Source organism: Amia ocellicauda, chromosome 2 (genome assembly GCF_036373705.1).
Source record: "Amia ocellicauda isolate fAmiCal2 chromosome 2, fAmiCal2.hap1, whole genome shotgun sequence".
NCBI lineage: Eukaryota > Metazoa > Chordata > Actinopteri > Amiiformes > Amiidae > Amia > Amia ocellicauda.
In genome coordinates, this window is record NC_089851.1 from 3,761,682 (window position 1) to 3,831,691 (window position 70,010).

At 41.9% G+C, this 70,010-nt stretch overlaps 2 protein-coding genes across 5 annotated transcripts; both read left to right on the forward strand.

The window, feature by feature from the left end:
• The first annotated feature begins 4,027 nt into the window (after nt 1-4,027).
• Nucleotides 4,028-28,557, forward strand: LOC136762805 (CMRF35-like molecule 8). The gene is made up of 9 exons (XM_066716345.1): nt 4,028-4,085; nt 6,997-7,329; nt 10,464-10,772; nt 21,954-22,098; nt 22,529-22,623; nt 22,782-22,834; nt 22,977-23,051; nt 23,452-23,642; nt 28,261-28,557. The coding sequence occupies exons 1-8, from the start codon at nt 4,037-4,039 to the stop codon at nt 23,596-23,598; spliced, it is 1,206 nt and encodes a 401-aa protein (XP_066572442.1). The 5' UTR covers nt 4,028-4,036; the 3' UTR covers nt 23,599-23,642; nt 28,261-28,557.
• Nucleotides 28,558-37,595: 9,038 nt separating this feature from the next.
• Nucleotides 37,596-58,745, forward strand: LOC136762821 (cAMP-responsive element modulator). 4 transcript variants are annotated; one of them, XM_066716379.1, is made up of 8 exons: nt 37,596-37,749; nt 41,472-41,598; nt 45,064-45,210; nt 47,792-47,889; nt 48,527-48,666; nt 48,988-49,176; nt 56,072-56,228; nt 57,113-57,677. In XM_066716379.1, exons 2-8 carry the CDS (start codon nt 41,476-41,478, stop codon nt 57,255-57,257), a joined length of 999 nt encoding a protein of 332 aa, XP_066572476.1. In that variant the 5' UTR covers nt 37,596-37,749; nt 41,472-41,475; the 3' UTR covers nt 57,258-57,677. The 4 variants fall into 4 exon arrangements, with proteins under 4 accessions (XP_066572476.1, XP_066572470.1, XP_066572461.1 ...); XM_066716373.1 differs by lacking the exon at nt 37,596-37,749 and adding an exon at nt 37,771-38,788 and having other exon boundaries at nt 57,536-58,745; XM_066716364.1 differs by lacking the exon at nt 37,596-37,749 and adding an exon at nt 37,771-38,788.
• The last annotated feature ends 11,265 nt before the right edge of the window (nt 58,746-70,010 follow it).

Below are 70,010 nucleotides of genomic sequence, written 5' to 3' on the forward strand. Positions count from 1 at the left end.
TTCCTGTGACAAAGCACCCGTAGCATGGGACATTTGTATAGGTTTTAGGTTAAGGGTTTATTTTGGGTTAATAATTGTAGGCATTACATTTAGAATGTAGGCTGATTAGGGTACCTGTGGTAAGGGTGATTAGGGTACCTGTGATAAGGGTAATTAAGGTACCTGTGGTAAGGGTGATTAGGGGTACCTGTGGTAAGGGTGATTAGGGTACCTGTGGTAAGGGTGATTAGGGTACCTGTGGTTAGGGTGATTAGGGTACCTGTGGTAAGGGTGATTAGGAGTACCTGTGGTAAGGGTGATTAGGGGTCCCTGTGGTAAGGGTGATTAGGGTACCTGTGGTAAGGGTGATTAGGGGTACCTGTGGCAAGGGTGATTAGGGGTACCTGTGGTAAGGGTGATTAGGGATCCTGTGGTAAGGGTGATTAGAGGTACCTGTGGTAAGGGTGATTAGGGGTACCTGTGGTAAGGGTGATTAGGGTACCTGTGGTAAGGGTGATTAGGGGTACCTGTGGTAAGGGTGATTAGGGTACCTGTGGTAGGGTGATTAGGGTACCTGTGGTAAGGGTGATTAGGGTACCTGTGGTAAGGGTGATTAGGGTACCTGTGGTAAGGGTGATTAGGGTACCTGTGTTAGGGGTGATTAGGGTACCTGTGTTAGGGGTGATTAGGGTACCTGTGGTAAGGGTGATTAGGGGTACCTGTGGTAAGGGTGATTAGGGTACCTGTGGTAAGGGTGATTAGGGGTACCTGTGGTAAGGGTGATTAGGGTACCTGTGGTAAGGGTGATTAGGGTACCTGTGGTAAGGGTGATTAGGGGTACCTGTGGTAAGGGTGATTAGGGTACCTGTGGTAAGGGTGATTAGGGGTACCTGTGGTAAGGGTGATTAGGGTACCTGTGGTAAGGGTAATTAGGGGTACCTGTGGTAAGGGTGATTAGGGTACCTGTGGTAAGGGTGATTAGGGTACCTGTGGTAAGGGTGATTAGGGGTACCTGTGGCAAGGGTGATTAGGGGTACCTGTGGTAAGGGTGATTAGGGATCCTGTGGTAAGGGTGATTAGAGGTACCTGTGGTAAGGGTGATTAGGGGTACCTGTGGTAAGGGTGATTAGGGTACCTGTGGTAAGGGTGATTAGGGGTACCTGTGGTAAGGGTGATTAGGGTACCTGTGGTAGGGTGATTAGGGTACCTGTGGTAAGGGTGATTAGGGTACCTGTGGTAAGGGTGATTAGGGTACCTGTGGTAAGGGTGATTAGGGTACCTGTGTTAGGGGTGATTAGGGTACCTGTGGTAAGGGTGATTAGGGTACCTGTGGTAAGGGTGATTAGGGGTACCTGTGGTAAGGGTGATTAGGGTACCTGTGGTAAGGGTGATTAGGGTACCTGTGTTAGGGGTGATTAGGGTACCTGTGGTAAGGGTGATTAGGGTACCTGTGGTAAGGGTGATTAGGGGTACCTGTGGTAAGGGTGATTAGGGTACCTGTGGTAAGGGTGATTAGGGTACCTGTGTTAGGGGTGATTAGGGTACCTGTGGTAAGGGTGATTAGGGGTACCTGTGGTAAGGGTGATTAGGGTACCTGTGGTAAGGGTGATTAGGGGTACCTGTGGTAAGGGTGATTAGGGTACCTGTGGTAAGGGTGATTAGGGTACCTGTGGTAAGGGTGATTAGGGGTACCTGTGGTAAGGGTGATTAGGGTACCTGTGGTAAGGGTGATTAGGGGTACCTGTGGTAAGGGTGATTAGGGTACCTGTGGTAAGGGTAATTAGGGGTACCTGTGGTAAGGGTGATTAGGGTACCTGTGGTAAGGGTGATTAGGGTACCTGTGATAAGGGTAATTAAGGTACCTGTGGTAAGGGTGATTAGGGGTACCTGTGGTAAGGGTGATTAGGGTACCTGTGGTAAGGGTGATTAGGGGTACCTGTGGTAAGGGTGACTAGGGTACCTGTGGTAAGGGTGATTAGGGTACCTGTGTTAGGGGTGATTAGGGATCCCCCAAACTCCATAATCAGGAGTGGCGCAGTCAGGGCTACGGTGGTCACTGTCACCCGTGACACCTAGTGAACAATATAATCAGTGATAAAATGAACTTCTGTCAGTCTGTGACATTTACTATATGGAGGAAATCTAGATTCATAGGTTTTACTAAATTAGTTTTCTTCAGTTGTTGCTTTGTATTATTAGGGTGTGTTTTTATAGCATATTTTATTCCCCATAATTGTAAAGCAGTTTTAGCTTAGTTTTATATTATTTCCCCCCTGTTTATATGTCCTGTCACTAGCAGTCTTAGTGCCCCACATTCCTGTAAATAAAGATTTGTATTAATAAACCTGTTAAATCTTTATCAGGACCTGTGTCCTGAGGTCCTGACCTGAGCTGCACAGGGATGAGTTGGGTGGTGCTTAGTCTTGAAAGTGCTGTAACTGACTACCTGTGACTTGTGACGTGTGTATATATATAGACATATATTTAATATGTCATAGAGTCTAGTTTTTTGTTAAATTGTATTTAACTCATTTAATTGCAGTTTGCTCTCTCCCTTACAATTCATGTGCAAGAAATGTATTCAATTTTTAAATGATTATTCCTGGAAGTGCAGAGCCTTTATCACAGAAGAAAATGGAAGGCAGTGCTCACAGCCACATTAAAATTAATAATGCTGTAATTCTACAGACAAGGTTTTATTTGTAGCAATTTTATTAATGGAAACCTCAAACCAAAGAACATGAAGGAAGCCCACGGCCACAAAGTGCAAACAGACTTCAAAGACTGATTAAATAAGAGCAAACTGGAAATCCTAACATGCCACTTCATTGGAGCTCTCTTACCCCATTGCCCCTACAGTGGGACTTATCAATGTGAGAAGGGGCAGGAGAGTAGACAATATTTATTCAGGGCATGATAAGAATTTGGTCAAAGTTACATTAAAGCCTAATGTATGGAACTTCAACTATAATTTAAAAGGTGCAGAAACAGGATCAACTATACATTTTATGTATCAGGTTTAGGGTTTTAGCAATAGAAAACAGCCAAACTAATGTTTTTTGATGTATTTATTATGATTTTGAGAGTTTAACACTGAAATGTCATCCATTCTAAACCGGTATTGAAGGGAGAACTGGTGGGAGATATTTTGGATGACATTCTTCATTTTAATAATGACCGCGAATGTCTCTGGTTAATTTGTCAGCCATTACTGCCTTGGGATTAGGCACGTACACAGATTAAATAATTTGACACTACAGACCAGCCAGTACATGACCATATTCTTTGGAAACTTTGGGTTTGTTTTAAAAGTCAATGTGTGGACTCAATCACCTTAATGTGGTTAAACACCTCTGTGATACAGGCCATACAGACAGTATGCAGCAGTTCTCAACAAGAAAGGAAATCAACCCAGTGGAAATATTTACACGCGTGTCACCAATCTGCAGAAAGAGAGAATCTGACTGCACATGGCAGACAGCTGAGAGGACACTGCAGATTGCTGATAGCCCTGCTCTCCCCGGGAATTGTCTCCCTAAACCACGGAGAAGATGGTCACTACAGCACTCAAACATCTAGCAGTGATTATCTAAAGCATTCAATCAATTTTGTATTTGATTATGCCATGGCTGCCTCCACTGGTTCCATTACTGTTTACTGATGTGGCACACCACGATGCTGGTCTGAGGGTTCGGTTTCTATGAGTTTCAGTCCACAGGAACTTTCACTTTCATGCTGCTTATTATTATTATTATTATTATTATTATTATTATTATTATTATTATTATTATTATTATTATCTTAGCAGACACCCTTGTCCAGGTTTGTTTAGAAACCAAAATATTCATTGAAACAAAGTGATCTTTCTCTATATCTATATCAGCCACAGCCCTGCTGCACTGGGACCCTGAATGCTGTATTATACAGTCCTCCAACCATTTGCCTCTTTTGGCTGTAATTAGCTCTGCGGTAGAGGATCTGATGACGCTGACACCCACTGCTGTCTCTCCAGGGCAGCGACTCACAGCCTCTCTGCGAAGCCGCTGTCCTCACAGCAATGGCTGCTGCTCTGCTCCTGCTGCTGCCGCTCCTCTCTCCACTCCCAGGTAAAACACTGTCAGTCGCTCCTGCATGTGTGGAGACCCGTTTGCAGGGGTTTCTCACTTTACACTTTACACTTCACATCACAATGTTCACTGCAGTCTTTCTTTCACGGCCTCTTGTTCAGTTATTCTTTGGCCATCAGGCATTTGCGACAGTGTCCTTTTTCCTATTGAAACAACTGTAAGGAAAGGCACAGATTTAACGCTGGATATATCCCATGTCTTAGTCTAGGGTTGTTAAAACAAATATTTCAGTACTATTACCTGATTTCTAAGAGTGGCTATCTACAATCTTTAGAACGGGGAGGTCTGCTGAGGGATTTAAGCTGTAAATGAGGTCTAGAGTAAAAGGTCTAAAGCTAGTAAACAACCTTGTAGAAAACTGTGATTGGTGGAAACCAGAACATTATTAAACTATGAAGAATAAGTGTATAAATTGGTGTCTCTTTTGCAGTAATTTGAGTATCTCTGTAATGAGCTCCCAACACGTGCTGTTGAAACTGAGCTGACTGTTACTCATTCTGTGTGTTCAGTACAATTAGATTTGTAATTTTAAGCCATTTTCTCTTTCCAGATAGAGCCCTCACACAGCTTGGTCATGCAATTTTTTTTTTCTTGGTTGATAAAGCAAAATTCCCAACACACCTAAAACAATGATCAATAGTGAACACAAATATCGAAACAGCACATTGTTCAAATATAGCAGTCAGCACATTGTTACATATAATTCAACATTGCAAACATTATATGTAAGAGTATAAATCCAATATCTATTGTGTTCTTATTTTATTTGTTGGTTCTTTTTCTATTGTGATGTATAATACAATTACAGCAAAAGACATAAATGTCAAATATTGTATTTACAAATTAGCTGCACATGTAAAATAGACTAAATTAAACTTTACCATTTGCAATGTAATTACAATATTTCATTCCTAACATATTTTTCCTGTAATGACATGTATAACAAATAACAATTCACTCATGTACTAGTTTTTCATGATTTCTAAAACAATTTCTGAAACTTTGTTAATTTTACAAAACTCAAATGGAAACAATAACATAAAAACACAAATGTCAACGTGAGAGAATGCTTTATACATTTGCAAAACTAAGTTTCCTTGAGAAAATGTATTGTATGTCTTGCAAAACCACATTCTTAGACCACATCTAGTGTTTCTGTTCTTGCAAGCAGTACGAGTGCCTGTCCATACACCACAAATATACATTTGAATATATGGTATAAATATATTTCAAATATTGTTTAGTCTGTAATCCTTGTATTATATGTTGAAAATATATTTCAGAAAATAACTTCAACATATTGTATGTTTACCAGTCTGTAAAGCGCTCTGTGGCTACCCTGCGAAGGGCGCAATACAAATAAAAATTGATTGATTGATTGATATATTTTCAACAGAGTACACCATGTTTGAATATATCTCATATTTTAAATGTACAAACTTTTTGGCACACATTTCAACCATACAATCTTTGTTAAAGGGTTCAGCAGACTAGTCATGTCTAATAACTTCTACAGAACAACAGGAAATTGCAGAACACTAATTGTACTGTGAGACCAAAGTTAGTGACCGCAATTTCTATTTATGCCTTGTGAGGTGGAAATAACTGAGCTGCAGGTCACTGAACAATGTGCACAGTGCTAAATCCGAAGTACAGGGCTGTGTTTGTACTTGTTCCAATACATTCAACACTTCTCCCCCTGCTGAGCCCACAGTCACATCCTATCTTCAGCCTCTTCAATATTTTTTTATCTCCTAAATGTATTAAAAGTTAATGCAACAAAGTGATTGACAAGTTTCCCTTAGTCCAACAATCATGATTAACCCCTCAGGAGATTCCCCATGGACTGAAAAGTCAGGCCAGTACACCTTTATAGGGGCAATAAGTAAAATTACTTCTTAAACTGAATGGTCCTGCTTGATTGGTGCAAACAAACGTAAGCAAATTATACCTAATTAACAAGAGACATTTAAATGACTTACTACATAGACTTTATGAATGAATAACCTCTTGGTCAAGGATGCTAACACAGCATGTTTTGTTAAGCAACAAGCTGCAGAGCAACAACAGAATGCAGAGCCTTAGAGATAAGAGAGCTATACAGTGCATCCGGAAAGTATTCACAGCGCTTCACTTTTTCCACATTTTGTTACATGTTACAGCCTTATTCCAAAATGGATTAAATTAATTATTTTCCTCAAAATTCTACAAACAAACCCCATAATGACGTGAAAGAAGTTTGTTTGAAATCTTTGCAAATTTATTAAAACTAAAAAACAAAGAAAAGCACATGTACATAAGTATTCACAGCCTTTGCTCAATACTTTGTTGAAGCACCTTTGGCACCAATTCCAGCCTCAAGTCTTTTTGAGTATGATGCTACAAGCTTGGCACACCTATTTTTGGGCAGTTTCTCTTATTCTTCTTTGCAGGACCACTCAAGCTCCATCAGGTTGGATGGGGAGCGTCGGTGCACAGCCATTTTCAGATCTCTCCAGAGATGTTCAATCGGGTTCAAGTCTGGGCTCTGGCTGGGCCACTCAAGGACATTCACAGAGTTGTCCTGTAGCCACTCCTTTGTTATCTTGGCTGTGTGCTTAGGGTCGTTGCCCTGTTGGAAGATGAACCTTCACCCCAGTCTGAGGTCCAGAGGGCTCTGAAGCAGGTTTTCATCAAGGATGTCTCCGTACATTGCTGCATTCATCTTTCCCTTGATCCTGACTAGTCTCCCAGTTCCTGCAGCTGAAAAACATCCCCACAGCATGAAGTTCTACCCTAAGTTCTGAAAAGGATGTCATAGTAGTTCTCCTATATCTGTATGTATTATAAGTAAATATATATAAAACACATGATCTGGTTTTAATAATATTCCCTCATGCTGCTGTTGCAGGTGCTGACACCGTGTCAACACTGAGAGAGACCATTGTCCAGAGAGGAGCATCAGTCACCATCCCTTGTCACTACGAAAAGAAATACAAAAGACATGTGAAATACTGGTGCTCTGGATATCACTGGGACAACTGCAAGTTTCTAAAAAGGACTGACTCTCCAATCACAGACAGTGATAAAGTGTCCATTTCTGATGATCCATCCCAGGGAGTCTTCACTGTGTCGATGTGGAGACTGGAGACAGGGGACTCAGGCTGGTACTGGTGTGCTGTGGAGATAAAAGGGTACGAGACCCCTGATGACAGAGTATACCTGTACCTCACAGTTACTGAAGGTAAGATCTTAAAATAATCTTGCACTCACTTTGTACACCCCGACTCTCTCTTATAAATCCCCTCCTATGCATGACTACCATGTCGGTCTAACCCCCCTGCCAGTAATCACCTATCCACACAGCTTCACCTTACAGCTAACACAACCCAGTCAAACATCAACACACACACGACAGGGACCTGATTCAGCAGCGACTTAGTTTCAACTCAATCTATTTCCATCACCTTTCTTAAGAGTGACAACACTGGGTGAAGCTGTATCACACTCATTGGTCTTTACTCTCACAACCATTTCCCTCTGTTTTGTGCTTCCGTTTGCAGATTGATAACCTTAAAATTATATGGAATACAGGTATGTGTGAACTATCAAATGAAAGCAGACAGACTGTAGAATAATGTTCTGCATAGTTGATTATGATTGCTGTCACAATCCCTGTTTAAATGCACCTCCACATATCCTCACTAGATGTCGCCATCACCCTTCCTTACCAGTCACTTCTCCCAGCTCCCTTCAATCAATCAATCAACATTTCTGAACAACATGTGCACTTGTTCAATCACCCTCTACTCCCATTCGCCTTGCACCTCCCAACTTGGTTTCTTGCTTTCTTCTGCTCCACATATAAACCCCTCACTCACACTGTGTCTCGGTGAAGTTTTGTCAGTTTATAACTGTCAACACAGCAATTCCCAAAGTAACAGCTATATTCAACAAAAAGGGGGGTCCTACAGTACTAACTACTTCAGACAGAAATCAAATTTTAACATGCAAAAATTAACACATTAACCATGAGCATAATTTACTTTGGTAATCCCATCCCATCCCCCAACATCACATCACCTCACAATACACACGTTATCACATTATATAACAAAATGTCAATCATATTCAATAGAGTTCATTTCCTTCACAAATGGGGATGCCAGTGAGAGTGCACTGCAGCTTCTGATTTGATGTAAAATTGCATGATCTCACTGAGGAAAGATGAATGGGGAACAAGGTGGGGGAATGATGATGATGATGATGATGATGATGATAAGCCAAGGGGCTGAGGTTACAGGATCACAGTTTGGTGTGGACAAACCGGCCCTGTTGTAGGCTCACATACAGGCCAAGCCTAGCCTAAGTCCTTTGTTGTTGAGCATAAAACAGATGTTTCTCAACTTTAGGACTTGTGATGGCACAGAATTGCAACCAGAGCATTCACAATTCCTTCCTTTGCCATTTTCTGTACCATACTATATGAATAGGAGACTACTTACTCTCCTCTGCCCCCAGAGGCCGGGAGGAAGAATGGCATATTAGCCACCATTGAAAAAAAACATGCTAACAGGTTTGTGACTGTTACAAGTTCACCTACAATTCCAAGCAGTCTCCCTGTGCCTTGATATATCCTTGAATCCTCGACCTCTTGCTTAACCTTCCGACCACAACCTTGGACTTTCTTTGTTATTCTGTTTGCCTCATCGCCCGACCCTTGCCTGTGACCATGACCACTTCTTTGCCTTACCTGTGATAAATAAATGAAAAGTATAAACTCAGCCGGGATAAAACCAATAATGGGCATGGCACAGGTAAACTGCTAAAAGTACAATTGAGACAACTAATTTAAATGCCTTAAGGGCTAAAAGAATAAAAGAATAATAAAAAGACTCTAACAGTCTGTGCCTATACTAAAGAGAGCTCCTAACTAAAAGATATGACTAACAACAACAGTAAAAAGTGAAAAGGAAAAGAAAGAAAAGTAAGACACTTAATTTAATCTCTCAGGAAAAACCCATCACAGTCTGCTCTATTGTGTCGCACGAATGGAAAAGTGAATCCCGTTATATCCCTCTGTAGGATCTCCGTCCACTTCTCGCCACACACACTGCTCTGTCTCATCTCTGGTTTTCCTTCAGGGGCGATGCGACACTCGGGGCTCAGATGAGAACGGTATCCAGTCAGGGAAAGCAGCCCTACAGGGCAAAAGATAATGAGTATAGCTGGCTATAATTCCTACTAATAACCTTGGATATTTCTTCTCTCTTCTTTTAGATTTAAACAGAATGAGACTCAGGCAGCGGGGCAACAGGGAGCGTTGAAACAGACCTCAGTACAATAAAGCTTTCAATCATGCTTTCTTTCTGCAGTGGTTACTCTTTCATCACTGTCTGTCTTTACTATTATGAGGCAATAACCAGCAGTGCACTTAACTTTCATAAGGCATGCGCGTGCCTCCTGACTCAAGCACAGACTTTGTGGAGGCCTACTTCAAGTGCGACAGCTTGGAGAGCCCTGTAGAACAGTGGGGGATCCCAACAGTGCGGTCTGGTGTTGTCCATGGCGCAGAGGCCGAGTGGTCTCAGGCTGCTGGCAAAGTAAAAGCAGTTCATAAAACTCACTTTCACACAGCCTGGATGTTATTAACCACATACACCATCCCCTGCGTCTTAATGAGCCACACAATGCCCGGGACCCCCCTACCTTCATCCTGGGCGCCCTTCACCATCTGCCCTCGTTTCAGCCTCTCCATTTTACTCCCCCAGACAAACCAAAATATAATTCTTGTAATCAATTTAGCGGTATCCCAGTCTGGGGGAAATATCATGCCTACATAGAGAAGGATAGGGAAGAGGATGGCCTTTACGACCAGCACTTTACCAGTCATCGTCAAGGTCCTTGTGCTCCCGCCGTGGATCTTCCTTCCTGGCCACGGACAGCGCATCTGTGCAAACCAAGGTTATCTGAGAAAGGAAGCACTGCCCAAAGGTTGCAAGGTCCAAACAGGTCCTCTCTCACACATACAACTGTTTCCATATGGGTCACTTCCCTCCCTATTGTCCACAGTACACAACTTTGTCTGGGGCTGGCACCCCCAGCATGTATCAGCCCCAATATGCTAATGCCGGTCGCAGGCTTCCTGTGCCACTTGGACGGGAGACGGAGCTACAGTATGTATCTACTGTCTCCATGTAAGATGTTTACAGAATCCATACTATGAACAGTAAACTGAAGGTTTATCTTGTGAAATCAAGTGTAGAACTTCTTAAAAATGTTTTTTCCTATATTTTGTTTATAGAAACATATTTCAGTTTACCTATAAAATGATTTCATGATTGTATTGTAAAGCTGCTCTAATGTCTCTGTCTGCAGATGCTGGGGTGCCGTATGTGGTCAATCCCACAGTAACAGGACAGATAGGAGGGGAGGTCAGTGTCCAGTGTCGATATGGAAACCCATACCGGTCCAGACAGAAACAGTGGTGCAGGAGTGGAGACTGGAGCTCCTGTCAGACAGCAGGAAGCCCTGGGACTGCAGGACACGGCTCTGTCCTGATCACTGACCACACAGCGGAGGGACTCTTCAGTGTGACTGTGAGCGGACTGCGGCCGGAGGACCAAGGCTGGTACTGGTGTGATATATCTGACCAACAGCTTCCTGTTTACCTTAAAGTTACTGAAGGTAAGGATCAGCAGGGTAAAGTATTGTACTTCTTTGATGCATGGAGATTAATAATGTTAGATAAAATCTCTTTACAAAAACGATTACTTCCATTTTGATAATTAAAGTTTAGAAAACCATGCAGTCATACAGTTTTATAACATTAATTTCTGCTTCATAGTATAAACAAATGCTGAAGTACTGCATGAACCTAGTGAAAAGCTATACCAAATGTGTAAAAAGAAAACCAAATGCATTGCTGTTAAACTGTGTTTTTTATAATTATTTAGCCTATGAAACAATACGCTCATTCCTTACAGAAAACGAATAAGAATAAGAATAAGAATAAGAAAGACAGCCATTACCGAATCGGAAGAGTCTTCTGACCTGCCAATCAGTGAAAACATGTACCAAAGCTGCCCAATAGGGGCCCTGCTGGCAGGAGGAAGACCCGTCCCCAGCGTCTGTGAGAAGTCTCCTCCTGATGCAGCACCCTGCCATTTCTTCATCAGGAAGGACGTCTGGTCAAGAGAACGCTGAAGGGTAATGGCTGTCTTTCTTTTTCATTATAATAACCTATCGTTCCCTTTCAAATCGAAAGATAAGCATTACCGAATGGGAAAACTATACCAGAGCTGTCATGAGTCCGGACACCTGACTAAGCCTAAAATCACAATGACAAGGATAGCAGAGCCTCACAGCACCTGAGGGCCAGCAGTTTTAAGTACCTGGGAGCCCAAGGCTGGGCGCAGCCGATCCCCCACGTTGAGGCAGTAGAACCTTGTGATGGTCTGTTGATAGGACCAGGTCGCAGCATTGCACAGTTCTTGCAGTGTGGCACCGTGAAAAAGAGCCCATGACGTGGCTTGTCCCGTCTTTGAGTGCGCTGAAATGTGTTCAGGCATGGTAACTTCAGCAGTCTCATAGGTGAGCCGGATCGTGTCCGCCACCCAGTGCACCAGTCGCTGTTTTGAAACCGTCCGCCCTCTGGTGGTGGAACCATAGCAAACAGCTGGTCGGATTTGTGGCTCTGCGCAGTCCTCTGCGTATAGAACCTCAAAGCCCGGACAGGGCAGAGTGTGTGTAGTCTGCAGTCCTCATCCGATCCATGTGGAGGGGGATGGAAAGACTCCAGGACAACAGGCTGGTTTATGTGGAACGCCAACAGCATTGGGGAAGGCCGGGTTCATCCTGAGAGTGACTCTAAGTGACTCTTTATCCACAGACAAGGCGTGAATTTCACTAATTCTCCTTGCCGACGTTATCGCTACAAGAAAAGCTACCTTGAGAGAGAGGAAGCAGAGCTCCGTTGTGGAAATGGGCTCAAAGGGAGCACCGTTCAGTCTATTCAGCACTAATTCTTTTAGCATGGATGCAGATTTCCCGTCTTCAAACAGCTGTTGCAGGAAGCACAGGATTGTCGATATGTGGCACGACACGGGATCCACATGCCTCTCATAACAGCAGTTCTGTAAAACTGACCACTTGTAAGTATACTGGGCCCTGGTGGAGTGGGCCCTGGCCAATTGCAGCATTTCCATGACATTCACAGGCAGCCTCAGAGACATCAGGCAGTGCCTTTCAGGGGCCAAACCCACAACTGCAGCTGTGCTGGGTTGGGGTGCCACAGCAATCCCTCTGTTTGACTCAGTAAGTCCCATCAAAGCGGAAGCTGCCATGGTTCCGCGCTGATCATCTGTGCCAGCGTTGCAAACCACAATTGTCTCGGCCACCGGGGGGCGATCAGGAGAACTCAAGCTCCTTCCTGGTGAATCCTCTCCAGTGTCAGTGGAAGAAGTGGCAGTGGGGGGAAGGCATACAGCAGTTCCTGCGGCCATAGGTGAGCAAAGGCGTCCACGCCCAGCGGGCCGCCTCCCATCTCCAGGGAGAACCACAGAGGACAGTGGGTCATTGCCTGTCCAGACCTCCCTTGGAGAGAATGTCCGCCGCTGTATTGGACATGCCCGGCAGGTATATCGCCCGTATGGAGTGGAGATTGTCTTGCACCCACAGGAGACGTCTGCACGCCACACGATGTAGTCTGGGAGAGCATAGGCTCCTCTGGTGGTTGATGTAGGCCACCACCAACGTGTTGTCCATCTGAGTCAGGATGTGTTTGTCTGCCAGACCATGGCGAAAATGGTGCAGCACTGCTTGCAGCTCCTGTACGTTGATGTATGCAGCTGACCAGAGGCCGCTCCACACTCCGTGGACTCCCGTCCCATTCCAGACAGCGCCCCAGCCTGTTCCGGAGGTGTTTGTGGTGATGACTTCCCGTCTGTGTGGGCATCCGAGGTGGGAGCCAAGGCACAGATTGTTCCGATTTCTCCACCAGAATAGTGCCTGCCAGCATGCTGAGGTCACCGTCAGTGGGTAGTGTTTGTGTCTCGCTGGGTGCAGCTTGTGGGCATTTACCCAGCATTGCAATGGGTGCATATGCAGCAGGCCCAAGGGACAGTTTTTGAAATTTGACCAGCTGGAGAGTTGATGCCCTTCTGAATGAAGCCAGGGACTTCTCCAATGACTCGATTCTGTCTCTGGACAGGTAGGCAAGTATTGTTTGAGAATCCAGCTTAATTCCTAAGAAGCCCACCGTCTGTGCGGGTTCGAGGGAACTTTTCTCTATGTGAACTGCGAGACCCAGTGCAGTCATGTGACGTATGACCTCCGCTGTATGTTCCTCCGCTTGAAGCCTGGAGTCTGCTCACATCAGCCAGTTGTCCAGGTAATTCAGGATCCTTATCCCCTTTGTCCTGAGGGGGGCCAAGTCTGCGTCCATGTACTTCGAGAATGTGCGGGGGGCCAGTGAGAGGCCGAACGACAGCACATTGAACTCGTAAGCCTGGCCCTGGAAGGTGAAGCGCAGTTATTTCCTGTGCTCCGGGAGGATGGGGACGTGGAAGTAGGTGTCCCTGAGGTCTATTGACATGAACCAGTCGCCCGGCCGGACAGACTGGAGGATACACTGCACAGTCAACATGCAGAAGGGTCTTTTCTTTAGAAACATGTTGAGGGCCCTCAGATCGAGAATGGGCCTGAGGTCTCCATCCTTCTTTGGCACCAGGAAGTCCCCCGAGTAGAAACCTGCTCGAGAGTCTTCGTCGGCCACTAGTTGTATCACTTGTTTCTCCCGCATCACAGTGATCTCCTGAGAGAGAGCTTGAGCCCTTTTGGGACATCCAACAGTAGTGGTCAGCACCCCCTGAAGGGTGGGGTGCCAGAGTGGAATTGGAGGGTGTATCCGTGGGTCATCGTCGTTCGCACCCAGGAATCCTGGGTGCAGGCTTGCCATTGGTCAAGTCCAGTCAGTCTGTTGGGGGGGAGGGGTTGGCAATGGCGGCTGCGTCCCTTCAGGGACGCTCCTGCAGCTTCACAGGGAGCTGCTGGGCACCTGTTTTGCTCTTAGGCTTCCAGCCGGAGAGCCTGTTTTCCCCCTCGCCTGCAGCTGGCTTCTGCGGCACTGCTCAGGCTGCGAGCCACTGGACTACAGTGGCCTGGTTTGAGGCCTCCCCTGCCTCGGCCATGGCCTGTTGGGTTGCTGGTGTATACATAGGCACTGTTATGGCAGCCGTCTAGATGTTGGAGGTCAGCAATTTGGATGCTGTCTCCTTTGCCTTCGCCGACCATTCAATAGAAAGGTCCACCGTCTCTCCGAACGTCTAACCCGGGGTGATGGGAGCCTCAAGGAGGACGGACTTATCCTTGTACTGGAGCTTCACCTGCGTCAGGCAGACAGCCTTATCCAGGGCGACTAACAACGTAAATGCAATACAAAGTGCAAGAATTCAGTTTAAGTACAAGGCATCAAACATTACAAATTCAAATTTACATTAAACAGAGCAATTCTAAATATAATATATTTTACAACTTCCAATTTACACAGGCACGTACAGTAAGTGAGGTCATACATCCTGGAAAGTAAAAGCTAAGTGCTGTCAAGATGTAAGGTCACAATCAAAGGCTACGGGAAAGGGAGCAAGGGGGAAAAATCTATCAATAATATGAGTATTAGTAATGCAAGAAGCATGATAATATGCTGTGAAGTGCTATCTAACGGGTATGAAAAGGAATAATATTACAAGTACTGTCTGAAAAGATGTATTTTGAGTAAGTGCCAGAAGGAGTTCAAGGACTCTGCTGTTTTGACTTGGGAAGTGGGAAGGTCATTCCTCCACTATGGGGCCAGGGATGAGAAGGAGCGGCTCTGGAGGAAGAGAAGTGGAGAGGAGGCTGAGTTAGTCTTCTAGCACTGGAAGACCGCAGTGGTCTGGAGGGGATGTATGAGGAGATGAGTGTCTGAAGGTAGCTTGGTGCAGTGTGGTCGAGACAGCGGTAGGTGAAGGTCAGTGTCTTGACCTGAGGTATCGGGAGCCAGTGGAGGGAGCGGAGCAGTGGAGTAGCGTGTGTGAATCGGGGCAGAGAGAATATCAGATGAGCCGCAGAGTTCTGGATGAGCTGGAGTGGGCGGGTAGTAGATGCAGGCAGGCCGGCCAGGAGGGAATATGGCATTGCACATGGAGATCTTAGGCTTGTGCGGCTGCTCGGCCATGGAAACCCATTTCATGAAGCTCACAAAGAACAGTTATACTGCTGATGTTGCTTCCAGAGGCAGTTTGGCACTCAGAAGTGATTGTTGCAACCAACAATAGACTATTTTTATGTGTTACATACTTCAGCACTCAACAGTCCCATTCTGTGAGCTTGTGTGGCCGACCACTTCGCGGCTGAGCTGTTATTACTCCTAGATGTTTCCTCTTAACAATAACAGCACTTACAGCCAGGGGCAGCGGCAGGGTATGACTTGGTTAGGCTACAGCCCCACCAAGAATGGTGTTAGCCCCACCATGGAACAAACAGGAATATCACTGAGCAGAATAAGTGCCAGCCAGTTCCGTTTACGTCACTGCATCACTGCTGCGTGAAATTGGCGGGCGTTAGCGTGCAGTGTAGTCTGAGCCAAATTAGCTAACATTAGCTAACGCTAGCTAGCTAAGTAATTTGGGAAATTGTAACATTGCTAACATTATTATGGATTGATCCAACCACAACAACTGGTGGATTGTGCTCCTTTGAAAATCTAAATGGTGAGTTTGAATATATTTTAAATAATAGGGTTGATTTGGAAACTGCTGACTTTGTCGCGTTTTGTGTGGCCTCGGCCACCTGTTGTGCTCCGTTAACTGTTGTATCTCTCTGTATCTGTCTCTTTGTCTCTCTGTCTCTTACTTTCTCTCTGTGTGTAAGGAGTGTGACGCGTAATGTACAATGCATTGGGTTTGTAGCAGACAGGTTTGCCAGACAATGTGAACGAGTTGAAATAGAATGAATACTATTGCCTAAACTCAGTAGTAGTGACCGTCCACGTCTGTGTACAACATGAAATCAGAATGGATCAACACAAAAAATGTCTATAATGTCAAAGTGAAAACTATAATCTGCAAATTGTCTAAATTAATTACAGGCAAAAAACAGAAAATAATTGAATGCATAAGTAATCACCCCCTTCAGTCAATATTTGGTAGAGGCACCTTTGGCAGCAATTACAGCCATGAGTCTATGTGGATAAGTCTCTACCAGCTATGCACATCTGGACACAGAATTTTTTGCAAATTCTTCTTTGCACAATTGCTCAAGCTCCATCAAGTTGAATGGGGACCTTTGGTGAACAGAAATTTTCAACTCTCTCCACATATTCTCAATTGGTCCGGGCTTTGACTGGGTCACTCCAGGACATTGACCTTTTTGTTTTAAAGCCACTCCAGTGTGGCTGTGGCTGAATGTTTAGGGTTATTGCCCTGCTGGAAGATTAATCTTCTCCCAAGTCCCAGGTCTCTTGCAGACTTCAGCAGGTTTTCTTCCAGGATTTCTCTGTACTTTGCTGCATCCATTTTGCGTGATGCTGCCACCACCATGTTTCTTAAGAAAGAAAGAAAGAAAGTTTACAAATGAGAGAAGGCCATTTGACCCATCGTGCTTGTTTGGTGTCCATTAATAACTGAGTGATCCAAGGATCCTATCCAGTCTATTTTTAAATGTTCCCAAACTTTCAGCTTCTACCACATCGCTGGGGAGTTTGTTCCAGATTGTGACTTCTCTCTGTGTAAAGAAGTGTCTCCTGTTTTCTGTTTTTAATGCCTTGAAGCCCAATTTCCATTTGTGTCCCTGGGTGCGTGTCCCTCTGCTGATCTGGAAAAGCTCCTCTGGTTTGATGTGGTCGATGCCTTTCATGATTTTGAAGACTTGGATCAAGTCCCCACGTAGTCTCCTCTGTTCCAGGGTGAAAAGGTTCAGTTCCTCAGTCTCTCCGAGTAGGACTTTCCCTTCAGACCTGGAATACATCTGGTTGCTCTCCTCTGAACTGCCTCTAGAGCAGCAATATCCTTCTAATATAGTGTGGTGCCCAGAACTGCACACAGTATCCAGATGAGCTCTAACTAGTGCATTGTACAGTCTGAACATCATTCTACACTTTTGACAATATACCCTAGCATTCTGTTTGCCTTTTTTATTGCTTCTCCACATTGCTTGGATGGAGAAAGTGAGGAGTCCATGTAGACACCTAGGTCTTTCTCATGCATTACTTCATCTAGTTCTATTCCTCCCATAGTGTAATTATAGTGGACATTTTTTTTACCTGCATGTATTACCTTGCACTTGTCCACATTGAATTTCATTTGCCAGGTGTCGGCCCACCTTATTCCAGATTTGATTTACATTTTCCTTCATTTTCATTATGTAGTTTTTGTTAGGAATTGTAACTAACCAACTGTGGGACCTCCCAGAGACAGGTGTATTTAACCTTAAATCATGTGACACACCTTAATTGGTGGATTATGTGACTGTGGAGACAATTGGTTTCACCACAGCTCAATCAGGAGTGTCATAGCAAGCTGGAGCTGGTTAAAAGCTTCCTTTGCTGGAGCCGCAGTGTGGAGCTGCACCGGAGCTGCTCCAGAGCTGGAGCTGGGGCTGCTGGAGCCGGCCTGGAGCTGGAGCAGGGGGTCTCCATCAGCTCTGGAGCCGGCCTGGAGCTGGAGCTGAACCTCTGGAGCCACTCCGGAGCCGGATCCAGCAAACCCGGAGCACTGCCAACCCTACAGCATATGCCTTCTTCAGCATAGCGTCCGTCGTCCTGCACTGTTTATTAGGGCAAAGTGGCTCCTTGCCTAATACAGCACCCGCCTGAACCAGCCTAGACAGCCTAGAGTCTCTGATCGGTGGGAAGGATCCAAGCCCCTTTTGTTCCGCCCCCGCCGTTGCGTACATGGCATCCTCCTGCCTAGAAGTCGCAGGAGCTGACGCCGGCTTGTTCCATGTGGACTGTACGATGTCCACATAGTCGTCAAGCAAGGGGAGGGTCTCCGCAGGCTTTGCGGTCTTCTCCCTGACAAACAGATTCTTGGAACCCTCTTCCTGGGCACACCAGGGGATGTCCACCGCCATAGCTGCCTGTCTCATCAGGGCCTTGAATTCCACAATTGGTCCCTGAAACGTTTCCGACACTGTGCTTGCTCTCTCGGTCTCCTCTGTAAATGATAGAACATCCGAGATATCTGAGTGCGAAGCCACATGGGACAGTGCCTTTTCTGGTGGCGGTGGTAGTGGGGGTGGTAACTGGGAGAGGTGGTGAACTTCCTCTTCCGCCGGAAGTCAGGCCACCACCGAGTTCAGCATCTGCTGCTGAGAGTCCAGCCTGTGCGTCAACTCCCTGATTGTTTTAATGAGCATCGCAATCCCTTCCGCTTCCTGTCTCCTGTGACATGGAGTTCGCAGAGCAGAGCACCTCGCAGATTTGGTGCGGGAGCGTCTCGCTCTCAGGGACCTGAATCTAGGGGAGTGTGCTCTCCTCTCGGGGGAGCGTCTGTGAGGAGGTGGAGAGGGGGAGACAGACCACACACTTGCTGGTGAGACACGTGGAGAGACACTCACTGGGGGTTCGCATGGAGCGGAGCCCATGGAGGAGCGGTGGGCGGAGCTTCCACTGCGACGGCTGACCGAGGGATGTTCCTTTCACGGTGTGTTGCTTCTCCCGTCAGTGTGTTCCAAGCATGCTCCTCGCCCAGACAACACACGCACAAGTCATGTCCATCGTCCGAGGACAGCTTGGCACCCGGAACAGCAGTGGAAATCCCCTTTGGCTTCATCCCTGTGAGAAGGTCTGTTTCCAGATCGTCTGCGTCCAGACCCTCCAAGTATATCGACAGCTCTTGTGGCAGATGGATTTCACCAAACTCCTCAGTTCTGATACTGTCTCCCTCGATGTTTAAGTCGAGGTTGTCGACGTTGAGGTCTGAGAGGTTGACACGGACATCCAGAGGTCAAGAGCAGGTCGATGTGATTTCGTCGAAAGGTCGATGGAGCGCGGAGGTCGACGGATGTGGTCGAGAAGTCGACAGGATCGGTCGAGGTCAACACGGGATGACACGAGGAGAAATTCCACGATCGATATCGACAGAAAGGTCGAGGGATCGACGAGGTTAATCGATATTGACAGAAAGGTCAAGGGATCGATGGAGTTGGTCGATGTCGACAGAAGGGTCGAGGGATCGACAAGGTTGATCGTTGATGTTTGTCAAGCGCTGTTCTCGGCGTGTCGAGCGGTTTAAAGTCCACCAACAGAGGTCGAGAATTCTAAAGGAATAGAGCGGGCGGTCGCAATCTGTAAATAAAAATGGTACAGGCCGGCCAGGAGGGAGTTGCAGTAGTCCAGGCGGGAGAGGACCAGTGACTGGACGAGTCGAGTAGTTGGTGAGGAAGGGACAGATTCGGCGTATGTTGCTCAGGAAGAATTTGCAGGTGCGTGTCAGCGTGGTGATGTGCTGGGTGTAGGAGAGCGCAGGATCGAGGGCGACTAATAGATTTTTAGCAGAAGAAGAAGGAGAGAGTGTGGTGGATTCCAAGGGGATTGAGATGGAGAGATCAGCAGAATGTGAGGAAGAGTGGGGGAAAAGAGGAGATCCGATTTGGAGAGGTTGAGCTTGTAATAGTTTAATTAAATGAAAGGATGCTGATCTGATAAGATACAGCCAAAATGTTGCAATGGACAAATAATTTTAACTTATCATTGAAGTAATTGTTTTATTAGTAAGTACTTTTGATTGGCCTAGGTCTATAAACTGATTTTTTCTTTTTATCTGGTATCAGATATCAGAAGAAATAATAGTTGCTGAATAAAGTCCTGTTATCTAGTGACCCGCACACATATAACCCACAGCGGTCAAGTCCTCTGAAAACGAGACTGGGTTGATACTCAATTTACCACTATACTAATATGAAGCGTGAGGTTGATCTGCATGAATTAACCTTGAGGCTGTTTCATTTTATGCAAGATATAAGTTTATTAAAAACTTATATAGACAACATGTATTTGCAAAGATAGGATAGAGACAAGCAGAGTGGATAATATTAAAAGTGAGAGTGAGAGGAGATCTATCCAATACTCGAATACATGTAAAATAACAAACAAGTATTATGATAACACTAGACGTTCCTACAATTTAGATCCCATACACAACTAGGTTTTATGTAATTGCAATTTAGCAAATTCTAACTAGTACACGAAATATACTACCTATGTGGTTTACTGACATTCAGTTATGCAGACGTGGGTGGGGAGAGAGGGGAGAGAGAGAGGGAGAAGCAGATTAATTGGTGGTCTGAGATGTCCATGGGTGTCACGGAGAGTGTTAAAGTGGAACAGCCTCTAGAGAAGATGAAGTCTAGCTGGCAGCCTGCCCTGTGAGTTGGGGGAGACGGGGAGAGAGTGAAGTTAAAGGAATGAGGTGAGGAAGAAATCATCCAGAGTGGGAGGGGTTGGAGAGGTGGATGTTGAAGTCTCCCAGGAGAACGGTAGGTGAGGACAGCGAGGGGAGGGAGGAGAGAAGAAAATCAAGTTCATCCAGGAAGGAGGTGACCGGGAAGATGGTAGAGAACTAGAAGGAAGAGGTGAGAGGGAGAGGTGATATCCACTGCGTGAAATTCAAAGCTGTTAGTCGTGAGAGAGGAAAGAAAGGGTGAGACAGAGAAGAGGAGAGAAGGGAAGAGCAGAAGGACAAACAGAGAGGATAGGGCGGCAGGAGTGAGAGCAAGGAAATCCAGAGAGTGGTGGGAGGCAAAAGTGGAGATGAAGTCGGCCTTGTTGGAAGCTGAGTGGCAGTTCCACAGGCATCCAGAGAGGGGAATACAGGGGAGGGAGGAGGAGGGGAGAGGTTAGAGGGATTAGGGAAACAATGGTGGATGGAGAAATGGAGGGCACGACGAGAGGAAGGACTGAAATCAGAGAGATTGTCATGGCTGCCTGCTGTTGCTGTGCGGTGTCTCCTCACAGTCTTCTCCTCACTGGAGTCCCACAGCTAGAGTCCCTTCCCGTTTGTAAGCGTGGCCCTTCAGAAGGGGGGCACTGAGGCTGCTGGCGCTGACTGCTGGCGCGGAGGACCGGGGAGGGGGCTGATAAATAGCCGACCTACAAGTAATTAGCAGAGAGCACACCTGAATTGCGCTGGATGACACTGCTCTGTCCAGATCCTGCAAGTCACGCCCTAGTACAGCGTCGGACAAATTAAGTGCTTGGAATGTCTGGAATGCTAAACTCTACGTAACTGCCTGTTCTGATTGCAGAAAAGGCTGAGCTAAGTGCACAACAACACTGTATAATCTCTCTACAATAGTATATGCAATGCAGTGGTTTCTGGTTACAGAAATTAGTCAACTATTCAACTATTTGATGCTAGCCCTAGTATACATGTAAAGGTCTCATGGCCAAACACAAACACAGCAAACACACAACAAGCTTCAGTCTTCCTTGTGTGTTTCCATGTCCTGTGACTCTTGTGTACTTTCTCCTGCTCAATTCCCAGTGATGAGGAGGGGCCTCTATGATCGCCTAAGAGCCACGATGCTTGGCAGGTGAGAGAGGGCAAATAATAAGGAGGCAGATCCAAGGACAAAGTATAGGGGACACAGACAGCAGGCAGGTCTGTAAAAAAAGCACATAGGGGGGGATATAATGACCTTGACTTCCAAATATTTGTCAGGTCTCTTCCTCTGTAACATATGTATTTAGTAAAATGCCATTATACATACAATTACACGTTTTAAGTACACATTTTTGTAAGTTCAGGTTGTATACGTTGTGGTGGTGTCTTTTTTTTTTTAAAGGCATGGTAAAACATTGCGCATAGATTGTGAACCGCTCTATTACAGCAAAAACAACAGCAACGCCAGCAACTACATCACAGCAAACCTCTTCAGCTGTTCACACAGCTCCACCTACAGGCCAGTCCTCCAGCCTGCCTCCTGAAGATAAAGACAACGGAGATGAAGGAGGTGAGAAGCACAACGCCAACAGGTACAAATATTTCTGTTTGTTCTCATTCATGGTATGTGAAATCGTCTTCACTGTTCAGGGGCAGGGCTATTGCACACCTATCTGTCAGAACAAAATATATATATAACTGTGGAAGATGCAGAGAAGCATGGAAAGCTGTATGCTTGGAATAACGGGATAGAAAAATAAATGAATATAACAAAGCCAGTGGAAAATATATGTATGGTTCCAAAATGTCACAGGAGGGAGATGGGGTGGGGGGAATAATGCGGACAGTCTGTGATGGGGGCGACACTTTGTTATAGTTACCAACTGTCAAAGGGACAATATGTCATGGGGGGCAATTGCAATGTGGAAAGCTTCTTCTGCAGCAAATGTGACAAAGACCCAGTAATGACCCATAGAGACCCATCCAGAAGGTCACTGATCGCTATTTCTCCTGCCATTGTAGCGGACAAATCTTGCTCAGACTCCTAATAGCATGTGGACTTGTGCTCCTGCTGGGGGCTGCGGTCATAGTCGCCTGGAAGATGTGGAGAAGAAAGAGTAGGTTCCTTTCCATAATTATTATTATTATTTATTTATTGGCAGATGCCCTTATCCAGGGTGACTTACAAAATATAAGCACAATACAAAGTGCAAGAATAAGAACAGACTGCAGTATCTGGCAAATGTGACAAATGACCCTCGTGTCTGTATTTTAGAGGAAAGGAGGAGAAACGAGGAGGACGCAGAGCAGGGTCAGATTAACTCCATGGTAAGAAATGTTGTTTTCTTCCTCTGTAGTGAGTCTCTATACAGAACTGCATGTTAAATTAACAAGAAATGTGTACATATAGTGTAAACATGCTAATAAACATTGAGCTCAACACACATTAAACTTTTTTCCCCACTCCCAGGATTCCACTCTCCCTGTGAGTGATGTACTGTATGCTGCAGTTTCCTTCCAGAAGAAAGCCTTGCAGCAGGAAGAAGTACTTTTGATTTTATTTTCCACTGAAAAGCACTTATGTGAAATTAAAATGAAATTAATAATATAAATGTGCCAAAATTAGACAATAATAAGATGGGGTCAATTACCATAAAACACAGCAAATTAACACTCTGTAGATTCCTGAGGATGTTACAATACTCCAAAATATTGTAACAGAATCACTCTTGTACAACTACATTCCATATATAGAGGGGAAAAACACAACACAGGCACCACGGACAAGACAGTGAGATGTTAGACACTATAACTATTCTGCTACAGCACACCCCCATGCAGGAAACTGAGAGGAGAAGCTGCAGATCAGCACAGTGTGAAACGCCGTGCTGTGGAAGCAGACGTTGTGCATCAGGGTGCCTGTGACACTGTGTGCTCTATTGCAGGCGGCCCCCGACCCCGACTCCGGTGTGACCTACAGCTCCCTGTGCTTCCTGGACAACACCGCAGCGCCGAGCCGCCCTGGGGGAGTGGGCCGAGCCAAGCTCTCAGACACTGCTGTGTACTCAGCTGTGGCTCACAGGCCGAGATAGAGGAGCTCCTGCTCAGTATGATTTAATGTCTCTGCAATGTGTAGGTGTGTGTCGACTCCAGACAAAGAACAACACTGCGAGAAAACACAATACAGTTAAATGACAGTTTTCATGGAGTTATGGAGTGAGTGTCACAGACAGTACAACTCAGGGTTTTAAAACTTCTTAATACATTGTGTGTTTCCATTTCTTATGGTGATTTGCCAAGTCAGCACCACCTGTGACAGAAACCCACCTGGGTGGTTGCCTCATTTTATCAGCCCAAATTGTATAATGATTTGCCTCTCTTTGATGGGCTTTATAAACAGATAGCAGCAGATCTACAGACATTTGTTCAAGGTCATTGAAACAGCATGGCCAGAGCAGGGGGAGCGGAGCGCAGGGCAGTAAAGTCTACCCGGGGAAGCAGAGCTTGGCATTATTGCTTTACTGTGGCGCAGCACAGAGCTGTCTAAGCTGCAGTAGTGTGGTAATCGAGAGAGCAACGTGGCTCCAGAGCAGGTAGATGTGAGTGGCGTATAGGACAGATTTCCCTTCAGTATAGTTCCCTATAGCAATCGTTCCCGGCACCAGCACAGCAAGACTCGGCTGAGTATTACCCTTTTGTCTTGTTTTGTACATTGTGAAAGAAGGACACAAACAAGTAGTACTATTTTTGTGAAGAGAACTTTATTATAACGTGCTTCACTATTTCTTGCCTTGGCTTCCCCAGAAGAGTGTGGCATTGCTCCTCTGCAAAGACATTAAGCTGTAACAGACTGAACTGTACTGCTGTTTGTATAATATGATCGAGACTTTCTTGCTTTTCTGGCAGTATTACTGTACGAGTTCATCCAGGAGTGTGCTTACCCTGATCGCACCTGCCATGCTTTCCATTTTCAAGACTGCAATCCACCTGCAGTGTTGGGACACTTGTGCTTATTGTATTGGGACAGTACTGCCCCCACCCCGGTGATGCTGGCATCGGTGTCCAGGATGAAGGGTGACCCAGGGTTGGGATAGGCTAGTACAGGAGCCTGGGACAGAGCCTCGAAGAGCTGGGCGAAAGCAGAGGTGCAGGTGTCATCCCACTGAAATCGCCGTCCCTTTTCGGTGAGGCGATGGAGGTGGCTGGCGATGTGAGCAAAGTCCCGGACAAAGCGGCGATAGTAGGAGGCCAGCCCCATGAAGCTCCAGAGTTCAGTGACGGAGGTGGGGGTGGGCCACTCCCGGATGGAGGCCACTTTGTTTGGGCCGGTGGACACCCCTTCTGGTCCGACGACATGTCCCAGGAAGGTGGCCTGCCTCTTCAATAACTCGCACTTCCGGGGGTTGGCGACGGAGGCCCGCCCGGCAGATGCTCTTCCAAACACAGCAAAGATTAGCCAGAGCTCTGGTGAAATTAAGGGAGTTTACCAGGAAGTCATCTAGGTACAGGACACACTGCGACTGGGGAATTGGAGACGGATCCATGAGGCGTTCGAACGTTGCGGGCGCATTACACACTTCCTGGCCTATGGAGAAAGCTGTCATAGGCTGAGCTTCCAGCACCACTTCCACCTGCCAATAGCCGCTGCGGACATCAAGGGAGCTGAACCAGGCAGAGCCCCCGATATAGTCCAGTGCGTCATTGATCGGTGGCAGCCAGGCAGCGGGTATGAATCCTTCCTGGTGACCTGGTTCAATTTCTTGTAGTCAACGCAGAATCGTCAGGTGCCCTCTTTTTTCTTGACCAGCACCGCTGGGGCTGACCACGGGCTGTCAAATGGCTCGTTCACCCCACAGCAGTCATCTCCTTGATCTTTGCTTTCGTGACCACTCTCTTCGCCCAGGCCATGCATCGAGGGGAATACAGATAGGCGGTACAGTCCTGGTGTCGATATCGTGCTGGACTAGGCTGGTTCATGTACAGTCCTCATCACGCGCCGCAAATATGTCTCCAAACTCCCCCAGGAGTTTCTCTAACTGCCACCTCTGCCCCCAACTCAAGCCTTCACCGATGCGCTGGAGCAGATCTCAGACTGCCTGCTCAGTCTCTGCTGACACTCCGGACAGGCCTCCCTTGGACGTGCCATGATCTGTATCAGGGGCAATTGGCTGATTCCCCCGAGGCTGCTTTCGTTGTCCATCGCTGGTGTCCTGGCGGGCTGCTGCTTGCAGTCATCTGTTTCAGGAGGGTTGGTCCTTGGCTTACCACCCCGGGATCGCCCTAGCGGTCTGCTGGATTGGACGAGCGGTCTGCCGCTTACAGTCATCTGCTTCTGGAGAGGCGGGGGACCCTTTTCCTTGTCTCCTCCGGTGCCGAACTCTCGCAGCCGTAGAGGTAGTGGCCTGCCGAGAGGTTCCTTAGTTGCCGGCACTTGGAAGCAGGGTAACGCTACCACCAGGGAATGTGAGTCGCAGTGCTTGGAAGTCCAGCTTCGCCTCCTGGTCTGTGAAGAAATCCAGCACGAGGATGCAGACCTCATAGATCGGGGCCAGCCAGAGCTTGTGTTGGAACAGCCAGCCACTGACTTCCACCGATGGCCCCGGGGTGTAGCAGAGAAATGGTGGAGCCGGAGTCAACGAGGCCCCGACATATTTGTCCTTATTTGTCATCAGGTGCAACGGTTGAGTCAGAGGGAGTGTTGTAACGGGAAGGCTGTCACTCTTCTAGGCCCTCCCGCCAGAGTTTACCGACGGCTTGCCTTGAGGTCGTGGTTGCCACACCCGGCAGACCCGGGCTATGTGTCCTCTTTTGCCGCACCTTTGGCAGATAATGTCCTGTGACTTGTCGGCTGACTCTGCAGCGCAAGCCATCTCCTCATCATCCCCAGACTTGTCTGTCACCTCGGTTTGGCGACACGGAAGTCAAACACTCCTCCTGCATGGGTCGCCAGCTGCAAGACTTGCTTGAGTGTGGTATGTGCTGCCAGTCCCATGTAGCGGCAGAGCTCTTCTGTAAATAGTGCTTGGAGGAAGGCCTGGAGAGCGAGTTCTGCTTGAATGAAGGTGGGAACCCTGGATAGCTCCGCCAGACCATGTATCGTGCGTCCGCGGCTAAAGGACCCAGCTTCTCTCCTGGCTTCCTCTTCAATGCGGTCAGCTTCTCGATCCAGGTGTTAGTTGTTCCCCAGCTCCGAATCGCTGTTGTAGAGCTGTGATGAGGGCCCCAAATTCTTGTCGTCACTCTTCTGGCACGTCCAGGGGGCCTGTCGAGCTCTGCCATCCAAGGCCATGGCTAGCTGTCCAGCCCCCTCTTCTGGGGTCCATTGTCCAGCCCATGCTGCCAGCTGGGACTGGGCCTGGTAAGTCTCCCCCCGTCGTAACGTGCCAACCGGATTATTTGAACTTGGGGGGGAACCAAAGGCAAAACAGGCATACAGAAAAGGGAAATAAACAGCACCAACACACAACCATACAGAACGGGGTGAATAATTACTCAACATTAATTTAACTTGTACAGTCTTTAGGATTGCCTCCCAGCTGCCCTAGAAGAGATGGCCGCATATTAATCAAGAGGGGCAACGCTGCCTTTCCATCTCTGTTACAATACTTAACTCCATTACTGAACACCATTATTAGATACTTGAGGACTTTACACTCTTGTTGGATTGATCAAATTAAAATAGCATGCTTTTTATTGTGTCTGACGGAGTTGACACAAATCAAGTTATGAAGTGAATAAATGTCAATTTTCTGAATTTTTTTTTAAAATAAAAAACCTGTTCCCTTACAACGTTTGTTAGCTTAGACCTTTGTCTACAAATATATCCATTTAATGTAGTATTAAAAAATATAAAATAAGATCTTGTCCCTTATCTCAAGAATCAGTGAAGTGCATCATACAATGAATACATCATTTGAATGTTGCAGTATTGCTGCAGTGCAGTAAAATGCATGGATTACATTTCATCACACATTAAATTTTAGTATTATAGTGCTAAAGTAGGCTACATTAATAAACAATCACAAAGCATTACTCTACAGCAGAGGTACTCATGGTTGGTGATGTCTCACATGTACACTCCTCGCTGACTTTCTATCACACAGCACACACCCCCTGTAAGTCCAACACAAAGTCCCAAATACTGGTAGTAGATAGGCATTGATTTTTTTAAAGAAGAAAAAACATGTTATGGTATCAAACTACAAATCAGATGCATAATTTATTTATTTATTGATAATTTAGAGGTTTTTTTTGCCCACTTTATTAAGTCGGGGTGTTAAATATGAATGATTGTGGCCATTTGATACAGGTGTCCAACAGACACGTCCATTGCTGACCACTATTAATCACAACAGGACAGACTTACAGTTTTGTCTACTTCCTCCTGGTCCCAGAGTGCAGCACAGCAGCATAAATCAGACTTCACAACACTAAGGTTGTGTTTCTGCTGTGTAGATTTCCGGAGTTCTCAACCAATGGGATCAGTGTAGTGCAGAAGGTCGAGTCCAAGTCCGAGTCTTTGACCTTGTGGCTCGAGTTCTCGTCCGATTTGTAACTTAAGACCCGGACTCTAGTACTACAAGTCTGATATGTAGGTACGCACACACCTTGATATTCAAGCAAACACACCTGAGTATCAGAGAGATGCATGTGCTTTGGCTTCTGGTTGCCTGTGCTCTTAATCATCGATATTCCACACAGTGTTGCCTTTGGTCTTCATCACAGGAATCGCTAATCTCTCCTGTTTCCCACAGCTGCCATTCAAGATGCCCTTTGATGTCGACCTACCATGCCTGAAAGAACAGAAGAACAAGCCTATTGTCTGGTCTTTTGACCTGGCAGCACAAACCCACGGTCTCTGGAGCTCCGTCTGCAAGAGTTCATCACCGAACCGTGGATGAAGACATCGGGACATCGAGCGTCACATTATAATGGAAACAATTCTATAACTCTGCTCAATAGGGTCTGCTCGGCCTTTTTATTATCTATCTGTCTATCATCTATATATCTATCTGTACTGTATATCATCTTACTGCTAATAAATGATATTACATGACAGTTTTCAAACTAGTACACTGTGTCTGAGAGGTGAACAGGAGTGGAGGAGTGGTCTCACACACACACACAGGGGCGTCGCAAAGGGGTAGGCATCCCAGGCAATTGACGGGGGGCCCCCAAATGGGAAACCCCCCCCCCCCCCGCGCTCTCACGGAAAAAATCTCCGCCGCACCCCCCCCACCCGCTCTCACAGGAGAAAACTCCACAGCACCCCACCCCCCCCCGCGGCTTCACCATCAGGATTTATCTTGCCTGGGGCCCCTACATACCCTAGCATCACCTCTGCACACACACCAACATTGACACACTCTGACACACACATACGCACTCCCAGTCATCCACACTGACACGCACACTCTCACACAGAGCTGTTTCTAGGCATGAGCTGCATAAGTGACATAAGCGGCCGCTTATGGCTTATGGCCGCAGAGGCTGTTTGAGATACAGGGACATCACTGACATCACTGCAACAGGGATCACATTCTCATTTGTGTTTCATATCTTAGTCATTTCTGAATCTAAAAACATTTTGCATTAAATGTCCTTTTTAAAATTGTGATTTTGTGATTATCTATAAAAATGTTGATTTAAATTTATTATATTTGAGGTTTATTTTTAATACTGTATAAGTGCAGTATTGCCACAGAGCCAGCGAGTTGCCGCAGTGCTGTGACTGTGTGTTGGTGTCAGGAGCACCTGCTCAGAGCTCGTGGTCTTGTCCAGGATATCTTTCTTGAAGTGTGGAGCCCAGAACTGTCCACAGTATCCAGATGAGCTCTAACTAGTGCATTGTACAGTCTGAACATCACTGCCCTTGTGCTCAATTCTACACTTTTGACAATATACCCTAGCATTGTGTTTGCCTTTTTTTATTGCTTCCCCACATTGTTTGGATGGAGAAAGTGAGGAGTCCACATAGACTCCTAGGTCTTTCTCATGCGTTACTTCATCTAGTTCTATTCCTCCCATAGTGTCATTATAGTGGACATTTTTGTTACCTGCATGTAATACCTTGCACTTGTCCACAATGAATTTCATCTGCCAGGTGTCGGCACACAACTGAATATTATCTAAGTCCCTCTGAATAGCCTGTGCTGCCAAGATTGTATCTGCTGAGCCACCTATTTTAGTATCATCTGCAAATTTGACAAGTTTACTAACTATCCCAGAGTCCAGATCATTAATATAGATTAGAAAAAGCACAGGCCCTAGTACTGATCCCTGTGGAACTCCACTAACAACCTCACTCCAGTTAGAAGCAACTCCTCTAATCGACACCCTCTGTTTCCTTTACATCAACCAGTTCATAATCCATCTACTTACATTACCCTGAATGCCTACAGTTTCCAATTTGAGGATCAGTCTTTGGTGTGGAACCTTATCAAAAGCTTTTTGAAAATCTAAGTATATCATATCATATGCTTTCACCTGATCTACAGCTGCAGTTGCATGTTCAAAAAATTATAATAAATTAGTAAGACATGATCTGCCTCGTCTAAACCGATGTTGACTATCTCCAAGAATATGGTTTTCATTAAGATGCTCTTCTATTTTCTGTCTAATCATTTTTTCCAACATTTTACAGGTGATGCAGGTGAGACTGATTGGTCTGTAATTTCCTGGCTCAGTTTTGTCCCCTTTCTTGTGGATTGGTTTGACATTTGCTGTCTTCCAGTCAGTTGGCACATCCCCTGTTCAAAGTGTCATTTGGAATAATTGAGTTAGCAGCCTATAAATAATTTCCCTCATTTCTTTAAGTACTGTTGGAAATATCCCATCTGGCCCAGGTGATTTGTTTGTTTTTAATTCTGCTAGTCCCTTTAGTACCTCCTCCTCATTTCTCCTGATCTCTCTTAGGATTTGACTGGACTGATTGTTAACCTGTGGCATGTTATCTGTTTTTTCTTTTGTGAAAACCTCTGTGAAATACTCATTTAGAACATTTGCCACATCTTGTTCATTTTCCAAGATACTTCAATTTTTGCCCTTTATCTGTTTCACTTCCTCCTATATTGACCTCTTGCTGTTGTAATACTGAAAAAAGTTCTTTGGATTAGTTTTAGCTCCAAGAGCTATGTTTCTTTCTATTTCCCTCTTTGCTTTCCTGATCCCTTTCTTAAGATCTCCTTGCAGCTCAACATATTCTATGTATTTTGTTTAGTCTCTGTCCCTTTTGTATGCGCTAAACAACATTTTCTTTATCTTGATATTTTTTTGCACACCTCTATTAAAACATTTTGGCCAATGTTTTTTAGTCTTCAATTTGCTAAGTTTTGGTACAAATTGCTCCTGAGCCTCAAGTAGTATATTCTTAAAATATAACCATCCATCTAAACAGTTTAGGTAAAAAACACCCACACCAAAAACATTCAGTATTGGAAATATTATATTGCATTATATTACACAGTGCACATTACAAAACATTATTAAATAATAAATACAATACAATCAAAAATCATTAGCTGACTACTGGCAAACTGTAGTAGTTAACTACTAGCTAATCATTATCATAATTTGGATGGCAACTGGCAGCTATCAAACAGACCCTCCACCACAATCACCTAACTTCTAAAATGAGATTACTATTTCACCTGACTGAGCTGGATTCTTGCTTTATATATAATTTGTGAATATGTTAATTTCTCACAAAGTTATGACATCTTAAAGTCCCACTACGTGGAATATACAAAACAGAGAAAATTGCTGTTAAAGTTGCACTGACATTCTCTTCATGAACTCCTTAGTATCTTTTTACATAAAATGTAGCTTCCATGTGTGTTTTGACCTCACTTGAGTCACCATGCTCGAGTCATAGATTAAATGACCCTCTCCCTCTCGGGTTTACATGGTTTTAGTTTATTGCACTAGAGACACTAATGCCTTGCACCTTGTTGTTTAATACTTTGTTTTAACGAAGCCGTGAATAGAAGTGTTTATAAAGTTAGGATTACAACACAATGTACAGAACTGGACAGTGCACAACAGAAACACAACAATATAGAGAGCATCATGATAATAGGAAATAAAATCAATCCACTTTGCCATTAACCATGAAACGTCCATCAGGAACTTACTTTACCCTGAAAGCCACAATTAATGGACAAGTTATCTTGCACTTTTAAAATGTGGCCATTTCAGGATATAAGCTATACAATCATCTCAGACAGTAGCATTTGCACATAAACTGTGGGCTTACATGTGGAAAATGGTCATGTTTTCATCAATTTACGCCTTTACTGATGTTTTTGGGATTGACCCTGTCCTTCTGTGTGGCCGTATACCTTGATTATATGCCTTATGGTTGGTCTGCTTGAGCAAGTGTGTTGAAATGACATGTGTGTAAGAGGAAAGTCAGAACTTTTTATACTTTATACTAAACGTCACAGCTTTCAGCACCAGCATGACACACAAATAGTGACTGAACTTAAAATAATGTTTAATGGATTGAGGTCACACACAAGCATTACTCAACACAACAGGTGAGCTGTGAGGTGAAATAAATGATGAGTAACATCTGTAACATTCCTCTACTTTGCACCTTATTGTCCTCATCCTCTTTTCTCCTCTTCCTCTTTCCTACACCTGACAGGTATGCTCTTTTAAAAGATATCATCTCTCTCTCCACCTCGTAGCGCTCTCGCACTAGTGCAGGTTTTAGGCAGCTTGCACTGCATCTCAGTCACTCCGCTCGCAGCCAGCATATTGTGTATATATATATATATATATATATATATATATATATATATATATATATATATATATATTGATTGTTTGTTTGTTTTTTATTATTATTTATGTAAGGCCCTAGGTGACCACCTAGTCTGCCTGTACCTCGGGCCGGCCCTGGGTGGGAGCAAGACAGGCCTTGATTCCTGTTTGTGGCATGGTGGCTTCGTTTCCCAGAACATATCCAAGATATTGGACTTCATTCTTAGCCACTGAGCATTTTTTTGCATTCACAACCAAACCTGCTTGTTTGATGCAAGTAAAGACGTCAGACAAATGTTGTAAATGGTCCCCCCAAGTGGGGCTATAAATAATCACATCATCTACGTATGCAGCTGCGTACTCTCCCGCACCCTGTAATACTTGATTCATCCGGCATTACAGTGAATTGATAGAAACCGCTCAGAGTACAGAATGCTGTCAGGGGCTTTGCCAGTTTGGACAACTGGACTTGCCAATATCCCTTGCATTAATCTAAGGTTGTAAAATACTTGGCTTTTCCCAGGTGCTCTATAAGTTCATCCACATGAGGCATTGGATAAGTGTCAAAAGCGGATATAGCATTTATCTCAGTGAAATCGATGCAAAAACGGAGACCACCGTCTTTTTTTGGAACTAATACGAAGGGGCTACACCATTCACTCCACGATGATTCTGTGACCCCCATCTCTAGCATGGACTTAACTTCATTCTCAAGTGAGGGCAATAGTTTAGCTGGAATTCGGGAGCCTGTCTGGTGGATTGGCTTAGTTGATTTAATCACAATATCATGTTGTGTGAGATTGGTACGTCCCAGGACATCACTAAACAACCTCAGTGGTATACATTCTGTTGACTCTTTCCTCTGACTGTCAGAGATATGTGATGAGTCCACCTCTGGTCGTCTTACCAAAGATGTCGGGAAGTATTGCTCAGTCACATCCTCTTCTTCAGCTATGGCTCTCACCAGCAAGTGATCCATTGGTGCCTCCTCCCTGGGCACCCAAGACTTCAACAAATTCACTTGAAATATGGGTTTCTTATTACAGCTGTCTGGTCTATACATTTAATACGTTACAGGTCTCAACTCACGCAGCACTTCATAGGGGCCCTGCCATTTTGCTAATAGACTGCTTATACAGTATATACAGTATACAGAATACAGTATATCCATTGCAATCTTAGGAAATGGAACAGCCACTACTGGTATCGGTATTAAAGGCGCTCTGTCGCTCTTTTTCCCTACAGTGGTCATCTGACACCCTGGGCACGATATTGCAATATTGTATCACCTCTTCATACATCCGAGGCCAGTAAAAGTATCGAGCTATTCGATCATATGACTTTCCCTGCCCTAAATCTGTAGTTTGAGCATTGTGATGGTAATAATGGCAAACTAAGGGACAACCATGTTTTTACCAAGAAAATATGACAATACAATACAAACAATTCATACTACACTGTTTAACGTATTATTGTACATATACACATGAAGGCATGTTACAAAAAAACATACAAAATAAATAGAAAAATCAGAGAAGGGACAAGTACAAATCAATTAAATATACACAGAAAAGTATATACAAAATAATATGAACACAAATAATATTGACACATATGAATTGGTATAGATGAGGAAAGCTTTTTTGTATTACTGGAATTATTGACATCATATTTATAACACATGATTAATCAAATATTCCTTTGGGACTTCAAAATGCTTGTAGTTGAAGAATCGCCCATACACAGAATTTAACTGTGTAAAGGCATTTGGCTATACAATATATAGTAGTGATATAATAATTTTGTTACACAAATCTAGATTGTGATGATATCTGTAACAGAATGTAACTGATTGTAACGCTTCATAGAAGTCAGAGTGATAGTTAAACGTTGAAGCAAGACACCTTAAAACAAATAAAATCCTGTCCCCCATTTGACAGCACTGAGCTGTACACACTTCCAGACGCACAGTTTTATTACATGTAAACATGGTTATAACCCCCCTCCCCCCCAAATTTAATTAATTAATGTAAATCTTCCTTTGAGGGGGTTATGGTCCAGTCCCATTATATTAAAATTCAGCTGAACCCCTGTCTATGTCCACTACAGTAAGCATTGCAGGGCCATTTTGTTTTGCTTGGGAACACGGGGATATTCAAACGTAAGACAAGCAAGGTAGTATGTTTAGGGAGAGAAAATAGGGTCCACTATATCTGGCAGGTGTCCCAGTCGAAGGGCAGAGTAGATGAATGAAGTCCCACTAGTGTAAGACTTTGGGGGTATTTAAATGATACATTTTAATGAAGTCACTAACAAGGGAAAGGGCAGTGAACATTTAATTTAATTTAAACTATATGCTGTTCCATGTTTGTCTCTTGTGGTTAATTGTGCAACATAATAATGTTAATTTACATTCTAACCCCTTGTACACCTCCTCTGATCTAGACATTCAGTCATGTCCAAAATTACCATATGTGGTAAATAATGACCATATTTGTACATATATGTCCCTTTAAAGGTAAGTGTAATATCCCTCCCTGTCTCACAATGTCCCGATGACCATCCTACAATTATCAATAGTGTGCATTGATGTGCTGGTGTTCTGAATTATTTTGTGTGAAGGTAAGGTAACACATGTTTTATTAAACACACTAATGCTTTAAGATGATATAGCTTTTCTGATAAACATAAAGCTTTGAAACAACAATAATAAAAATGGGGCCGTATGTTTTGAGTGAAAGTAAATTAAATATCACACATTCAGTACACCAGAAATATTACTTTTTAAACCCTGGCAACAGGATAAGGACTGAAGCTCAGCATTTTTTTAATAGCTTGGTGTTGTTCAACATGTCTGTACATAAATACACATGCACACATTACTGTGTTATATTACATTATTAAAAGCTAAAAATAAGCTATAATCACAATGTTTTTAATACTAAGGTGACCATATACTCTGTGTTTCCCAGGACACTTTGAGTCAGGATGGGAGTTTAAAGTTGCCTTTAAACACAAATACATTAACATCTTAACCAGCCATTATTTACACTGTTGCTAAACTGAGGTCTGCATTAAATACAGTGAATAAAAAAACAAGTCACATTTGTATTGCTAAGTATGTGTCTTCTTGTATCTGCAATTAATACGTTAAAGTCCATGTTTATGTCCTATCTCCTGTTCGTGATTAATAAAATTAAACTATAAAAGTTAAATTGTGTGTTTTCTCCCAATAAAATCAGAGGCATTGGTCAGCTGTCGCTCTATAGCATCATGTCTGAACACTACAGTAGTCAGTACACCACAGTGCAATAGTGCTGTTACAACAGGGGGTCAGATATGGAACAGCCTTAAAGTGAGCATGTGCGTGTCAACAGTCTATATATGACTGTATCATGGATGTATGGATTCTAATTAATAATTCATTTTATTTTATCGTGGCTTACTACATAATGCACTTGCCAGGTATGGAGTATGAACCCACAACCTCACATGCTCTACTAAAAGAGCTTGCCTGGCTATTGGGACTGCGTTTTAACATGTACATATTGCAGTACCGCACTTTAATACTGCCTCTTAATAGTACATGGCTGAACTAAAACGATTCCCATATGGACAGTATACTGGGTACATGGCACTGTTTTAGGGTGTCAGGAAACGTCAGGGTCAGGTGTCAGTACACGCCCTTGCTCTTGGAAAGCTGCACCTGCAGGATGACCTTGTACTTTGGCATTGTGGCATTATGAAGACGTTTATGAACACAGTATTATTATTTTATGATTAAAAACAAACACAGCAAGAAGACATACATTATTCTGTTTTATTTTTTATGTAGTCTTTATTTACTATTTAAATATACATGAACTTTATTTGCTTTTATACAAATTTATGCATTTGTGATTCCTAAATCCATAAATGACTAATAAAGGTGTGTACAGACATGTTTAGCTCAGATACTTAGTTAGATAACAGTTAAGTTGTAGATTTTTATTTTGTTATGTAATTGCCAAGTAACACAACATAGAAATGTACAAGTCAAATTATACTCCAAAGGATGTCATGAAATCAAACAAGCAGTACAAGCAACAAAGCAGAAGTCACTTAATTGGACACATTATCAATTATCTTTTTCTGTTATTATTAGAGTGATTTGGGGTGTTTCAATCTGACAAAGGTGTTTATTTTTTCACCAAACCTGGATCCCAGATCACAATTTTTCTTTTATCCAGAAAAATCCTTCATTGTTTGCAAAACCCAATGTAGCAGCTGACCAACTCTTCAAAACTCGTTTTAACCACTGTGTGTCGCTATAAAATAACAACTATAACTTAATTCATGTAATTATTTTCAGAGACATACAGTTTTAATAACGTAGCCTGTATATAGTATTATCACAGTTACATTGTTAAAAAAAAAAAAGATTAAAAAGAACTACTGACATTTAGGGGAAACACAGAGGCATGTAAGAATGCAAATATTTGAATTCACTCATTTAAATGACTACAGTAAGACAAAGCTATTTCAGATGAAGATTTCTATCACACTATATTAAATGGATAGGCCTTACAGCTTTGCAGTGGGTGTCTAATAAACTTTGCATACATTACCTTACGTGCCAGTATCGTCATAAAAGTAAAACTCAAACCAACAGCAGTGTGTTTTGCCATCTACCCAACAATGTCGGATTTAAACTGATCTGTAGGCTAATATTGTTCATGTGTTACTTGTTTTTACTTTTAGAATTCTAGTTACTAAACTGGGGAGTTAAAGAGTAAAATATGGCTGTTGTCCAATACGTTTCAGACCAGGAAGATCAGGTCTAGTTTCTCAGGTTTCCTAATGTGCTGGGGGTTGTCAGTCTAATGTAAAATACTGTCACAATACGATCACGTCGATACAGTTCTCAGGACCGCATGTGCCGGCACTCTCATTCTTTCCACTTAACAAACATGTCTGCTGAGTGCATCGCTACTATGGGTTTACACAGCCACACAACTCACACGGCAACACAAGGTATCGCAGTGCTGCTCGGCTCCACCAATAGGATGGGTTGGTTTCCGCAGGTCTGCGCAGAGCTGCGGACATCTGCGCCACTACAGCGCCCCCGCAGACGGAGCGAGTGTGTCCGCTTTCCGCTCCGAGGGTCTCTGCCCGCCCGCCCGGCCGGCCGCGTCCACCGCTGCGTCTTTTAAAACGGCTTCGGTTAAACCGCTGTGCCTGGCTGCCCGGCCTGCGCAGCGCGGCCTCCTGCAGCCCGCCGCCCGGACTCGCCCCCCGCCCGGCCGCTCCGCGAAGCCCCGCCCCGGGGTGCCGTCTTTTTTCCGAAGCGCTTCGTGTTTTGTTACAGACGCCGAGCCTCTCGCCGACATTTTACACAGCCGGGCAGCATCAGAGCTGACGTGGCGGCTACGTGTGCAGCGGCCCGGGCCTCCACTCCTGCCGTAATCAGTGACGAGCCCCATACGTAAAAAACATCGGTAAGTGATTACAGCCATGGCAAGCAGCGAGAGAGAGGAGGCTCCGGGGGGGGAGAGAGCCGGCCGGGCGCCGCTGACGACTCTCTGACAGGCCGTTACGTGTGACACTTCCAGAGGAGCGAGTGCGGCGCGCCGGCTCTGCTGGCTGTGTTCAGCCGGGCTCGTTTCGGGTGGTTTTGCAGATTTTAGTGGATAATTCCTGCTCTGATGCAGCCGCTCGTGTGGTCGGTATTACCTGAGCGCCGCTGCCTTCATGGTTTGAAACGGACACTTACTGGCGGATTTAGCGCGCAACTGGGAAGTTGTTTTGCACTCATGCTTTGTTTTTGTCTGGTGACATTTTTATGATATGGGGTCATTAGTTAACAATTGTGCACACTAGTCTGTTGTGTAAATTGCAATTAAATTAGTTTGCATGCTTTTACCTTGCACTGGACTGGATTAAATGCAATATTATTTTGCATTTTCGCATTTCAGTAATGGGCTTAAAGCGAAGCTGCATTCTTTAATTAAACAGCCGCTTGCTTATCAAGTCTGTGTAAAACAATTATTTTATTCACATGCTTTGAAATAAAACCTTTTTTATTGTCTTATTTTCTCCCTTTGATGTCACAGTATTAATTAGGCGCCTTCGCTTGTAACATTGTTGCGTCTCAGAGGGCTTGAGTGCCGACGTTTATACACAAATGCACCCTGACGGGAGGCGGCTCCGCTTTCCCCGGCGATCCCGCAGAGCAGGGCCGCTGACACGGCCGGGGCATCTGAAATGGGCTGCTGCCCTGTCCGTGTCCCAGTCGCTCCCGCCCTCCAGTGTCCCGCACGGCCCAGCCAGCGGCCATTCGGAGAAGTGCGTCTGCCGGCCCGGGTCGCAGGCGGCGCACAGCTGTTACTGCCCCGCCGGACAGGCGCTGAGGGCAAACCAGTGCCGGTGTGTTCAGTCCGGACGGTGTGGGCGCACCTGTCTGTCACTTGCAACACAACCCCAGTTTGGCGCCGCACACACCGGCGGTGGCGCAGTGATCCGAGGCGTCTCTGTAGGGTGAGCTGGCCGGTCTAACTGAAATGCGCTGCGCACTGACATGTGCAACGACTGACGCGGGGAAACATGCATGTGTGTTACATGCAAAACTACACACACGCATCGAAATCGACGTTTCAGTGTCTTCCGCTACTGCTCTCCGATAAAGAGTCGGTCGTGCTGGTCAGATGCGCAGGATATGGTTCTTGTGGGGATGCAAATGTCTATTTTTAACGTTGTGTTTAAAATGGCGTCAGTGGGTGAGGAGGAAGGTTCTAGAAATGGCGCAGACTCCGTGTGCTCGCAGCGGCAGCGCCCTGCGCCCCCAAAACAAAGCGGCATGTCAGGCACACCGTGAGTCTGCGTGCCACAGTGCGCCATGTAACACCCTGCCATTAACCCGCAAACCCGCAAACTCCCGCTTCTCCTGCCATTAACCAGCAAACCCGCAAACTCCCGCTTCTCCTGCCATTAACCAGCAAACCCGCAAACTCCCGCTTCTCCTGCCATTAACCAGCAAACCCGCAAACTCCCGCTTCTCCTGCCATTAACCCGCAAACTCCCGCTTCTCCTGCCATTAACCCGCAAACTCCCGCTTCTCCTGGCCAGATGAGCAGATTTAAACTGCAGCTCCCCCTCAAACAACAATCATGAAATCAGCCGTTTATTATAAAGTTTAATTCATGCATTGTTTAATTTGCACGGACAACAAGTAGAACGTATTTATTTGAAATAGAATTGAAAAGGCACAAGCCTTCTAGTAAATACTGACTGGACCATTGAGCCATTATTTTCTGCATTGGTGGCGTGAAAAACAACGCAGGGACTGTGTCACTCTTCAACACGGCTCAGTGTGTAACATTACGAGAAAAACCTGTAACACTGTATCTGCTGCCCCATTCTGAAATGACTCATGACATTTTGTGTGGGGGGCATTTTAAATAAAGTTTTAATAACATTTATTCAGATTGAGTTATCTTAATTTTGTACACTTGTTTTGCAATGCTTGTTTTCCCTTCAAAATTATAATAAAATGCATTTGTGAGAATGTGACAGGGCTGCTTTTCAGTTTTTTATTCTTATTCTATGAAAATGGTGAACAAAATGGTAGTTTGGTTTTAATCGAGTTGGGCATTGAAGCAAAGTTACCTATTACTGCTCTTTTACCCGCCTGTGAACTTACCTAAGAGTCCCTTACTGGGTTGTTTTCAATGTCATCTGTGAAATTCCTATGGAAATGTCTTCTCTTATTGAATAATGTAGAGTATGTATGTGGACACTACTCTACGATTGCAAATTGTGATGTAAAAATATCCATGGAAAGTCTAAAAATGTCTGTGGAATATCATGAAAAAAATCAAAATAAAGGATATGTAAAAATTTGTATTCTTATTTGTCTTAGTTTTATTATTATAAGTAGTATTAGTAATATTATATGTCCTCCTAATTCGGAATCGCCTTTTGTCCGTCAACTTTTATGATCAATCACCACTGTAAGTCCCATATCAGCAAAGGAGGGGGTTTAGCATGTGCATGCATCGCCTTTGAAATATGCTGTCAAGCCGTCAGCAGAGCATTAGTGTTGTGAGGAAACCTAAAACCGCTCACACTGATATCACGGTGATCAGAAAGCTGCAGTAGTCACACAGTGTGCTGTGACATCGCACAGATTCCAACCAACACGTCCGGCACTAGTTTGCTGAGCAGAGGTTTTTGTTGGTGGAGCCACTCAAGAGCCCCAGATATTCATGTTTTATTTGTCTCTTTTTATAGATGAGTATCTCTATGGGACTTATTCAGTGATCAAAGTAAGACATTTAGGCCTTTATCTTTAAAAGTTTGTGATTAAATGTCCAATAACTAAATGGCCTTTAATGCAGAAGTTCTCACTACAGATTGCTCTGTGGCCTCCAGCTCCTGCTGAAGCTTTTCTGATATCTGTCCTCCTTTTCATCTACCCATACCAAAAAATATGAGACCGTTAAATTATACTATGACGCTTACCAAGCTGCAGTAGTGCGATTAAGTGATTACATATATTATCTCAAGCTTACAATTAAGTAATTATTTAATTGTTATATAGTTATACTAACCTTAGTCAGTAGTATGCCTATGATATTGAACATAACATCTTTATTAATATTGCATCCATATTTACGAAAGCCCTCAGTTTTCAGAATTATTTTATATAGCTATATTGTCTATAATGACCTCCATTAAATTAGGTTATACACCTGGTCCCAGGGAATTCTTTATTTTTGCTCGTCAGGAAAATGTTGTTTTGTTTCTGGACACTTAAAAACCCAGTAGAACAAATCAAGTGAGAGGCACTTATTTCCAGACAGGCACATTTACAAGGCTCTTCCAGAATATTGAGAGCTTGGCCCTTTTTAGTGTTCTAGAATGTACCTTGAGATGAAACGACATGCAGTTTAACTTGACGCTGTTCCATGAAAATGCTTGCAATGTGTTGTGAAGTGTTTCTGATATGCTTATGATTTTCTGACCTTTTGCTCCTTAAAAATACACTATATGCACTTATGCAGATATCAGTAATCGTGTCCTTTGAATGCCAGCGAATGGGAATTTATTTTGGATATACTCCAAGTCGTCTTAATATTAGTACATTTGTTACTCTTTATGCAATCAGTGTTTTAGTTTTAGAACAGCAAAGCAGATCATGTGTCTTTTGTGTTCTCTTTAGCCCAATGACCATGGAAACTGTGGTCGAGTCTAAACAGGATGGAAGTGTTGACGATTCTGTAGCTGATGGAGAAGCCATTCAAATGCAGAACCAGTCTACCCACTCTCCAGTCTCGAAACTTGCACAGGTAAAGACAGCAAACTAATAAATGCACATAAGCGCGCACACAGCAAATTACATATTATTCCCCTGCCCCCTCCACACACACACTTTTGTAATCATCACATTTAACATCTGGTTGGCATTGTCTTAAAACGTTTTCAAATGCATATAATTATGATATTTGTGTATATATATATATATATATATATATATATATACACACTCACCTAAAGGATTATTAGGAACACCTGTTCAATTTCTCATTAATGCAATTATCTAACCAACCAATCACATGGCAGTTGCTTCAATGCATTTAGGGGTGTGGTCCTGGTCAAGACAATCTCCTGAACTCCAAACTGAATGTCTGAATGGGAAAGAAAGGTGATTTAAGCAATTTTGAGCGTGGCATGGTTGTTGGTGCCAGACGGGCCGGTCTGAGTATTTCACAATCTGCTCAGTTACTGGGATTTTCACGCACAACCATTTCTAGGGTTTACAAAGAATGGTGTGAAAAGGGAAAAACATCCAGTATGCGGCAGTCCTGTGGGCGAAAATGCCTTGTTGATGCTAGAGGTCAGAGGAGAATGGGCCGACTGATTCAAGCTGATAGAAGAGCAACTTTGACTGAAATAACCACTCATTACAACCGAGGTATGCAGCAAAGCATTTGTGAAGCCACAACACGTACAACCTTGAGGCGGATGGGCTACAACAGCAGAAGACCCCACCGGGTACCACTCATCTCCACTACAAATAGGAAAAAGAGGCTACAATTTGCACAAGCTCACCAAAATGGGACAGTTGAAGACTGGAAAAATGTTGCCTGGTCTGATGAGATTTCTGTTGAGACATTCAGATGGTAGAGTCAGAATTTGGTGTAAACAGAATGAGAACATGGATCCATCATGCCTTGTTACCACTGTGCAGGCTGCTGGTGGTGGTGTAATGGTGTGGGGGATGTTTTCTTGGCACACTTTAGGCCCCTTAGTGCCAACTGGGCATCGTTTAAATGCCACGGCCTACCTGAGCATTGTTTCTGACCATGTCCATCCCTTTATGACCACCATGTACCCATCCTCTGATGGCTACTTCCAGCAGGATAATGCACCATGTCACAAAGGTCCAATCATTTCAAATTGGTTTCTTGAACATGACAATGAGTTCACTGTACTAAACTGGCCCCCACAGTCACCAGATCTCAACCCAATAGAGCATCTTTGGGATGTGGTGGAACGGGAGCTTCGTGCCCTGGATGTGCATCCCACAAATCTCCATCAACTGCAAGATGCTATCCTATCAATATGGGCCAACATTTCTAAAGAATGCTTTCAGCACCTTGTTGAATCAATGCCACGTAGAATTAAGGCAGTTCTGAAGGCGAAAGGGGGTCAAACACAGTATTAGTATGGTGTTCCTAATAATCCTTTAGGTGAGTGTATATATAATATATTCCATATTGATGTCAACAGTAGTTTCCTTGTATTTTTTATATTTAACATTGTTTTCCTATGCTGAAACCCATATCCCCAGTTAGAAACGTCCCTTTAGAAGAAAGAACCTATTGTTTTCGTATTTGCCATCAGAAAACGCACTAGAAGGATATTATTTATCAGATTGTGTCCAAAGCCTTTCTTTTTTCCCTTCTGTGTGTCTCATTTTAGCATTTCTCCCCTTTTCCTGTACAGTACCTACTTTAATTATTTTAAGATGTTTCTGTGAACTGGCGGTGCTCTTAGCCTGTTACTGCAGTAACTAGCATTTAGATTCTCTAAGCCATACAACATTATACTCTGTTTCACGTAGAAATTGATATTTTAGAGACTAGCGGCACTTTGTAATATCTAAAGTTGGTACAAGATATACCAGGCTGCATTTTAAACAAGTGAACTATATACATTGGAACATACTTGCCTGTTTATGACAACCGTAAACCATGGCACCAAACCAAAAAAATAAATCTGATATAATGATGTCATTTGAGGAAATAAACTTAATTTTCATAATAGTCACCTGTTTTTGAGTCAACCTAATTACCAACATTGCTTAATTTTCTTTTATTTTTCAATCTGCTTTTTAATAATTGTGCAAACATTTTTAACAAAAGCAATTCCTCTTATTCATTGTGTCTAACTGATAGTACAAGTTTATATTATTGACAGTGCTGATCCAAAATACTATCTAAATATTTGTAAAAACATAATTATAAATATAATCGTATAATATATACCTGAAAACAATAACTTTACATTCCATAAATTATATAAAGTTGATACAAACAATGCAATATTGTAAGTGTTGAATCAACAGAAAAAAACGGATGCATTCATTATATCTGTTGGCTTTTGTATTATTGTTTAATATATAAACAAATAAATATATTATAGCTCAGAATTACACAGAAAATAGGATGATGTCACATTTCTTGGTAACTTTGAAATAAAAAAATAGTTTACAATTGCCTCTTTTCTTTCTATTATAAACCAAATCAGGAGATGTGCTGTTCAGTTGCATATCATTCCTCTAACAGGTAATCAATGCAACGTTTTGATTTTAATTCATACAACGGCTAAAACATGAACATTGATTGCATTTGTGATAAAATCATGAACATGTGATTGTCATAGCATTACGTATTTGTTTGTGATAATATTCAAACGTGCAGAAAGCTCTAGTGAGGTAGTTCTCCACATTACAAAAGGCTTAATCTTCTGATATGTTCTATATGCAATAAACTGCCTTTTTATACGTAGGAAAGTGTATTTTATTAGACACAAACTCAAGGAATATAGCCTTTCTCATCCCTCTGTTTCCATCTGAAATGCAGTTTTGGGGAAGTTTAACCAGGAGGCGATTGAAGAGTAATAGAATTATTGCAGAATAGTATTGTAACAGGAAGTCGAGCATACAATATGTAGATGCTTTGGTAATTTTCACATATGCTTGAAGGCGTTCTCTTCAGATCTGTAAAGTAATAGCATGCTGTATGTCGTACTTTGTGTGATCAGTATCAAATGGATTGTAAAATTAGAGATCTTAATTCACAGCATGTTCACTTAATAGTGTTAATGCATTTTTCAGTGTTTGTGTATCTTTTTGAGCTCAATATGCAGGGTTATTATAAAATACATGTAATTTCTGAAACATAGTGCTCAAACTACATATTTCTGATCGTTACTGTAACTGTTTATATTATTATTTGTGTATCAGAAATGTTTTTCTCACACTTATTTTGAAATTATACTTCAAGTATATAATTGTATATATTTTTATTAAAATATTGTGACAGATCAATATATTATTGCTAGTTAAACATTTTAATAAATTAGGCATTTGCAAAATGTATATAGTAAGATTAGTATCAAATTAAGTTATGTATATATCATTCTATGTAATTTTTACAAGTAAATTGGACATCTTTAAAATATTTATTTGTTGATAACTTAAACAGTTTTTTCTTGAAGAGATGTTTATTAATTTATTGCATTTTCAGGTTTCAGTTACAAGTAGTGGAGTAACAGGAGGATCGCCTGCTGTCACTGTGGTCCAGTTGCCTGGTGGGCAAACCGTTCAGGTGCAGGGAGTCATCCAGGCGCCGCAGCCCTCTGTAATTCAGTCGCCACAAATTCAAACGGTGCAGGTAAGAACATAAGAAAGTGTCCAATTGAGAGCAGGCCATTTGCCCCATCGTGCTCGTTTCATGTTCATTAATAACTAAATGATCAAGGATCCTATCCAGTCTGTTTTTGAATGTTCTCAAATTGTCTCTTCAGCCACATCGCTGGGGAGTTTGTTCAGATTGTGACGCCTCACTGTGTGAAGAAGTGTCTCCTGTTTTCTGTCTTGAATGCCTTGAAGCCCAATTTCCATTTGTGTCCCCGGGTGCGTGTGTCCCTGCTGATCTGGAAAAGCTCCTCTAGTTTGATGTGGTCGATGCCTTTCATGATTTTGAAGACTTGGATCAAGTCCCCACGTAGTCTCCTCTGTTCCAGGGTGAAAAGGTTCAGGTCCTCAGTCTCTCAGTAGGACATTCCCTTCAGACCTGGAATAAGTCTGGTTGCTCTCCTCTGAACTGCCTCTAGAGCAGCGATATCTTTCTTGAAGTGTGGAGCCCAGAACTGTCCACAGTATCCAGATGAGCTCTAACTAGTGCATTGTACAGTCTGAACATCACTGCCCTTGTTCTCAATTCTACACTTTTGACAATATACCCTAGCATTGTGTTTGCCTTTTTTATTGCTTCCCCACATTGTTTGGATGGAGAAAGTGAGGAGTCCACATAGACTCCTAGGTCTTTCTCATGCGTTACTTCATCTAGTTCTATTCCTCCCATAGTGTAATTATAGTGGACATGTTTGTTACCTGCATGTAATACCTTGCACTTGTCCACATTGAATTTCATCTGCCAGGTGTCGGCCCACAACTGAATGTTATCTAAGTTCAAAGTCCAGATCATGAATATAGATTAGAAAAAGCAAAGGCCCTAGTACTGATCCCTGTGGAACTCCACTAACAACCTCACTCCAGTTAGAAGTGACTCCTCTAATCGACACCCTCTGTTTCCTATACATCAGCCAGTTCATAATCCATCTACTTAAATTACCCTGAATGCCTACAGCTTCCAATTTGAGGATCAGTCTTTGGTGTGGAACCTTCTCAAAAGCTTTCTGAAAATCTAAGTATATCATATCATATTATTATTATTATTATTATTATTATTATTATTATTATTATTATTATTATTATTTCTTGGCAGACGCCCTTATCCAGGGTGACTTATAAATATAAGCACAGTACAAAGTGCAAAAATACAGTGCAGTTCAAGGCATAAAACATTACAAATTCCAATTGACACAAGTGTATACAATATATGAGGTCTTACATCCTGGATTGTAAAAGCCGAGTGCAGACAAGATGTTAGGTCCCAGCCAAGGGAAAAGGAGCATAGGGAAAATCAAAATAATAGTACGAGTACTAGTAACGCAAGGCAAGAAGTATGATAAAACCTGAAGTGCTATCTTACAGGAGAGTAAATGACTAAATTACAAGTACTGTCTGAAAAGATGCATTTGAGTAATTGCCAGAAGGAGGTCAAGGACTCTGCTGTTTTGACTTCAATGGGAAGGTCGTTCCACCATTTAGTGGCCAGGGATGAGAAGGAGCGGCTCTGGAGGAAGGGGAGTGGAGACAAGTTAGTCTTATTGGCACCGGAAGAACACAGTGGTCTGGAGGGGATGTATGGAGAGACGAGTGACTGAAGGTAGCTCGGTGCAGTGTGGTCCAGACCGCGGTAGGTGAGGGTCAATGTCTTGAACTGAATGCATGCCGGTATCGGGAGCAAGTGGAGGGAGCGGAGCAGTGGAGTAGCGTGTGTGAATCGGAGGAGAGAGAATACCAGACGAGCCGCAGAGTTCTGGATGAGCTGGAGCGGCGGGTAGTAGATGCAGGCAGGCCGGCCAGGAGGGAGTTGCAGTAGTCCAGGCGGGAGAGGACCAGTGACTGGACAAGCAGCTGAGTTGAGTAGTTGATGAGGAAGGGACGGATTCGGCTTATATGTTTTCACGTGATCTACAGCTGCCGTTGCATGTTCAAAGAATTCTAATAAGTTAATAAGACGTGATCTGCCTCGTCTAAACCTGTGTTGACTGTCTCCAAGAATATGGTTTTCATTAAGATGCTCCTCTATTTTCTGTCCAATCATTTTTTCCAACATTTTACAAGTAATGCAGGTCATCCAGCAATGGAAAACACATTTTGTAACACATCACTTTGTATGCTCTCAAAGAGCTATATTTTTTTGTGTTCTGTTAATCAATTTCAGTTCTTCTGTGTTACTATGTAGCAATTGTTATTGCAATGAAGTGCTTCCTAGGAAGGAAGTTACCGCTTTCTTAACCTAGGTTTCCTTTATTATTGCAACATGTGTAGACATTGTTTGGCTCTACAGTGCGAATCATCTGAATTGGACTTTGTGCTGCAGTAGTGCATATCTTAATTGGATCTATTGGGCTTAGTGGATTTAGATTTAAGCTAATGAGTTTAACCTTCATGGATCTAAGATTTATTTATTTTCAAGATATAATATACTTGTGAACATATGCATTAACAAAGTCAAATCTTCTCAGAAGTAATGCAATGACTGACAAACACATTTAGTGCAAGTGTAATTAAGTCTGTAAAAACATATATATAAAAAGCACGTTGTCTTGGCTGTTTTGCAGGTAGCTGCAATAGCAGAGTCAGATGATGCAGAATCTACAGAAGGTGTCACAGACACACAGAAAAGGAGAGAAATTCTCTCCAGGCGACCATCTTACAGGTGGGAAAGACTATCACTACAAGCAAGATCCCAGCCAGGCTTAGGATGAACATGTGACATGCAGGCTTTACTATTGCAATAACTGTAATGTATAACGGTGCCTTATTATGCCAAGGCATCTTAAAACACAATCTTTAGAACGGGTTCCCAAAGTGCGGCCCTTGAGGATGATTCCTGCGGTCCCCCAAAGCCAACCTTCAACCCCCACTTTTCTGAACTTTTACTATATTTTTACATTTTCTGAAAAAATTCTGTTCCAAAAAAACGTGCTTTGGGGGAAAATAATAAAACTACAATTAAAGTTCATAAATGTTCCCTAACAGAAATGTATAGGAAATAAAAAGGTATGATTTGGGACCCATCAATGGGTCATTTTCTACTGTGGCCCCCCCATCCCATGCAACCTCTGGAAATTGGCCCTCCATCACCAGACACTGGGAACCCCTGCTTTAGAAACACTTAAAGTCTGCTTAATCTTTGGTGTAGGCCTAAGAGCTCATAGAAGTAGATTCTGCTCCTTGCGCTTTTCAAAACTGGTGCAAAACAAAACCGGAGGTCACCTGGTTTGCCCCTCATCAAGTTGGTATAAGGAGGGCGTATTAGTGAGATAATATCCCTTATTTATTTTTCTGTACAGAAAAATTCTTAATGAATTATCTTCTGATACACCGGCTGTGCCAAAGATCGAAGAAGAGAAGGCCGAGGAGGAGGGAAGCGCTTCCAGTGTTGCACCCATAAGCGTGCCCTCCATCTATCAGACCAGCACTGGCCAATACAGTAAGTCATAGTAAATGTTTGAAAGTCTCACCTAGACTTTGTCTTAAATCTTATAATTAAAAAAAAGTGTTATGTTGAAGTTAATAATGGACTTTTCCTGCAAAGGGATTTTAATGTGTTTTTCTGTCTAGGCAATGTTTACATGGATGGTATTCATTAGCAATGACATAGATGTACTTAATTCTACAATTAAATCTCTTTAATAAAACATCTAATGTAATAAAGCTTCATCAAGTTTACCATCCATATAATTTATATTATATTTTTGACAAATATTGCTTACAGATTAATAGTTCTCTTAACACTAAACTGTTTTTTCAGTTGCCATTTCCCAAGGTGGAGCAATCCAGATTGCCAGTCCGGGAGGTGATGGCATCCAGGGGCTACAGACGTTGACCATGACAAACTCGGGCACACCCCAGCCGGGGGCCACCATTGTGCAGTACACTGCGCAGTCCAGTGATGGCACCCAGCAGTTCTTTGTCCCAGGCAGCCAGGTGGTTGTCCAAGGTATGGACATTGTTCAGACTTTATCTTCTTTTCATTGCCAATGATGGTTAATGTTTTAATGCCTTACTGTTGCTCATTATCACTGTTTAATTCTAGTACTTAATGCACAAGAACAGATTGGACTGTACCCATCTTGTTTCTGTTGGGTCGATATAATTTGATCTGGAATTAATTTATGAATTCACCTCAAACAGAATTGTTAAATGATGATGGCTTAGCAAATGAGAAAAACAAATGGGATTAATAGGTAGCTGCACTACTATTGCATGTAAAGATATACATAGCAGCCTGCATCCCAGATGAGTAGAAAAACTGGTTTTGAAGAAAACAGGCAGGGCTGTAAAGTGCAAAGGGTGCAAAGTTGTATTGTCAACCAAGTAATGATCTTGTTTTGTGGTTTTCTGTCTTGTCCTTTGTCAATTGTTGTGCCAATAATTGATCTCCGATGCCCCCTCGCGTTGTGTGAGACATTGCCAGTGTGAGAGGATGTATTCAAAATCATCATCAACGCATTGACTCAACGCTCAGTGTGAAAGGACTTTAAGTTTGTATAATAACACAGTACATGTGTGAGAATCAAACAATAATACATTATTCATAAAAGGGGAATTAGGAAGGCACTGAAGCCCAAGGTGAAGGTTTCAATATCACCCCTGAGCAGGCTTGCAAATACAATTCAGTAACGTTATTGACACGCCACACTGATTGTGCAGCTTCAGTGGTCATACGAGACGCTGTCTGAGATCTGCTCAGACTTGGGGTTCCTTACCTGGTCTGTGCTCTCAAACATGGCTTTAAGTCAAATTTAAATGTGTGCGACTGTCTTGGCAATGAATTATGCGAAGGATCTGCATGCGACTGAAATTGTGGAGTCTCGGGGTAATACAATATTGAGATAGTCCTGTGTATGTTTTTGACTCTCCCTGTTACAGTAGCATCTTGTGAGTTGAAACTGTCGAAGTATTTGAGGTTTTCAGTTGGACAACAGCATCTCTCTTACTTGGCAATTCTTTCCATTGAACACACTTTAACAATCTTGATACTGCGATAGATGAGTTTGAGTGTGAAGGCCAGGAGGGCTCCTCTGTAATTGGTTGAAAAAAATAACAATCTAATATGATAAAGATACAGATGGACTCATTACCAACACATCTTCTTGTTGTTAAGGTGTCAGCAAAGTGTCAGTCCATGTTTTTTTTTAAGGTAATACAGTATAGTTACTTGTTTACTTAAAAGTTTTATAAGGAGGGTACTATATGATTTGATAAAACCCCCAAAACAAAAAAAACTTAAACGGTAGTTTTTATTGTCAACTTACACAACAACTCATGTTGTAAACAAATATACAACAGGCAGTGTGTTGTAAGATACAGACATGTCTATAAACCTGTCAAGGAATACAAAGAACAGAGATCCCAGTATAGCTTTGGGCAATAAAGAAATGTTTTCTATTTGTGCAAGTACGTCATTTAATGGCTTAGCTGGCTGACGTAATATTTTAGGTTTATTTATATTCATTTATGTTTAGGCAGAACTCAAGTTAAGAGCTCTGCAGTCCATGCTGTGCTGATAAAAGTGATCTGAAATGACTAAGAAATATTCAATGCGCACATACTGTATAAACATAAATTATACAAATGCGTCAAGCAAACACTGATTTAGGTTGGACTGAACTGAGAGCATAATTGATTTGTTTTGAAAAATGCTATAAACACTTCTAGATGTGTTTTCTTACATTTACTAATACATCTGCATAACTTTGGACAGTATTTGTCTTGTGTGATCAATAAACGTAGGATATTTTAAATTACAGTAAAGAAAATAATCAGCGTTTGTGGCAAATAGATGCTGATGACTGTGACTCCTAACTTTCCATGGGGAAAGTGATTTATTATTAATTAGTATTTGTTGGCAGATGCCGTTGAGAGTAGCAGCAATGCATTGTACAGGGAAACAGCTATTCCAGCGAGGTTACACACAGACATCAGATCAGGAACAGAAGATAGAGCGCCATCTTGAGGGGAAAGCAGTCATTGTTTTTCAAGGATTTATTCAGCAATAATTGAAGAGCTGATATAGGCTTCTGTTAGAAATGTTAAATACTATGACCTTCTTATTTGGATTCCTGCTCCTTTTACTACGCCACACAGCTTAATAAAAAATATTCTGGAGCCTAATAAAAAAAAAAAAATAGAAACAAATTGTAATAAAAAATTGTACAGCCCTGTAGCTCATACCTGGATAAAAATAAGTACAAAATACATCTCATCCTGTGAAGTACAGACAGTAGTCCTAGTGTCCTAGTGTGTCCATCACTTTGGATGTCAGGGAAAGTCCTTTTAAAAAGGCTTTATAAAAAAACTATTTCATAACTAATTTAATTACAAGGCAAGGTCAGTGTGGATCCTATTAAGAACATCTAATATTGTTTAGTTCCAGTGAAAGCCTATAAGTCAGTAAAAACACACACATATATAATGTGTGTATGTGTTTGTGTATATGTATATATAATTATATATATTCTTTTATTTTTATTATCTTGATTCAAAAACTACTTTTAATTGAAATCTTGACAAATTTTAAGGAAAGCTTTTTGTGGCACAGTGATATAAAAACATATCACACTAACATTACTGGTAAATTACTAAAAAATGTGCTGAAAGAGTAGTGTATATTATAGCCCTGCACTTACACACCACAGTTTACCTTGAATGCAGTCTTTAGACATTACTCAACTGTTTTAGTGTTGATTATTTCACAGAGGATAATCTTTAAATTATGTTATGAAAATGTAGAGGATGCATCAGTGGCTGTGGTTTGATACTTTTCACTTTATCTATTCTGTATTGTATTATAAACATGATATCATATAAGCCACAGCTATCTACAGAAATGTAGTTCTGGCAACCAGCAGGTTTGGGCACAAGTGGAGTTTTAATAGTACCTCAGTGTTTCACAAACATGACAATAAGTGTAGGGGCTGCTTCTGCGTCCTGCTGGTTACTATAGAGTCTGAACAAAAGCAGTTGATTTAAGCACAGGGGAATGGCTCCAGCGACAAACCATGTTATTGACTCTGGGAAGCCAATGATGTCATTGTGATGTCAATGCCCTTAATTGTAATCCTACACATAGTTGCTGATTGGGGATCATTTCATGTTGAAAGCAGAGCGAGTGGGTTCCTCTTGGATTAACAAAAAAGAATATACATGGCTGTAACTGGGGATGAGACAGAGTCAGGTATGTTCTTTCACAAGGTTATACTTTTAATACATAGACTTGATACATGTTTAAATACAAGTGCACTGTATACCTCTAATATAACTATTTTAATACTACTATTTATGTACAACTATTTTAATACCACTATTTATGTCATTTAAATGTAAAGGAATTTATCTTTGCTTTCATATTTTTTTAATTATTATTTGTATGTATTATTGTTAACAGTAATTATCATATTGAATAAACTTGTAAAGTTTGTGAATTATGTGAGTATAATCTATTAAAAAAAACAAAAAAAAAACTTACCCGAATGTAGGGTATCAACTGTAGCTGGAAAATGTTTTTAGTCTCTTCATATGTATTCTTTACAAAGTGCTCATCTGCATGTGTGTTGCTGCAGCATTGATGTTTGTGGTTGAAAAACAATGTGGTAAAAATCACTTGTTGCTCCAGTGAATGCTGAAATGTATTACAGTCATCTGAGAAGCAAAGTCTGGATTTTGAGCAGTCCCTGTGAAGCCTTTCTGTCGCTCACAGAGCAGGCCGGCGGTGGGTTTTTCTTGCTGCGAGTCTCGAGTGCTGCCCAGGCGGCTCAGTTCCTCCCTGTGAAACAGTTGAGTGCTCAGCCTCTGTTTATGGCTGCTGACGTCACTGAATTTCCTGGAACCAGATCTCAGCAGGGAAATGTAAATGTTAAACAGCAAATAAGATGTACATTGACGTCAGTTCAGTGTCATGCTGTGATTACAGGCAGTTCCTTTTGCGGGAGCAAGACGTTGCCAGCCTGATCGTTTGCGTTAGATAATCTTGCAGCTCCTGTCTCAGCGAGCGAGGGCTGGAAGCTTAGAAGAATAAGCTGCAACACTGTGAATGGCCTTGAAAACAAAACGCAATGGCTTTAAATGCATTTAGCTCAAAATCTTTTGCAGCATTTGTTTTTTAATTGTCTACATTTAGATTCAGACCTTTAAATTCACACTTTTAGTTCATTTCTTAACCATTTAACCAAATTAGTTTAACAGGAAAGGAGGTTTTGATGCATAGTCTTGTTTTTGTTGTTTTTGTGAGTTCTACTGGTAATATTACATTTTTGTGAGCTTAGAACTGACATTCTTCTCATCTCTTTTTTGTTATTACAAATAAGGACATATTATTTGTCAATCAGGATATTATTCAGTCTAAATCTATTTTACTCAAAGATACTAGATGAGATTGCTTTCAGTATTGATAAACCAATATATATTAACCAGATTTCATAAAACAACCAAAGCTTCCATTCACTCCTATTACTTTATTTTTATTTTTCTCAAAAACAACAACCAGGTAACTGCATAATCTGCGATGGCATTTCCTGGTAGTTTTTTGTTCTTTTCTTCAAACATTCCAAATATGCTGTGAGGCAACGATTATTTACTCTGCTGATTACTTAACAAGATGCATGTTTAGCTAGAGTTCAGAGTACTCTCACTATTTGTCTTGGTTATGTTGCCAGAGCACAGCTTGTGTGCTATACATGCCTGAACTGTCGTCAAAAGCATGAGTAAAGTGCACAATTTCTTTCAATTTAAGCTCTTCATGAATATTCTGCATTTTTATATCAGTTGTTGTTTTGTTTTGACACAGCTGTTGAAACTTGCTTCACATCTCTGGTGTTTATATAATTCCTTGCCTGAAAAGAGCTCTAATGACTTCAAACCTACGTAATCAAAAATCCATTAAGTTAACATAATGGAAGAACATGTGTCAGTCTGTTTTGTGTGCTTTAGAAGATATTTGAAGAGCAGTAATGACCCAAGAGTTTTAACATCAGGACTGCTGTGGTTGCCAAGAACACATGTTTTTAAATGTGTACAACAGTAACTTGTAATAAAGCAAAAAAGCAATACATTTTACAGTGAGATGAATAGACCGGAAATGAAGAATGGAAATTCTTCTCAAATACTAATAAGAAAGGAAGGACTGGGATAAACTATAACCATTTGTTATCAATCTCAAAACGAACTATAACAGCAAAGATTTCCTTATATTGCAACAGAAATGAATTAATTTTTGTAAGCATTCAAAGCTGCACATATTCTAAGCATTACCCTTCAGCATATTTAGTTTTCTATCACCATAGCGGGTGTTTGTCAGTAAAGTCCTGCTCTCCAAGTGTATGTTTGTTTTCAAGCTCTTGTCTACCTTATCCTACATATTTCAGCAAGGGTGAGATCAGCATATGACTTTCAAAACCTGTTATTCTTTTTTTCTGATTGAGGTCCTTTAGATGGAGTTGGCAGAGTATTTGAGGTCATTATCATAAGAATACCATTAACCCGCCAGTCACCTTCCCAGGGGTGTTGTATAAATGGAAGTATGTGCAGGTTAAGTAGCCATTGAGGTGTGAATACAGTAAATGGACAGGAAAACATTGCTTGTGTTGAATGATCTTTTGAGAACGCTGTTCTGTTTTCATGCGTTTCTATCCATTCTTCTGTTTATGAAAGTTGTATTCCAATAAGACTGTACATGTAGCCCCAGTATTGTGAGTGTTGGAGTGTGCGTATATATGTAGTGTTATGGACACTCTTGTATTTATTAATCTGTTTTTTTGCCTGGGCAACTGCTCGTGCAAATTGAAGGCAAAGATATGTAATAGTCTGATGTATAGTATATACGTACTTATGAGCTGTTAATAGCTGAGGGGTTTCCAACTGTTGACGCACTCTCCTGCAGGTACACGCATGAGTAATTATCAGAGAGAGGAAATGCTTCCAGCATGCATGCATACTATGGTTTGTTTCAGAGGCAGTGCATTTACATCATCATACTGATAATATTACGAATGGCAGCCAGTAAAACATTAGTGTTAACTGGTGTGTTTAATTCCCTAGCAGCTTAAATCTGTGGTAGTGGACGATCTCAAAATTCTGTGCAAGTGTGAAATTTCACATCCGATCAGAGCTTGCAATGTCTGGATTCACAAAAGATTAATCTTGGCTGTATTGTGAAGTCTGGGGATGTATAGGTAGCTCAGAAGCTTCCTAAGGTCAAATATTTTTTTGAAATGGATAACATGAAAATCGTTCAAAGCAAGGTCATTAAAAACAAAACAAACATGTAGGCGAATCGTTTAAATGATCCTGGACTATGAAAACTGCATGTAACTTAAGGTGACCTGAAACAGTATGTAAATTTCATAACTAATGGACAGGTGACAGTAGGTGTGGGACTGAGATTTTGATATTGACTGACAATACAATTATCTGTATTTAATTATGTTTATGACTGTTGCAAACCACTATGATAGGTTTTCAGTAAGCTAAGTGTATGTCAAAAATCATCATGATTACTTGGGTAAATGGTTGCAAAAAATTCAGAAATAGAAAATTAATCTGGAAATATGATTTCTTGCCAGGGATGGTCATACTTCAGTGTTATTGTTGCACGATTTAAATATTCCTAAGAAATGAAGTCCACAGTATGCTTTTTCACATGCTACAATTTGTTCATCGTTCATTTGATATATTTTTTTAGTGCAGATGAATGGCTATACACAGCCTACCCGACTGAAGTAAAACTCTTAACAACTTTTTTCTACATTTCCCTAACACAAGGCACCTGGGTGCTTCACATTTGTGTATTCAGTGAAGGTGGGAACATCATTCTTAAATTGTTTACCTCTTTCTAGCCGCCACTGGTGACATGCCTACCTACCAGATCCGCACCCCGACATCGAGTTTGCCACAAGGGGTTGTGATGGCGGCGTCGCCCAGCTCCCTGCACAGCCCACAGCAGCTGGCCGAGGAAGCGACACGGAAGAGGGAACTCAGGCTCATGAAAAACAGGTACGGCCATTAACGCCTGCAGAAATCTTCTGGTAAAGTGAGACGAATCTCACAGCGTCTTCAATTGAACTTTTAATGAAAGTTCAGTTTACGGTCAGTACATTTCATCGGCATGACCACATACCCTGTCAATTGAAAATGTATAGAACTCGTCTTTGGAAGACGTCTTATCCGTTTGTGAAAGTGAAGCTCTGAGAAGAAGCATACAAACAGAGAGGTTCATGGTCTCCACTATAGTATATGTTCATTAATCATGCGTCCTGTCCACCCTTTGCCTGCCATTCATGCCTTATTCTTGGACACTTCCTGTCATGCCTTTAACGTGCAATTCGTTCATGCTTTTGGATAATTGTTCCCACTTTGTCATATTGCATGGCTGCCTCTCTCCCTTGTTTAATGCTGCTGGACCTTTGTTGTTGCTGTATGCAGTGCCCTTCATGCGTTTGGTTTCTCCCCTTCCCTTACTTGTACACTTGCGCCTGCTGTAGTGTTTAGCGCATGTTGGTTCTTGGACTGTTGAAGCCTCTGACTCATTAGAAATTAATTCTGCAACTATACCTTCTTTGTAAATTATTGGTCTGTTTCAAATCAATGTCCCGCTGAAAGCCTTTATTGAGCAGTTTTCTACATTTCTGTGAATCGAAATGTTGGCATTTCATGAGATATTAAAAACTTGTCTTTAAGTGACTGTTTTTTCAGATTATACTTTCTACACTCTCTGGTCTCCGAGGGACTTGCTTAGTCTTGCATTTTGGATACTATACAATGGAGAGTAGGACATGAAGCTGCCAGCGTGGCTGGATGTGTGAATGGTCTTTTTATTCTGCTTCTTGATGCTTTGAAATCCATTTTTTTATGGGAGTTGTTTGTTGTGTTGGTTCCAGGGAGGCTGCTCGGGAATGCCGCAGAAAGAAGAAAGAATACGTCAAATGTCTTGAAAATCGTGTGGCGGTGCTTGAAAATCAAAACAAGACTCTCATTGAGGAACTTAAAGCTCTCAAAGACCTGTATTGCCATAAAACAGAATAACTACCACCTTGGTCTGGGAACCAAAAGACTTATAATAAAGGCATGAGAGGGTTCATTTTACAGACTGCTGTAAAGATTTGGGGCGAAAACAAATCTTCGTGTTGTGCTCCAGCTCGGCTTTTGGCTTAATACTTTTAAGAACTTTGTGAATTCTGTCCCAGCTCTTGGAAAGCAATTATGTCCATGTCCATCGTGAGAATCATGTCCAGCACTTTCTTTCACAGAGTTATTTAGCATGTGAATATTGCGTGTTGCCCCTGTCGCTTCTGCTCTTGCAGGCAGGCTGCCAAAGCGTGCCGCCGTCGGAAGAAGACCTATGTAAGCTGTCTGGAGAGTCGTCTTGAGATACTTGAAGTCCAGAACAAGAAGTTGACCGCTGAGCTTCAAAACCTGAAGAACATTTATTGTGGAAAATTGTATTAATGTATCCAAAATGGAATACAAGTTCAAACACTCTTTTGTTAACTGTTTAAATCAGACCTGCTTGTTTTGCGATGCTTTTCTCAACTGCATTATTATTATTATTATTATTATTATTATTGTTATTATTACATTCCTCTGTGTGGTTTTCAACTCCTGTAGAATATAAGATGTAAAGAACTAGTAGCTATAACACAAGAATGCCCAAGTTAATGCATTTAAATGTGTCCCATTGTCAAACACCATTATCTGTTTTATATATACCTTTTCAATGGACATTCTACAGACCTTTTATTATTTTTCAAAGCAGCCAGAAAAGTTGAAGCCAGTTTGACACGTGCTAGTGTGAATCGAACCCCAGCTTTTCTTTACACCCCAGTGCATCTCCTTTTATGTAAATGGGAAAGATCTGTTCTCTACCCCCCCACAGGCCTGGGTAGAGCATTTCAGGTCAGTACGGGATCTGAACAGAGACAGGTAAATGAGTGTCTAAGTACTGGCCTGCGGTAGATTTAAGATAAATCTATTTTGTGTACGACCAGCCAATTATATGTACCTCTGAGAGGATTTTTCTATTAAAGTGTTATTGACAATTTATTAAATATTTAGTTTATATATTTTTTGGGGGGAGATAATGTTATACACACTCACACACATACACATAAAGTGTGTATTTATATATATGTAGCTGTACCTATTTTTGCTGATATTTCATATTGATGTTTCAGTCAGGTATAATGTAAATGTTTGCAGAGTGGACGTGTTGTGGAAGAAAAGCAAGATGGTTAACCTGACTCCAGCTTAGCGTGAGTGTACAGACGTTTTGCGCCCCAATTAGAGGCATTTATATTATAATAATACAGAGAAATGCAGAAATGTTCTTTGCTGCCTGAATAATGGCTGGGTTTTGCAGCCTTGTGTATCACATTGCTCTCGGTATGTCTCTTTGATTTATGTTTTTAAAACTGCATTTCTATTAGTCTGATAAATCTGTTATGAAAAATGTGCCATTTCAGAAACCACTAGCATACGCTGGGAAGACTGAAATTAATAAAACATTGAATAAGCCTTTAGGATTTACATTTATTCACCTTTCAAAGCTGGAGTGCTTTCAGCTGTTATGTTCAGATGCGATCAACTGGGGAATTTCACCAAAACAGTACCTGACATATTAGGAAATGCATACTAGAGAAATTAAAAAATGCACATCTTGGTGTGTGTGAGAAAGGACTGAGTTTGTACATACACTACATCCTTAAACTCTTACATTACCATGATCCCTCTCAGGTAAACTGATTTAAATAATTCCTGTCACTCTTACAATTTACATAACCTCTAATATGAAGAAACACTGGATTATATTTCCATGTCATTTCATGTCTAGCCTCTAGTTGTCAATCATGCTTGCTCCCCCAGTAATAAAGGACCATTATGATCGCTGTATAATTGAGATGCAGTCCTTAACAACTGTGCCAGGGGGCTTCATATCATTACTAAATCAATCGCAACAGAAAAGACTGAAGTTTGCACAAAACCTTCTCACACGAGTAATTGAAGAAATTAGTATGCAACAACCCAAATGTAATTGCAATAGAAGGATTATGTCTGACCACAAATGAAGTGTAATCTGGACACACATTTCTACTCTTAAGGTTGGAACAACACTTTAAGGAAGCATTATGGGTAGGTTTAATGAGGTAAAATGGTCTTAACTGATTTTAAATTCCTCTGAGGTGCGATTGCCTGTACATTCCCAGAAACGAAAGGGGGTCAAAACTACTCAACTGAAAATCATCCAAACAACCTTTCCATCTGCGTTTTGTATATTTTGGACGGCTTGAGTGTGTACCACAGTGTAAAGAAATAATTGCTGACTAACATTGTTATTCATCTCTGGGGGGATAAAGGATCCTGTTGATTTTGTAGACGCCGCTGAAGTCAACAATTCGAAGACTCTTGATAGTCTCCAGTGGGATTAGTTACGTTGTTTACTCAACAGAGCCTGTTTTTGAAAACGTTATTTTTACATATTTATGTGTGTGGATTTTTGTACTTTGTTCTGTGTTTTGGGAACCTGGTATATTTTACCACATTAACTCATAAGAGTGAATAATTGGTGCAATTGCTGTCTGTCATTTAGATGACGTTAAAGGCCAGTGTCACCAGTGGAGGTCCAAGGTTGGGGAGATTCTAGTCAGCGTCACTACCGTTTTCATACTGCCAATCATCAATTAACCGTTTAATTTTCTATTATGTCGATACCTTATTGTGAGTTTCATATTGTCTGTTCATTTTACAAGTGTGTGTAATTGGTAGCACGGTCACGCCAGATGATGTACATCTTTGGCTCCACAGCAACACACAGCTGGCTTGCAGAAGAACAGAATACTACATTCAGAATGGAATGTGTCAATTTCTGTTCCTAGAACACAGTGTCACAAAATAAACACACAGTGCGTTACCCTGGCTCAATGGAAAGATACTCCAGCTGGTGACCATATTTTCATAATCATCTTTCACAAGGATGGGCATTTCATGAAGGAAATTGCAATGTGGTGTTACACAAAAGTGTTTTAAATAGCATATCTGTAAATAAAGGTAATCCAAACTAAAATGGAAATGTGTCAGCAGTAAGAAGTAACAGAAAATGCAGTTATTATTTTAGCAATTCAGTATTTTAAATAAAAGGTAACGAGCAATTGTTTAGGTCAACTTTAAAAAGAACGGTCTTAAAATGCCACTTTCTAAACAGATCAGACTTTACCTACATCAATAGCTCTAATTAAGAAGCTATATTGGGTAATTACCAGCTTATCCCATCTCAAACAAACCATTTAGTTAAATTGCAGAAATATCAGGGTTGAGGTCCTGATTAGGAAGAGTCTCATCTGCATTCGTGTGCAGTTGTGTACCGCGATGTCGCACCACTTAAGAAAAATGACTGACAAATTGCACATGCCAGAAAATTCACTGTGACTGAGAGTTGACTTTAATTGAGTTGGCAAATTGTATTCCAGTCAGCACTTTCTCAGGAGTAACACTAATAAAATAAGAGATAATGCTTTTTAGTCTTTCAAGTTTCAGCACTGTAATGACTTCATCCCTAAACCAATCCCAAATACTAGCACATGCATGTTCAGGAGTGTGTTTTGTTGTTTGTGTGTGTTTTTATTTCTTTAATGAATTAAGTCTCACCAAGTTTTGTCAGTTTTTAAGCAAACAACTCCTCTCCTTAAATCAGTATCTGCATCTTTTCATCAATGAAAGGCATTCAAGCCTCTCCAGAGAAACAAGTGTTATTTAATACGTGCTGAATATATTTCAGCAATATATTGTTGTTCGGCAAATGTGTTCAGTGCACAAAAGGTAAGAAGATGAACATGCTCTCCCGCTTTTGGGGCATTCAGGACTTGTGGGTTTTTACTTTTGTTACACAGCGTACCTTTAAACACTTGATTTCGCAGCTGCTTTTGAAATGGTATTTTGTAGCAGGCACTGGGGGCAGGGCTGGCCGTACACGAGCTGTGGCATGTTTCATAACCACACAACTGACAGCTCTGGTGTCGAGCCAGAAGGTTTCCAGCTCCTCACTCCTGGTCACTTTGAGTCACTTTTGGCTGCAGTGTAGGAAGTTTGAGTAATATATTTTAACATTCAAGCAGATAAATGAAGAGAATCGTGTCAGTGTTATATGTACTGTGCTTGACAGGCAGAACGTCATTAAAAATAACAGACTTCCATAAAACTTGCATTTAAATCAAATTCACATGACTAATTCCGTCCTAGAACAGTTAATTCTGTTTTTTAATGAGAGTTTATTATATGTACATATAAACATACACTGTATATATACAAACATAAGTATGAACGATTGGACTGATGTATTTTTAAACGTCATGGCATTTTCATTAAATTGATCATGTTCTTATTACATTAAGCATTGGGTTTTTGCTAATTAAATCTAGATGTCCAGTGTTATTCATTTAATGTTTGAATGGCTTGTCCTAACATTTAGCCTTGCTCTCTTGCTTTGTGTACTTTACAGAGGAATGTAATATGCAAGGCTACTGTGTTTGACTATAGTGGTTATTTAGAAATGTTGCACGTCACAATCATTCTGCATGTTCCGGAACTCCTGTAGAACTAAACTCTTTGTTTTCATTTCTGAGAAAGGGTAGTAAATGGAACACTTGGTATTACAATTTTTAAATTTTTGACACGTATTTAAAGTCTTTGGTGAGTTAATGCACTTATAGAAAAATGCATATCAATGTTATAGCTGTTATGGTTAAGGCATGCTCACGGTGAAAAATAAACTGCTGTTCTCTGAAAGTGATGTGCTCAAGCTGTGGGTGAGGGCTTCGATCTACATGGTCAGTATTCACGCTCTGCTTTAATTCAGAAGGTCCCAGAGGTCCTGTGATTTCTGCAGATCGCATCCTTTAGGGCAGAGAAAGGAATAAATGTGAGTCATATATATACACTCACCTAAAGGATTATTAGGAACACCATACTAATACTGTGTTTGACCCACTTTCGCCTTCAGAACTGCCTTAATTCTACGTGGCATTGATTCAACAAGGTGCTGAAAGCATTCTTTAGAAATGTTGGCCCATATTGATAGGATAGCATCTTGCAGTTGATGGAGATTTGTGGGATGCACATCCAGGGCACGAAGCTCCCGTTCCACCACATCCCAAAGATGCTCTATTGGGTTGAGATCTGGTGACTGTGGGGGCCAGTTTAGTACAGTGAACTCATTGTCATGTTCAAGAAACCAATTTGAAATGATTCGACCTTTGTGACATGGTGCATTATCCTGCTGGAAGTAGCCATCAGAGGATGGGTACATGGTGGTCATAAAGGGATGGACATGGTCAGAAACAATGCTCAGGTAGGCCGTGGCATTTAAACGATGCCCAATTGGCACTAAGGGGCCTAAAGTGTGCCAAGAAAACATCCCCCACACCATTACACCACCACCAGCAGCCTGCACAGTGGTAACAAGGCATGATGGATCCATGTTCTCATTCTGTTTACGCCAAATTCTGACTCTACCATCTGAATGTCTCAACAGAAATGGAGACTCATCAGACCAGGCAACATTGTCTTCTGCTGTTGTAGCCCATCCGCCTCAAGGTTGTAGGTGTTGTGGCTTCACAAATGCTTTGCTGCATACCTCGGTTGTAACGAGTGCTTATTTCAGTCAAAGTTGCTCTTCTATCAGCTTGAATCAGTCGGCCCATTCTCCTCTGACCTCTAGCATCAACAAGGCATTTTCGCCCACAGGACTGCCGCATACTGGATGTTTTTCCCTTTTCACACCATTCTTTGTAAACCCTAGAAATGGCTGTGCGTGAAAATCCCAGTAACTGAGCAGATTGTGAAATACTCAGACCGGCCCGTCTGGCACCAACAACCATGCCACGCTCAAAATTGCTTAAATCACCTTTCTTTCCCATTCAGACATTCAGTTTGGAGTTCAGGAGATTGTCTTGACCAGGACCACACCCCTAAATGCATTGAAGCAACTGCCATGTGATTGGTTGGTTAGATAATTGCATTAATGAGAAATTGAACAGGTGTTCCTAATAATCCTTTAGGTGAGTGTGTGTGTGTATATATATATATATATATATATATATATAAACAAATGAACCGCAACAGGTTGAGGTAAATTCAATGGCATGAATTTGAGGCATGAGGTTGACAGTCATTTGGAGAAGGGTTTTGAGTTTGAGTTGGCACTGCAGAACATCACATCAGTCTTCTATTATTATTATTATTATTATTATTATTATTATTATTATTATTATTACTAGTTTGCATTTTAAAACATACAGATTCTTGTTCTCTTGCAAGATCTTTTTTATTATTATTATTATTATTATTATTATTATTATTAATAATAATAATAATATTATTATAGTGATGAAGGAATGCAAGGGAGAAAAGGAAAGGAGGACTGGACACAGACACACTTCACAGTATCTATGGAATCTATTGTTACTGTCAAGGAGTAAAAATAATAATAAAAAAAGACATTCAAGCCTCTCCAGAGAAACAAGTGTTATTTAATATGTACTTAATATAATTCAGCAAAATGTTGTTGTTCAGTAAATGTGTTCAGTACACAAAAGGTAAGAAGATGAACATGCTCTCCTATTTTTAGGGCATTCAGGACCTGTGGGTTTCTACTTTTGTTACACAGCGTACCTTAAAACACTTGCTTTCGTAGCTGATGTAAGACCATGAAACTCTAACACTCGGGTTGACGATAATAATGACTTGAGATGCCTTCAATAAAATCAGGCCCTTTTGTATTTATTTATTTATTTTTGCTATCCAGAAAGTTATGAAAACACACATCCTGAAACACTGAATGAGAATACAGGACAGAATTTGAAATCTGCCATTATTTGGTAACTTTTAACTTTTTTTTTTAGATGCTTATATGTCAGAATCGAACTTGAAGAGTGGTGTACATCTTACTTATCCACTATAGCAACAAATAAAAGCAGATAAAACTGTGATGTTAGGAACTGTGCATGCCACACTTTGATGCACAACGTAGGCTATTCTGGGTCCTGAAATTACAATGAATATAGTTTAATACAACCATGTCAAACTGCAACAGCCATGGGAGTAATACAGGGCCACCACGGTTCAGCAGGAGCCATCTGCTCAAACTTCAGATCTCCTGGCAGGGTCACATTTCAGGCCCAGCCCTCCATGAAACTGTCATTGGCAGCAGGTTCTCAAACCCAGAAACAGCTGAGCCGACTGCAGGCAATTCAGGTCGTTTGGACTGCATTCTTCAGGATCAAAACATTGTTTCACTACAATTGTTTCAAGAAGTTTCATGTCACTAGGTTCATGGTCTGGTCCTAATTTTCTGGGCAGTTCAGAATAATTAATGTAGCCCTTAAAATACAAATCAAACAGATCATATGAAATTCATTGTAATCTGTATTAAACTTAAACAGCCAGGGTTGTACAAAAAGGTTAGGTTTGATTAGTAAAATACCGGCGGTTAGAGAGTCTAGAGATCGGGAGGACGGATGACAGTCATTCCATGTAAATAAATAAAACTATTCCTTATAATCAACATATCCCATAGCATTGAGAAGCACATTAAAAAAAAAAGAAAAAAAGTATTGATTACTGTATACGTAACCAACACGACACCCGTGTCTTTCAATTAATGACTGTGAACTTATTGTTTGTGTCACCTTTTGTAAAGCAAACAAACACGAAAAAGGAGTTTTTACAAAGAAGAAGAAAAATCATGTATGTGAAAGAGCAGGTCTGTTTAATATTTCTTTACAGAATTGCAACATCTACTTCTGGCATCACCCACAATGGAGTGGAATTTTCCATGACTGCACGCTGCTGCCCCCAGTGGCTGAAATGTGAATTTGTTTACTATGACATGTTTGAGTAATGCTGCCATCATCTGGGTGAAGTGTTTTAGTTACAGGACATTGTACTTATAGAAAAAGTTATAATACAGGTTGAATATATTATTATTATTATTATTATTATTATTATTATTATTATTATAATTATTATTATGATTATTATTATTAAAACTACTACTACTACTACTACTAATAATAATAATATATATCAAGGTCCAGGGCTTCACAGCTGCCCTTTTACTAAATGTAGTTTGGCTCCACCAAGTGGGGAAAACAATGTACTACATGTGGCAGCCTATTTGAAGGGTTTAATACATCTATCTATTCATAGTGTATATGCTACAGAGAAGGCTATTTCTCTTCTCTGTGTTTATCCCATTTCAGTTTGTGTGTGTGGGCATCCATTAGTGAGTTCTGGATCATCTGATCGAGTGATGGGGTGATCTAGCTGGGTCCATTGCGTATGTGTCAGTATCTGAATTATGTTGTCAATGTGAATATCAATAAAAATACATATTTCTTCCTCTTCACCTTTGGCTCATACATGAATGTGCTGCTTAAACACAACTTTATGCTGAAAGAGTACAATTTTAATAGAATGCATGACCTTGTTTTGCTCCGGCCTCAGACTGAAAGTCACGTAGCTTCATGTCCAGAGAAATGTCGTACTCTTTGCATTTCATTTTTCATAAGATGTATTCTACAACAGTATTGACAGTGACAGATTATTACAAATTTAAAGTAGGTAATGTCTTTGTACCGGTGCTCATGCTTATGCTAGACTCAGTGTAATTTTGATACCAGTGTTGAAACCCCCTGGCTGATATGATGAATTCCCAAATGAATGATCAAATATTCAAGTCAGACAACATGACCCCGGGGCATTGACATGTGTAACCCTCAGGCAATCTTCCTCTGTCTCCAGGAAACAAAACTACGAACAAAATTAAAGGAATAATCATCTGAAAGAAAGGCCCGAGTTCATAATACAGTGAGGGAAAAAAGTATATGATCCCCTGCTGATTTTGTACGTTTGCCCACTGACAAAGAAATGATCAGTCTATAATTTTAATGGTAGGTGTATTTTAACAGTGAGAGACTGAAAAACGCATTTCAAAAAAGAGAGTGCTCCTAATCTCAGCTCGTTACCTGTATAAAAGACACCTGGGAGCCAGAAATCTTGTTGATTGATAGGGGATCAAATACTTATTTCCCTCATTAACATGCAAATCAATTTATAACTTTTTTGAAATGCGTTTTTCTGGATTTTCTTGTTGTTATTCTGTCTCTCACTGTTAAAATACACCTACCATTAAAATTATAGACTGATCATTTCTTTGTCAGTGGGCAAACATACAAAATCAGCAGGGGATCAAATACTTTTTTCCCTCACTGTATATGTGAAGACGTGCTCTGGTTGAGAACACCGGATTAATTTTATTGGTAGCTTTAAGTCTGAATAGTATTTCCCGGCTTAGATTTCTCAGTGGTTTTCACCTACTTTTGAATTCTTCTGTCTCCCTATTTTTTTCTAATTTCATTTTATATTTTAGTGCAAAATAAAAGCACCCACTTAACCAAGACACACTGCTCTGTGTTACTCCACTTCAAACCTATCTCTATGCCGTCACATGCTCTGCTTAAACGAGTACATACTACAATAGCCACACTGTAACACAGCGTCTGAATAGTACAATAGATCTAAACATAGATTTGTTATCCATTTTGGATATCTTATGAGAGTAAACAACCCTGTCTGCTGTGCTTCCACTACTGTGTAATAGAGGTCAATTTCACTGTAGTAGCTGGTATTTGACCATACTTTACAGTTTTCTAATTCTCTCTTTTGTTTAACAAAGAATATGATTAAATTATCATGAGTGGATAAATTACTTTTAAATGTCAGTGAAATATGCACAATTTATATGAAAAGTAATCGCTCTACGGATTAGCTACCGACATGAGCTATAGCTAACAAGCTATGCTGAAAAAATAAAAACAAGTTAAGGTAAGATTTTTCATTGGGGTAGTATGTCAGATTCAGAGGTATGGCAACGTAGGAGGAGAACCAGGTGAGAGCAATCCCAGAGATTCTAAGGTCAGCGAGGCAGGAGAGTTGGATGGAGTGATCGACGGTGTCAAACGCTGTAGAGAGGTCAAGGAGGATGAGGACGGAGGAGAGGGAGGCGCTCGAGCACAGCTGAGGGAGTCAGTGACTGCCAGGTGAGCCGTCTCAGTGGAGTGAGCTGTGAGGAAGCCGGACTGCAGAGGATCAAGGAGTGAGTGTTGGGACAGAAAGTCAGAGAGCCGACGGTGGACCGCCCTCTCGAGAGTCTTTGGGAGGAAGAGGAGTCGGGAGACAAGGCGGTAGTTCTGAGGAGAGGTGGCATCAAGGGTTGGTTTCTTGAGCAGTGGGACGACAGCAGCTTGTTTAAATGCAAAGGGGAAACATCCAGAGAGGAGGGAGGAGTTGAGGAGGGAGGAGATGAAGGGGAGAAGATCAGGAGCGGTTGCTTGGAGGAGGCAAGTAGGGAGAGGGTCCAGGGCACATGTTGTAGGTTAGTGACGTAGGAGGAGAGAGGAAAGTTCAGAGTCTGAGAGAGGTGAGAATGAAGAAAAGGAAGCTTGGTCAGTGGGAGACTTGTGCGGGATGGGAGAGGAGGGGGGACTGTTGAAGAGCCTGCGTATATCTGTGATCTTGGAGGAGAAGAAGGAGGTGAAATCATCAGCAGTGAGAGATGAGGGAGGAGGAGGGGGAGTAGAGTTTGCGGGGGTTGTTAGCAGTGGATTCAAAGAGAGATTGGAAGTAAGACTTCTTGGCTGAGGTGAGTGAGGAGGAGAAACCTAAGATGATGTATTGCTTGAACATGAAAATATGATTTGTCAATGTCATGACCTTAATTAAGTAGACAGTTATTTATATTATTTATGAAGCTACATGTCAATATGGTGTGAGACACTGCAAAGGTTGAACCAGAGTATAATGGGGTGAAGTTTGTCAGATTTACCGTGAAACACGTTGACTTGTGACTTTGTTTACTCTGCCCTCTCTGGGCTCTCCGGCCTGCCAGGCATGTACATATGGGGACTGTGCTCACGTCTAGTATTACTACCACTTGGCTGAGCTTGAAAGATTCACGTATGGACAGTATGCTGCATACAGGGTGTGTGTCAGGAAACATCAGGGCCTAGAATCAGTACCATGTCTCTCAAAAGTATTCACCCCCCCTTGGACTTGTCCACATTTCATTGTGTTACAACATGACATCTGAATGGATTTAATCAGGAGTTTTTGCCACTGATCAACACCGAAAATGTCAATAATGTCAAAGCGAAAAATATAATCTGCAAATTGTCTAAATTAATCACAAATACAAAACATAAAATACTTGAAAGCATAAGTAATCACCACTTCAGTCAATATTTGGTAGAGGCACCTTTGGCAGCAATTACAGCTATGAGTCTATGAGTCTCTACCAGCCTTGCACATCTGGACACAGCAATGTTTGCCCATTCGTCTTTGCAAAATTACTCAAGCTCCATCAAGTTGGATGGAGACCTTTGGTGAACAGCAATTTTCAACTCTTGCCACATCTTTGGCTGTATGTCATTGTCCTGCTGGAAGATTCATCTTCCCAGGTCTCTTGCAGACTTCAGCAGGTTTTCTTCCAGGATTTCTCTGTATTTTGCTGCATCCATTTTGACCTCTATCTTTAAAAGGTTTCCAGGCCCTGACACAGAGAAGCATCCCCATAGACCAGCGGTCCCCAACCACTGGGCCGCGGACCGGCACATTCGCTACCGGGCTGCTCAGAAAGGATACATCATTTATTTTTAATATTTTTAATCAGTAAAATAAAATAATAATTATATACAATTATTACAAAAATGACACCTGAATTTACCATAGTATTGAACACGCCCTTAACTCGCGTCTGTTTGGGCAGCTTTGTGAGGAAATGGACGCAGAGCACAAACGCCTTCTCTTATACACAGAAGTCAGATGGCTATCCAGGGAGAGATCGCTTGCCAGAGTGTTTGAGTTACGAGAGCCGCTGCAGAGATTTCTTTCAGAAAAAAAGTCACCACTGGCAGCACATTTCAATGACGAGGAATGGGTCGCAAAACCTGTGCGACATATTCAACCTGCTCGACGAACTCAAGTCACTTCAGGGGAGAATGACTGTCTTCAAGTTTTTAATATACGGTCATTAGAAAAAAAAAATGCACTTTATGTTTTTATAGTATCATCATGTAAAATGTTATGAAAAAGCGGGTATACTAAACTTATAGGCCTAATCGATATTCCGGTCGTGTTGTAACCCAACCCCACCCCACCCTACCCCAAGACTACATGAGACCAGTCCGTGGTGCAAAATAGATTGGGGACCACTGCCATAGACAATTGGTTTCACCACAGCTCAATCAGGTGTGTCATAGCAAAGGGGTGATTACTTATGCATTCAAGTATTTTCTGTTTTGTATTTGTAATTAATTTAGAACAATTTGCAGATTATATTTTTCACTTTGACATTATGGACATTTTCTGTGTTGATCAGTGGCAAAAACCCCTGATTAAGACAAGTTAAAGGGCTGATAAAAAGCTGCCTTGGTGGGACAGTTTGATAGGGATATCTTTTGATATATTTTTTGATGTAGTCTTGATTCACCCTCTAAGGGTTCATCACATTTACAAGTATAGGAATTTACGGAAAACCAATTTATTCTGTAGTGGCATTGTTAAAGCCAGCAGTGATTTGTATTGGATTGTTCAGACAAGAAATAATAGGTTCACATTATCCTGCAACCATCCTGGACAGCTGCCAGTTACAGAGCTGTGTGTTGGAGGAGAATGAGCCGCACAGGAGGGTTGAAAGATGCTGTGTGGCAATGCAGCACCTGCGAAGGTAGA

Excerpts from the sequence above, each read along its gene's own strand:
- LOC136762805 (XM_066716345.1), top strand. The coding sequence starts at position 4,037 with ATGGCTGCTGCTCTGCTCCTGCTGCTGCCGCTCCTCTCTCCACTCCCA. Across the intron at positions 22,624-22,781 it reads GAAGATGTGGAGAAGAAAGA|AGGAAAGGAGGAGAAACGAG; the intron begins GTAGGTTCCTTT and ends TCTGTATTTTAG. Across the intron at positions 23,052-23,451 it reads AAGCCTTGCAGCAGGAAGAA|GCGGCCCCCGACCCCGACTC; the intron begins GTACTTTTGATT and ends GCTCTATTGCAG.
- LOC136762821 (XM_066716373.1), top strand. The coding sequence starts at position 38,436 with ATGCACCCTGACGGGAGGCGGCTCCGCTTTCCCCGGCGATCCCGCAGA. Across the intron at positions 47,890-48,526 it reads TCCAGGCGACCATCTTACAG|AAAAATTCTTAATGAATTAT; the intron begins GTGGGAAAGACT and ends TTTTCTGTACAG. Across the intron at positions 48,667-48,987 it reads GACCAGCACTGGCCAATACA|TTGCCATTTCCCAAGGTGGA; the intron begins GTAAGTCATAGT and ends CTGTTTTTTCAG.